The sequence below is a fragment of the Peromyscus eremicus genome, chromosome 2 (assembly GCF_949786415.1).
Source record: "Peromyscus eremicus chromosome 2, PerEre_H2_v1, whole genome shotgun sequence".
NCBI classification, from domain to species: domain Eukaryota; kingdom Metazoa; phylum Chordata; class Mammalia; order Rodentia; family Cricetidae; genus Peromyscus; species Peromyscus eremicus.
The window spans coordinates 146,861,151-146,922,098 of NC_081417.1; the positions used below are offsets into that span (position 1 = coordinate 146,861,151).

The 60,948-nt window shown below is 47.8% G+C and overlaps 4 protein-coding genes across 6 annotated transcripts in view; 3 read left to right on the forward strand and 1 right to left on the reverse strand.

Moving 5' to 3' along the window:
• The window catches only part of Srsf10 (serine and arginine rich splicing factor 10), a 13,544-nt gene extending 13,536 nt beyond the window's left edge, over positions 1-8 (forward strand). For all 3 annotated transcript variants that reach the window (XM_059255191.1, XM_059255190.1, XM_059255189.1), the window contains one exon: positions 1-8. This exon is cut by the window's left edge and continues 1,636 nt beyond it. The gene's annotated coding sequence lies outside the window, so the exon portion shown is untranslated.
• Positions 9-2,405: 2,397 nt separating this feature from the next.
• Positions 2,406-5,462, reverse strand: Pnrc2 (proline rich nuclear receptor coactivator 2). The gene is made up of 3 exons (XM_059255192.1): positions 5,290-5,462; positions 4,447-4,650; positions 2,406-4,080 (listed from the first exon to the last, which is right to left on the reverse strand). The coding sequence occupies exon 3, from the start codon at positions 4,060-4,062 to the stop codon at positions 3,643-3,645; it is 420 nt and encodes a 139-aa protein (XP_059111175.1). The 5' UTR covers positions 4,063-4,080; positions 4,447-4,650; positions 5,290-5,462; the 3' UTR covers positions 2,406-3,642.
• A 33,548-nt stretch (positions 5,463-39,010) lies between these two features.
• On the forward strand, positions 39,011-40,289 carry Cnr2 (cannabinoid receptor 2). Its single transcript, XM_059256193.1, has one exon. It carries the CDS (start codon positions 39,207-39,209, stop codon positions 40,287-40,289), a length of 1,083 nt encoding a protein of 360 aa, XP_059112176.1. The 5' UTR covers positions 39,011-39,206.
• Positions 40,290-44,009: 3,720 nt separating this feature from the next.
• On the forward strand, positions 44,010-60,674 carry Fuca1 (alpha-L-fucosidase 1). The gene is made up of 8 exons (XM_059255193.1): positions 44,010-44,422; positions 45,904-46,038; positions 48,564-48,701; positions 52,217-52,322; positions 55,222-55,422; positions 56,693-56,883; positions 59,354-59,453; positions 59,995-60,674. The coding sequence occupies exons 1-8, from the start codon at positions 44,046-44,048 to the stop codon at positions 60,133-60,135; spliced, it is 1,389 nt and encodes a 462-aa protein (XP_059111176.1). The 5' UTR covers positions 44,010-44,045; the 3' UTR covers positions 60,136-60,674.
• The last annotated feature ends 274 nt before the right edge of the window (positions 60,675-60,948 follow it).

Below are 60,948 nucleotides of genomic sequence, written 5' to 3' on the forward strand. Positions count from 1 at the left end.
AAACTGAATTTAGCATTTATTTCAAGATTATAAATGACTAAATGTATTTTCTACCATTACAAAATCATTAGCATTGGATTGGTTTTAAAGATAGTTTCTATGTATTTAACAGTTATCTGTGCAGTTCATGGGTGTTTTGTTCTCTACTCCCCCTCTCCATTTTCTTTCAAATTGAGCTTAAGGGAGGAGAGAAATTGTGTGTTCTCGTGAGGATTTTGTTTTGTTTGTTAATTGTACTATTTTGAGTTTTAGGAGTTTCATTTGCGGGATTATAACCTTGTTCATTTATAAGTACAGTAATAGTACTTGACAGCTCTTAAGTTTTAAGTGTGGTAAAATAAAAAGGGCCCCTGTGGTTTGGGTAGCTGTAGAGTAAATTGTTTTAGTCTGTCTACTGTGGTTTCCATGTATATTAAAGGCTGTCAATATTACTAAGCACTTGCTGTGCCAAGTTGTGTGTTTTCCAGATATTCCTGCTTAACCTTAAATCACTTGTTTTCTGTGGGATGCCCACCATGTGGACAGGAATTTTTGCATACATACATCATTTCTTACTATCTTCTAACTTTACTAGGTAAAAAGTGGATTAAGTGTATTCCAAGATTTATAGGCTGTTTGGAGCTTGGGTGCTCCAAGCTGGCTTTTCCAAACTTCGGTTTGAGTTTGTGTTGTTGTGCGGCTTTTTTTTTTTTTTTTTTTTTTTAAAGCCATGTTCCTTTCTATAAAATACTGAGATTAAAAACTGAAACTTGAGCAATAGCCAGGAATCAGAGAGGATCATCAAAGCCTTTAGGTGTCCCAGAAAGGAAATGTTCTCAATTTTCAGTGATGACCTGATAGGTGAATTAAACAACTTGTCATCAACCAAGATATTCTATGGAAGATGACTCTCTTCTCTTAGATGTTTTCCTGTCTTTTCCTGCAAAAGTGTTGGTTATTAATGTTTGTGTATTTGTAAAGCTGGTTCACCAATCACCCTGTGTTAAAAGTGGAGGGTTTTTTTGTGAAGTGGGGGGGGGGTGGGATAAAAAGTTGAGGCATGTAAATTTTCATTAGTAACAGTAGTTTGTAAAGAAGTAAAAGAAAGGCCTTTGTAATCCAGGTTTTTGCAGATCACATTTCTTTGAATGCTGAAGAGTAAAATAAACTGGTCTAGGTGCTTTAAAATTCTTGGTTTTTCTGTAGACTTTGTTGTACCTTACAGGTATGACTACCCCAGTAGACAGTTTTGTTTCTGAGGTTTTAAAGCTATATACTTTGATTTAGTCATTGTCCGTGAAAATGTGAAAAAAGTGGTGCAGGCCTTTAATCCCAGCACTCTTGAGTCAGAGCCAGGTGGATCTCTTGAGTTTGAGGCCAGCCTGGGCTACAGAGCAAGTTCCAGGAAACTATACAAAAAGCTACACAAAAAAACACTTTGTCTCAAAAAGCCACACACACACAAAAAAAAAAACTACCCCAAAACAAAAAAAGAGGGAGGTGGAAAAAAATGAAGCTGTCAAATTTAGAACCATTTGAAATCCTCCTACATATATTTTGTACTTAATAGATTGAAAGTAAGGTTGTTATCATGGAGACCATAATATACACTACCACCAAAATACAAGAAAGCTTATACCGTATGTGGCTACCAGACTTCATGAGTGCTTTTTGTATTTGTTGGTGTTCTGCCTCCTAAGTAATGGGCTTATGGATACACTTTTATTAGTAATCTTTCTAAGAAATGAGGTGTTTATTGAATCAGTTTATAAAATGACTTAAGCATTTCGGTCCCAAACTAGAAACCTAGTTATATTGCTTCATTCTAACATAACAAAAAACAAATGTATAGGCAGAGGCACAAAAAAGATTTTGACATTAGCTTTGTTCACAGGTTACACTAGGACATCAAATGTTAATCCAAACTCCCCTCCATATACTTTCTGAAGTTTGCATGAGAAAGTATGGCCTTCATGTGGGATTGCTAACTAGTTTAAAGCACTCCATCTTAAAACAAATAGGCTATTGCTGTTTGTTTGTTTGAGACAAGGTCTCAATGTAACCCTTGCTGTCCTAGAGCCTCAAACTCCAATCCAGCTGCCTCTGCCTACACACTCTTAAGGACTTTTGCTAGTTTGAATCCTGTTAATTTTCTGTAAATCGTGGAATGGGGAAATTTTTTATTAAACTGTCTTGAACTTAACATTTGTAAGGTCACACAAGTTGTTTGGTTTCATTTTTTGCTGTTAGCACTGTAGCACTGTTTAGTCTAGCTGGGTGCACAACTTTTAATCTCATGGTTCAGAGACCCTGTCTCAGAAGAAAGGTTCAATTTACAAACAGTAAGCAAAGCAGTAGCCTCACAGGCTAACCGTCATATCCAAGATTAGGTAGCCGCAAATCATTTAAATGAAAACGACCTACTGGGGAGGGAAAAAAAAGTTTTATTTTTGAATTTCATGCTTCAAAATCAGATCATAATTTTATGAACTTGTCCTTTAGGATACTCAATATTTGATTTGGGCAGTATCTGGTCTGAACTTAATTGAGGAAATACAAATTGGCTACTTTGCTTATAAGCACTGAAAAGCAACTTGCTCTTGGGGTTAAATGTGCTAAAATTTTCTTTGCATAAATAACCCTGGGGCACACTTAATCATCAGTTACTTGCAGGATTTGATAAAGCCAAAATGAGTCTTTGGGTTTAAAAAGGTCAGGGAGAGGATCTTATGCTGCATCTTACATCTCTTTTAAAAACAGGAAATGCAATTGCAGCTTAAAGCCTTTCAATATTAAAACTTAATACAATAAATTTACTTTGTATAGGTCACAATCACATCAATTACATCGATGCACTGGCACTTAAGCACAAGGGCAGTCTTTAAAAACTGGAGACCTTTAAAATTAGGCCATAGTATAAAAAAGTTCATGGTCTTATATTCAGCAAATTCACACTAAAAATAGTCTCTTTTTGTAGAATAAAAGCCAGAAAACTTTACATATGTTACAAGCTCATTACATGTATTTACATGGCTCTTTTCTTCTCTATGTATTTGTCACATACACAACTCCCTGCTTCAAGCAAGCTTTGTAGGCATAAGGCCAGATCACCTCAGTAGCTATATAAGATGCTAGCGAATAAAAATGTTATTTGAAAGCTATTCAGTATTTGTTTTTGGAAAAGATTTGGTGTATAAATGCCTATCCACTTGTATTTAGAGGAAATTTTGGGCTATCTACTTGGCCTCATTCTAATAAGCTCCAATTGCCCTTTACACATTTACCACTGTACAACTTAAGACACAGCTATTTTATAAGATGCCCATGATGTTATGGTTTGGGTGTCCCTAGAACGTTTAACTAAACTGTGCACCTTGTTTGGAGTCTTTGTGTATCTTAGCTAAATGCTCATTATCTGAATTTTTTCTTTCCCGTTTTCCTGCTAGACAATAAAGCTAATTACTGTTCCCAAAATCTAAGCTTGAATTTAGTTAGCAAAACTACCAAGTATTATTAAACTATCCCTACACTATTACAATATAGTGCACACAGAACAAATGTCTGCTTATATTGTAAACTAGCACTTTTGTAAAAATTCCCTAAAGTCAAATCAACTGATGGCTATGTGTGAACATGACGGAATTTAAATTAGTACTTAGGCTTTTAAACCTGTACTTTAAGTAGGGTTTTAAGTTGAAATGTCATTATTTCCTTATCTGAAGGGTTCAATGAAACAGGAACCCAGTGGCTTGGTGGCTTGGGGAGAACACTTGGTGATGGTGGTTCACTAAATTTGGCTCCGGCATAGTTCTGGTTAACTTGAGACTTAAAAAGCAAGCTCGGACTTGATAAGCTAGCATTCCAATTTGGGTTGTTAGAAAGGCTCTTGTTCTTTCCCCCATTCTGCATGGCCTGCCATGCAGCTGCCGATGGAGCGTACCCATGTCCTCTTTCTTTTTTCTTATGGACGATCTTCATCTGGGGATTCTGATCCTTGGTCTTCTGTCTGTTGTGCTGTTGTTGGTTCTTACTAACATTTCTAGATTGAGGGGCTGGAGTGTTATACCTCTCTCCACCTCCCATCTTCAGCTTCTTTGTCACCTGTAAGTAAAAAAATGTAAAATTGCATGTGTCCTTTTTGAAGTTTCAAAAGCTCCAGTTCTAGAAATGTCGTTAGACAGGCTTGCCCCACCAGACCATTTACCTCAAAAATATGAAAGCAAGTCCTTAGACAAATACCAGTTGTTTGTGAAAGCTAAATTAAAGCAATGTATTCATTCTACATATAGCCTAAGAAACACTTAAATTCACCACCACCCTTTGGACAGTGTCTCCCATACCAGACTGGTCTCCAACTTTAAGCAGTTTTGCCCCAACCTCCAGTGCTAGGATTACGGGGATATATACCATGGCTATAGTCCTTACTTTCCATCATAAAACACCAGCCTCATTATGATGTGACTATACCTTTCAGTCTGCTTTTCAGATTGCAGGATCTCCACTCCTTGTCCTCTTCCTTGCTGCCAAGCCCAGGATAAGAGATGTTGCTTCCTGCTAGATCCTTTCCTTTGTCTCAGTACATAAGTTTTCATGAGCCAATCTGCTGATTTCAGCCTAGGCGCTGAGGCCAACATCGAGTCTCCTCACACACAAGTTTGAGAGAAGTCCTAGCTAGAAAAGGAAATAGAATTACTTGAAAACAACTCAAAGTGATCGCTTAAACTTTCTACAGTAGTAAATGGCTGTTGCTACTTCCTCAAAGTAAGGCAGATGTATGAGACCATGAGTTTCTTTAACCTCATAAATGTCACCTTACAACTCCTTGGTGATGTCTTGTGAGTTCTACCCGCCTACACGTTTTAAAGTCAAACTGAGGAAGCGTTTGCTTCTGTGACCACACCAAGAAACTAGGGACCATGAGTTCCATCCGGATTTTCTGCTTCCAACCCTTCCAACACTTCTACACCAAGGCACTGTTCACAAAACGTACATGGTGCTTTGGGTAGGAGTCCACACTCCCGGTCCCGTAACCATAGCATTTGAAGATATGCACGCCTCTCTAAAGTGGACGGTCATGGAGATTTCTCTCATGCGAAGCTAGCAAACACCCTCACAAGGCTGAGAAAGCCTCCGATTTTCTTTGTCACAATGTCCGTACTCTCGGCTACCCGAAATGCGAGCCTACGGGCTCGTCGCCTCTGCCCGCGCGGCTCAGCTCCCAGGAAGACACGCTGCCCAGCCCCGCTTCCTCCTCAGCCCGGCCCAACAATGGGGTCCGCGGCGGCCAACATGGCCGTCCCCGCCACTCACCGACTTCGAGTTCGGGCGGCGGCGGCGACTCCCTCTCGATGCCCAAACCTCCCTCCCTTCCCAGGGAGAAACGATGCACGGATCAAACACTGCTCACGAGCGAGTCACACACCACAGTTCCGTCTTCGACCAACCTTCTCCTGCCTTTACCGACAAAATGGAGGCCGCTGCGAGCGCGGAAGAGGGCCGGCGACTCCGCAGCCAATCAGGACGCAGCAGCGCGCGTCGCAGCCAATGAGACGCCGGCCACCGCCTGTTGCTGGGGCAGGCCGGAGCGAGTGCGGGGAGGCTGTTGTGGTGGTTTGAAATCCTGCGGGAGGAGCATGTCGGGAATAACTGCCCAGCCTGGGAGCTGCGCTGCGGGGCTCTCCCGCGGCCGGGTGGGGGCAGCTGGTCTCCAGTTGGGTTGCTGGTGGCGTAGGCAGTTTTTATGGGCAGAAAACGCTCAGTCGCTTCGGTGACCAGGCCCCTGCCCAGCTGCCCTGTCTTTGTTTCTGGTTCTCTCTGCCCTGCAGTCACTTGGCGGCCCCCGAGGCTGCTGGGGGTCCCGGCAGCCATTCTGCACACGACCATCTTCACTTCTGCATGCCCCTCTGATCTAACTTCGGGTTTTCTCTGGACCTGAGACAGTCACCACCATCAGGGCCTGCTTTTACTAAACACAGCGCTGGCTGGTTTCTTACTACAATTTTTGGCCTTGTTTAATAAGTGCGAAAAATGAGAGAGAAAAGAGGATGTCAAGGATGACAGCAAGGTTCAGGCAAGAAAGAGGGACATCTTTTGGTTTTTGGTTTGTTTGTTTCGAGACAGGGTTTCTCTGTATAGTTTTGTGCCTTTACTGAAACTCAGTAATCCAGGCTGGCCTCGAACTCAGAGATCCACCTGGCTCTGCCTCCCGAGTGCTGGGATTAAAGGCGTGCACCACCACCGCTCGGCTTGTTTTGTTTTTAAAGAGAAAAATAGTAGGTATCCAAAATCAAGGGTTTTAAAGGTGAACACTAAGTTCTATAAATAATTCTGGGGGTAAATAATCCAAAATCAATCGGTTTGTGCCGGGTGTCTTGGCTCATTCCTGCATGGACTACAACATAGCAGAACCCTGTCTCAAATTGTAATGCAGTTGCCCCTCAGAATTTTGCGAACCTGTACATGTACATCATGCGTGCTTACTCTGCACCCTACCTTATGCTAGATTTTTGCTTATTTCACCCTTACAGCAATTTTAGGGGCAAAGTTACTTCCCCATCTTAGCGGGGAAGTAACAGATTCAGAAAAATGTCAGTGCATGATGCTGCAGCGACATCCCAAGGCTGGACTCATGTACACTTAGTGTTTGTGTCCTCCCTGTGCCTAAATGGTGCTTGACCTAGAGGGCACACAGACTGTGGCTGACATTGCCAGGAGGTGGGGTAATATGAAGCCCGTGTATTGCCATCAGGCAGAACCCACTCTCTCCACAAGGTCAGAGTCGGACTGCCCTTGGGGGAGCATGGTTCTACCTTTCATCATCTCTAGCTCAGTCATTAGTAGCTACCAACAGCCATTAGAGCTCTGAACTGGGGGCCATATGTGAAAAATGCCTCTTCAGGACACCTGATCACCATTCTTGCCTATCTGATTCCTATTTATTTGTGCGTAGGGGTGTTTTGTCTGTGTATTGTATGCTTGCAGTGCCCTGGGTTGCCAGAAGAGGGCAGCCGATCCTCGGTAAGACATTAGAGATGACCATGAGCTGCCATGTGGTTGCTGGTCCATTGCAAAAGCCACAAATGCTGTTAACCACTGAACTCTCTCTTCAGTCTCCATACCAACCTTTAAAAATCAGTTCCGCCGGGCGGTGGTGGCTCACGCCTTTAATCCCAACACTCGGGAGGCAGAGCCAGGTGGATCTCTGTGAGTTCGAGGCCAGCCTGGTCTACAGAGCGAGATCCAGGACAGGTGCAAAGCTACACAGAGAAAACCTGTCTCGAAAAACCAAAAAAAAGTCAGTTCCACGTGGAGGGGGGGGGGGGGGTAGAAGAGAGGGGAATCTGTGGTTGGTATGTAAAATGAATTTAAAATTTTCTTAATAAAAAAAAAATCAGTTCCACAAACACAATACAGTCACAATCTAAACACAATTCTCAGGTTAAGTAAAAAAATGTTAGCCGGGCCTGGTGGCAAACGCCTTTGATCCCAGCAAAAGCAGGAGGATCTCTGAATTCAAGTCCAGCCTGGTCTACAGAGTGAGTTCCAGGACAGACAGGACTACTGGGGAGGGGGGTGGAGGGTTTAAAAAAAGAAAAGAAAATACTGATGCAAACCTCTCTGTGGATGCCGATCTCAATACATGGGGACAAACAGCTAACAAAGGCAGCAGTGTTTCTGTTTCTGAGACAGGGTCTTACTATGTAGCCTTGGCTGATCTTGAACTCCTTGAGATCTGCCGGCTTCTTCCCCCCAGGGCTGGGACTAAAGACTGGGTGTTTGATTTAAAACATTAATTTAGCTAGCTGGGCCCTCTGCCACACCCTAGAGTTATAAAATGAATGAAGCCATATCTATCCAAAAGGAGGCCAAAAAACCTTTCCTATTTATCAGACAGGGGCTGAGCTTTGGGGACATTTGTCCTATTTTTCTCCAGTGTCGAGAAACAGGCAATGCCAGCTGCAGACATTAAACAGCCTGCTCATTGCTAGGGAGTTAGACGATAACCTGGCACTGTTAGAGGGTCAGCCTGAAGGTTTGTCCACAGCAGAATCTTTTCATTATAAAGCAGTAAAAGTGCGTGTCGGGGGGTGGAGGGTGGGTGCAGGACTCGGCTGTGACGTGTGAGGACCTTAGTTCAGAACCTCCAGGCTCACAGAAGTTTGTAACTGCTGTGGGAGGAAAAGAAATGACTGCAGTCAAGCCTGTGAGCCCCAAATTCAGTTAGAGAACTCCTCTCAAAAACTAAAGTGGAGGACTCTGACATGGTGGCAACACCTGTAACTACAGCATTTGGGAAGCAAAGGCAGGTGAATTCTGAGTTCCAGGCAGCCAGGCTTAACGAGAGCCTGTGTCAATTAAAAAAAAAAAGTGGGGCTGGTGAGGTAGCTCAGCAGGTAAAGGTCCCTACCGCCAAGCCTGATGACCTGAGTTCCGGGACCCATTATGGTGGAAGGAGAGAACTGACTCCCACAAGTTACCCTCTGATATCCACATTGCACCATGGCATATGCATGCACAAGCAGAAAATGAAATAAATGGTGTGAGCAAAGAATGTACTAAGCCATTGAGGAATGTCAACATCTGACCTTAACAGGCACACGGCACACGTGCCCCCACAGACACACCACACACGTGCATGCACACAAGTTTTGTAAATATTCCCTACCTAATCTAAATGGAAGTAGAATGAAAATAACGTGTTTTTTTTTCTTTAAATAGATTTATTTATTATGTATACAGTGTTCTGCCTGCACACAGGAAAAGGGCACCACACTGGAAGAGGGCACCAGATCTCATTATAGATGGTTGTGAGCCACTCCGTGGTTGCTGGAATTGAACTCAGGAACTCTGGAAGAACAGTCAGTGCAAGTTCTCTAGTCTACTAACTGGCTTGTAGACTGTTGGCTTAAGGTTTGTTCTTTCTTCTTTAAGCTTGTTTATAAATTCGGGGTCAGCTTGAATGTCTGCGGGCCTGCTAGCTGATGGCTTGCTGCTTCAGTTTGTCAGAAAATTCATACCTGCCAAAACAGTAAAGGGGAGCACCAGGCCTGCGGGTCTAGGAGATGCAGGGCTCTCATGTTGTTACCAAACTGGTATGAAAATCACACCCCCTTCTGCACACCGTGCATTTGTTTCCTGGGGAAGCATCTGGGGATGGTTGCACAGGGTCACACATTCCGGAGAACTTGCTCGTCTGCTGTCAGTCAGGCCAGTCATTTGACTAATTACCAAACGGAGCACAGGAAGTCCGTGGGGAACTCCCACGGCTTCATGATGCTCAGGGAGGGATCCAGCCTTCAAGACCTTAAAGAACTCTGCAGCCTGAGATACAGAATGCCATCCCACATTCAGGGGCTTGGGGGGTGGGTCCATAAGTGTTCCAGTACAGCTGAGTCTAGTGTCTCTCTAGTTCAGTCACTGTTCTGAGTGATTCTCTGGCAATCCCTTGTCATGAAGCTAGCTGTGTGTATGGAGTCCCTGCTCACTGTCTGTGTAGCTCTCAACAACACAGGAGAAAGCATTTCCTAAACACCCAGGGCTTTTAGCTTAGGTTTGTTGTGAAAGGGGGTTCTTTGAACAGGACCTCATGGACCTCAGGCTGGCCTCAAACTTGCTTTGCAGCTAAGAATGACCTTGAATGATCTTGCTGCTTGTACTTCCCAAGGGCTGGGATTACAGGTGTACACCACCGTGCCTGGCCTAATTAATTTATGCTTTTGAAAACATCACTATATCGTGAACGTGTTTCCGCATATATACAAACGTACATACGTGATTATTAGTAGAATTTTATGCTATGACCATATGTCACTAATTTTACAGTTAGCCACTGTTTACAGTTTTCTCCTATTACATGTTGACCTGGATTTTCTTATAAATTTTTACTTCCTTAGATAAATTTCCAGTAAGTTCCCAGCTGTAAAGATATTAGGTCATGAGGTAAATATATAGGTTAAGTACTGGCTATTTTTTTGTCAACCTGATGCAAGCTGGGGTCATTTTGGAAGAGGTTACCACGGCCAAGAAAATGCCTCCATCCGCTAGATTGGTCTGGAAGCAAGTCTGTTGGGCATTTTCTTTTTCTTTTTTTTTTTTTTTTTTTTGTTTTTTGTTTTTTGTTTTTTATTTTTTTTCAAGACAAGGTTTCTCTGTGTAGTTTTGGTGCCTATCCTAGAGCTCACTCTGTAGACCAGGCTGGCCTTGAACTCACAGAGATCAAAGGCATGTGTCACCACCGCTCAGCTGGGCGTTTTCTTTAATGATTGAAGGGGAAGGCCCATCCCACTGCGGGTAGTGCCACTACTCCTGAGCAGGTGTTCCTGGGTTGTATAGAAGAACAAGCTGAGCAAGCCATAAGGAGCAGGCCAGTAGGCAGCGTTCCTCTACCGCCTCTGCTTCAGTTCCTGCCTCCAGGTTCCTGCCTTGAGTGCACTACAGTCTATTCCAGCAACAGAAAAGTAAAGAAAGCAGTAAGGTGGGCTGGAGAGATGGCTCAGTGGTTAAGAGCACTGACTGCCCTCTTTTCCAGAGGTCCTGAGTTCAATTCCCAGCAACCACATGGTGGCTCACAACCATCTGTAATGAGATCTGGTGCCCTCTTCTGGCATGCAGACAGGACACTGTGTACATAATAAATAAATCTTTAAAAAACGAGAGAAAGAAAGCAGTAAGGCTTTTGATACATGTTACCAAAGACCTCCTAGAAACTATGTATCCAGAGGCCAGGAAGAAGGACTGTTAAATGCTTTAGACATAGCATGAGGATCTAAATTCAGCTCCCTAGAACTGACATAAGAAAGCTAGGCTCGCTGTGCAGTGGTGGCGCACGCCTTTAATCCCAGCACTTGGGAGGCAGAGGCAGGCGGATCTCTGTGAGTTCGAGGCCAGCCTGGTCTACAGAGTGAGTTCCAGGACAGGCTCCAAAGCTACAGAGAAACCCTGTCTCAAAAAGCCAAAAAAGAAAAAAAAGAAAGCTAGGCTCTGAGGTGCATGTATGTAATCCCAGTGCTAGAATTGAGGACAGGCTGATTCCAGTCAGCTTAGCCAATCAGTAAGCTCCGGGTTCCATAAGCAACCCTGTCTCAAAAAAAAAAAAATAATAATGTGGAGAATGACCAAAGAAGATACTCAATATTTACTTCTAGCTGCTGAAAGCATCTATTCACACATGCATGTGCACCCACATGAACAGATGTACACACATACCCACAGAAAAAAAGAAAGATAAACTCTGTGTTGCCAGGCGGTGGTGATGCCTGCCTTTAATCCCAGCACTCTGGAGGTAGAGGCAGGCAGATCTCAGTGAGTTCGAGGCCAACATGGTCTACAGAATGATATCCAGGATATCCAGGGCTACTCAGAGAAACCTTGTCTGGGGGAGAAAAAAAAAAAGAAGTTAATTAATTATGTGTCTATTTAAGTCCCCACCATCAGGGTACAAGTTAAGTCCCAGCTCTGGAAGCACTGTTGTTGTTAGTAATGGCTGCTCCTCTGACTTTGGATCTGTAAGAAGAGCTAATGAAATAAACAAAATAGTGATTTTAATGGTGTTTTAAGGTCACATACTATATATGGCTTCTTATACAATATGCCCCATGGGACAGCTCTTTGTTCCACAGAATATGGAGCTAATAAGGTCTCCTGAAATCAGCATCTTCCCTGGCTGTCAACTTGTCAGCTGATAAGCTACAAACATCTGGAATTTTCCATGGACTAAAGCAGGCCAATGTTTGTCGGCTGGCTTATGGCTTTGGTTCAGGAAGAGCTTTCGAAAGTCAAGATCCTTTGGACACAGCCCATATTTTGCTGCATTAAAAAAAAAATTAAACAAATTTCCATTGTTTTAATAGATGATTAAACCAGCTTAGCCTAGTTGACAGTGCAGTTTCCACTCTTGGGAACGGCATGCAACGAGGGTGTCCACGGCTCACCACGTCCGAGGAAGTGAACTGACTTGCCAGGACCAGCTGACCCTCTCCTCTCCTTGGGGGAGGGTCTCCCATGTGGTGCAGGCTGCCCTGGAACTCACGACTCTCCTGCTTCAGGGTCCAGCTGTGGTCTGTGGATTCCAGTGTCTCGTGCTTAGACTGTCCAATCATCTCTTTGCCTTTGTCTGCTCTGTTGTTGTCTTTGTTTTGTTGGAGATGTCACATGACATTCGTGAGCATCGTCTTTTGCGTACTCCAAATGTACTCTTCTAAGCTGGGGACATACATCTCAGTGGTATATTGCTGGCCTAACGTGCACAAGGCTCTAGGTTCAAACCCAACACCACCCAAAAAACAAACATTTTAATTGCACAATAATAGTGCTAAGCACTTTACTGTCTATTATTCTCTCTGTCTGTCTGTCTGTTTCTCTCTCTCTCTCTCTCTCTCTCTCTCTCTCTCTCTCTCTCTCTCTCCAGGGTTTCTGTGTGTAGCCCTGGCTGTCTTGGAACTTGCTCTGTAGACTAGACTGGCCCTGAACTCAGAGATCTGCCTGCCTCTGCCTCCCCAGTGCTGGGATTAAAGGCATGCATCACCACCACCTGGCTTCAGGCTTTTTTTTTTTTTTAATGCGATTTTATTGGTGGTATTCAAGGCTGGGGAGGTCTCAAATATGAGAGAGCAAATGAAGGCATCCACCTGGGGCTTTTCAGGCTCTTGTTACAATCAGAGAAAAAAAAAACTCAGAAACTAGGGCTGGTGAGATGTCTCAGTGGGTGAGAGCGTTTGCTGCCAAGCCCATCAACCTGATACCTATGACCTACGCTGTAAAGTAAGAACTGACTCCCAATGGGTTGGCCTCTGACCTCCGAGCATTAACCCTCCCCTATACTAAAGACAAGGTAGTTAAAAACTTTTTTTAATCATAAACTAAACAAAGGAACTGAGAGTGTCTGACAGGGTCACAGCCTTGACAAACCTGACAGCCAACAGGAGAGGTGCACTCAGGGCTGGGTACAGCCTCCTCGAGAGACCTGCATGCCCAGAAGCTTGGGTAGCCCGTTTGATGGACATGTTGATATAAAACCGCAACTTTCACCTCAAAGGGGATGAAAGGGTTTATTCTGGAACCAAATATGAGTGACCATGTCTGGGGCAGCCCCAAATTCCGTCTTACAACATGGAAGCAGTTTCCTGCCGTTTTTACAGTTAATCAAGGCTCTTTTCAGGCACGTTAGGGGAAACATTAGATAGGTTACAGCATAGGAGAGAAATTCCGGCTAGAAGCCTCTGGATCTATCTAACGATGCTCTCAGCTTTGGGTTTGCTGGAAAGTAGGGCTCTATTCGCACATTCCAAAGGATTTACCTGGTGTCACAGAGCTCTTAGGTCAGATATAGAAGGAGACAATAAATGCCTATTATGAGGACTAAAGATATCCCAAGATAATTTGGCTTTGGACTTAAAACATTTCAACCTCTCTACAATTTTGATTCATTTTGTTTATTGTCTTTTGAGACAGGCTCTTATGTGACCCAGGCTGGCCTTGAACTCTAGATATAGGTAAGAATGACCTTTAACTCTTAATCCTCTGGCCTTCACCTCACACATGTAGGGACTATCAGTGTAGACTGCCACACCCTGCTTTTTCTTTTTTTTTTGTTTTTTCATTCACACATGTAGGGACTATCAGTGTAGACTGCCACACCCTGCTTTTTCATTTGTTTGTTTTTTGGTGGCAGAATGACAGTGTCTCATTCTAACCCAGGCTGACAAGGAACTCATTATGAATCCCAGGCTTAGGCAATTTTCGTACCTCAGCCTTAGGAGTAACTCAGAGCATCCCCTTCCTTCTTCCTTTTCAAGCTGAACTCTGTAAGAATCCTAGACTGGTCTGATGTTGCACACCTGGGATCATAACACTAACACCAGAGGTAGGAAGATGGTGAGATCAAGTCCAACTGGGATATAGAGTAGGACCCTGTCCCAAAAAGCAAGATAAAAGTACCTAGAGTGGTGATGCAAACCTATGATCCCAGTACATGGGACCCACAGGCAGGCTGATGAGCCATCCTCAGCTGGTGTGGAATATTAGCTTAAGATGCCTTACATTCATTTATGCTATAGAATATTTGTTTGATGATGCAAAGATGTGTTGCATTCTTTTATGTTGCATTTGTTTAACTCTGTAAAGCTGTCTTACTGTGCCTGCCTCATTGGTCTAGTAAAGAGCTGAACAGCCAATAGCTAGGCAGGAGAGGGATAGGCGGGGCTAGCAGGAAGAGAGAATAAACAGGAGAAGAGGGAAGAGTGAGCAAAGGGGCCAGCCACCCACCACACAACCAGCCATGGAGTCAGAAGGAAAGAAAGGTATATGAAATCGAGAAGGGTAAAAGCCCAGAGGCAAAAGGTAGACGGGATAATTTAAATTAAGAAAAGCTAGCCAGGGATGGGGGTGGGGAATGGCGAGGTGGGGGAGTGGGGAGGGGTGGGGGGATGGGGGAGTGGGGGTGTAGCACACACCTTTAATCTCAGCACTCAAGAGGCAGAGGCAGGTGAATCTCTGTGAGTTCAAAGCCAACCTAGTCTACAAAGTGAGTTCCAGGACAGGCTTCAAAAGCTGCACAGAGAAACCCTGTCTAAAAGAAAAGCTGGCTAGAAACAAGCCAAGGTAAGGTTGGACATTCATAAGTAAGAATAAATGTCCGTGTATTTATCTGGGTGGTGGGCCCCCAAGGAGTTAAAAAACAAAAAAACACTCAGCTACATATCAACTTTGAGACCAGCCTAGGATATGTGACACCCTATCTCATGGAAGGAAGGAAAAGGACCAAAGAGTCGGAAGAGTGCTTGCCTAGCCCACACAAAGCCTGGGTTCCATCCTCAGCACCTGTTGGTGGCACAGGCCCTTAATCCCATTTGGGTTCAAGATCATGACCAGAAAAGATGGTTCAGTGGGTAAGGGCTTTTGCTGCCAAGCTTGAATTTGACCCTGAGAACCCACATGGTAGAAAGAGAAACCCAGCTCTCTTAAGTTGTCCCGTGACGTCCATGTGGCTGCTTTGGGGTGCTCACACTCACATGCATGTTTATCCTTGACCATATAGTGAGTAAGACCGGTCTGGGCAACATGAGATCCTGAGTCAACACAGGAAAAATAAAATAAAATAGAATAAATCAACAACACAACAACATCAGTTCAAAAACACAAAAGCAAAACAAGAAATGTGCAGGGATGGCTGCCTCAGCATCTGGAGAACGGGAAATGTTCCCTGCTCTTGGTTAGGATTCAGCTCTGGGGTATGCAAAGCCTCAGCGGACTGCTGGGAGCAAGAGGAGATTCTCTCTCTCTCTCTCTCTCTCTCTCTCTCTCTCTCTCTCTCTCTCTCTCTCCTGCCATTAGCACTAGGCCAATAAATTTGAGAAATGCTATCTGGGTTCTAGAATTTGCTCCCCGGTGTTGAAAAGGAAGATCAGGTGAACTAACGAGAAAGAGCACAGCCAATAATCCCCTTCCTTAGGTTCCCAGGCTTGTGGACATTTTCCCGATGAACTCTCATAAGCAGCTGCCTCGGAACATCACGATCTTGCTCAAACTCCCCCAGAGTTTCTGGGTCAGGTCACACACAAAAGACAAGTTTCTAAGTTTCTACAGAGTCTCTTGTCCTGAGAGAGCTCAGCTTTCAAGCGGCCCCACCTCGCTGTCCTCCCCTGCAGACTGTGACCCTGAAGAAAGACTGGGAGTGGCCTCCAGAGTCTTCTCCCTCCTTGGGACCACCCTGGCAAACTCTCTGGAAAGAAAATAGGGGGTTAGGGTTAAAGTCCAAAATTAGGGCGCTTGCATTGGACGCGCTCTGGAATGCAGGGAATTTTTAAATGTGTTTTTAAAGGATATTCTGTTTTTACCCTGTTTTCATTAATGAGTGGGCATAACTGGCTCGATGTTTCAGCCTGAGTAGGGAGGTATCCAGGCCATCTAAATGTTTTTCCTGAGTCCCATTTCAGTCCTTGACATTGAATTAGATGTTGCACAGGTAACAGAGGAGAACTAAGCCGTGGGCCTGGGCCTGTGAGGTGGCGCAGCAGATTACAGTGCTGCCACCAAGCCTGATGTTAAGTCCCTGGGCCCCACGTGGTGGACGGAGACTCTCAAGTTCTTCTTTGACTCCCACAAGAGTGCGGTGGCATGGGCAGTGATGGGGCACACTTTCAATCCCGGCACGCAGAAGGCAGAGGCAGGTGGATCTCTGTGAGTTCAAGGCCAGCCTGTTCTACAGAGTGAGTTCCAGAACCGCCAGGGCTACACAGAGAAACGCTGTATTGAAAAACATCGGGGTTGGGGATTTAGCTCAGTGGTAGAGCACTTGCCTAGCAAGCGCAGGGCCCTGGGTTCGGTCCTCAGCTCTGAAAAAAAAATAAGAAAGGAAGAAAGGAAAAGAAAAACATCACTCAGCTAAAGGGGAAGCCTCTGCAGAAATGCAGCCATCTCCTCCGACTCCAGGGAAAAGTTGTTCCTTTTTCTGCTCCGCCTTGCTCAGCACCCCAAGGGATTCTTCTGTTCTGCACTGGTATATGAAGATCCGTTACCCAAGACTCTTTTAAGAAAGAGATTTATTTGGGACTGAGGAGTCCAGGAAAGCGGCTGCCTCTGGCAGGGTGGGAAAACACAGCCCACCTCTGAACAGGCAGAGGGGGCTTATAGAGGACTTCTTAGGGGCGGAGTTTCTCCAGGGAGAAGAGTTTCTGCTCAGGGATTGGTTAGTTTTTCCTGCTCAGAGATTGGTTAGTTTCGTTGGTCAGGGGGCAGAGATAGCCCTGATTTCAGGGCCAAACTGTGTTTCTTTCACTGGCTTCCCGCCCCCCCCCTCGACACCCCCCCCCCCCAGCTTTTTGGCTCTAATTCTAAGGCCCGGGCATATTTCTTTCACTGGCTCTGATTCTAGAGACAAAGTGTTTCTTTGGCTCTGGTTTCAGGGTCAGGGTGTGTTTCTTAGGTTCTGGATTCAGGGCTACAGTATTTCTTTCACCGGCTCTGGTTTCAGGGCCAGGGTGGATTTCTTTGGCTGGCTCTGGTTTCAGGGCCAGGGTGGGTTTCTTTGGCTGGCCCCTTTTCCCTACACTCTCACAGAAAGAGTGCTGACCTTCTGGAGGAACCTAAGACCCTGACTCATTCAAGATCCCACAGCCAAAACAAGGCCGGGTCGAACCCAGAACCTTGTCTGACCCAGGCTTTCCTCCACCACTGCCTTCTCATCCATCCAGGGTCTCACTGCACAGTCCCAGCTGGCCCGGGACTGAATAGACCCGGCTGCCTTGAACTCAGAGATTCAAGGTGTGTATCACTACGCCCAGTCCATTACTGATTGTCGACCCCTGCCCTCTCTCTGTGTGTGTGTGCACATGTGTCTTGGAGTGTGACAGAAAAGGACATCAGACATCCTGCTCTATCACTTTCTATTTAGTTCCCTTGAGACAGAACTGTAACTGAACATGGAACTAGCTATCGGCGCCCCCCACCTATTCCCACCCCACCCCCACATACCCAAGCTGGCTAACTAACAAGCCTTATCGATCTTCCTGTCTGCTCCCACCCCAGTCAGTGCTGGGGTTGTGGGCATGCACTTGGCCATGCCCACCTTTTTTTTTTTTTTTTTTGGTTTTTCGAGACAGGGTTTCTCTGTGTAGCTTTGCGCCTCTCCTGGAACTCACTTGGTAGCCCAGGCTGGCCTCGAACTCACAGAGATCTGCCTGGCTCTGCCTCCCGAGTGCTGGGATTAAAGGCGTGAGCCACCACCACCCGGTGGCCATGCCCAGCTTTTTGCCAGAATCCAGTTAGAAGTGCTCTTGCGGGGCTGGAGAGATGGCTCAGCGGTTAAGAGCACTGCCTGTTCTTCCAGAGGTCCTGAGTTCAATTCCCAGCAACCACATGGTGGCTCACTACCATCCGTAATGAAATCTGGTGCCCTCTTCTGGCCTGCAGGTGTATATGCAGACAGAACACTGTATACATAATAAATAAAAATAAATCTTTAAAAAAAAAAAAAAAAAAAAAAAAAAGAAGTGCTCTTGCCACCGAGCTGCTCCCCAGCCCCTCATTTGCCTTGTCATGGGTTCTGAAATCTGTCCTTAGAGATACTGTTACCTTAGCTGTGCTTGGTGCTGCGGGCCTGTCTGTCACTGCAAATAGTTAGAAGGCTGAGGTCAAAGCATTCCAAGTTCCAAACTTAGGTTGGGCTACAAACTGAGTTCAAGTCCAGGCTAGGCAACTTCCTGAGACCCTGTCTGGAAGGGCATGATACACACCTATTAATCCTAGCACTTGAGACTTCTGAGACAGGAGGATTGATGGGAGTACAGACCAACCTGGGTTACTGTGTAAGATCCTGTCTTTAAAATAAAGCCGGGGGGTTGGGGATTTAGCTCAGTGGTAAAGCGCTTGCCTAGCAAGTGCAAGGCCCTGGGTTCGGTCCCCAGCTCCAGAAAAAAATAAAAAATAAATTAAAAAAATTAAATAAAAAATAAAATAAAATAAAGCCGGGCGGTGGTGGCGCACGCCTTTAATTCCAGCACTTGGGAGGCAGAGGCAGGCGGATCTTTGTGAGTACAAGGCCAGCCTGGTCTACAGAGCGAGATCCAGGAAAGGCGCAAAGCTACACAGAGAAACTCTGTCTCGAAAAACCAAAAAAAATAAATAAAATAAAATAAAATAAAAAATAAAAACATCTGAGCCAGCAAGACGGCTGAATGAATAAAAGTGCTTGCCTCTGATCTCAATCCCCAGAACCTACAAAGTTGTCCTCTGTTCTCCATACTCATTATATGGCATGCACATGCAGCCTCCACAATTAGTAATAATAATAACAATAATAGTGAAAATAAAATCTGAAAACTGAAAAAAAGTCAAAAGATAAAATTATTGTGACATTATTTCTTTTGGTTCGGTTTGGTTCTTCGAGACAGTGTTTCTCTGTGTAGTCCTAGCTGTCTTGGAACTCACTCTGTAGCCCAGGCTGGCCTCGATTCACAGAGATCCGCCTCTGCCTCCGGAGTGCTGGGATTAAAGGTGTGTGCCACCACTGCTCAGCGTGACACATAACTTGTAAAGTTGGTCAGATGACTATTCAAGCGAGGCCAGAGACGAGAGTGTAGGAGCTGCACAGGCCAAGGAGGAACTCTAGCTCCCGGGGAGTGGGGGAGGGGCCGGCCAAAATGTACGGCGTCTTCATGAAGAGCCAACAGCATCCGAAAGATGGAGCTTACAGTTGAGGAGCAGTAGGTGGAGAACTACTAAAGAAACCAGGGTGAAGCAGATTCTGGCTGGATGGACATGACAGGGGACAGGCCAGCAGAGATCAGCTGAGGGGATGGAGGATGAAGAGCCTGCCCAGGATTCTCAGCTACCATCGACCAGTGCAGACGTGAGCGGCAAAGTCCAAGGCTGAGGCCTGCTTGAAAGGTTCACCACGGTGTGAGCAGAGTACAGTAGAAGACAAAAGTGTGCCTCTGAAGCCTGCTCTGAAGTGGAAAACTTTGCGATGGTTCTGTCCATCTTTCAGGAAGTCCAAGATAAGATTCTCCAGGGCTTCTCCAGCCAGCGTTGGGTCTGGACTGCATCTTAGACAGTCTGACATCTGCCCAGAGTGAACCTGCAGCCACTGGCCCTGAGGTTGCTTGGTTACCTCTGCCCCAGCAAGTCTGGTAGCAGGAGCCACCTCCCCCTGACCCAGTTCCCGTAACAATTGCACAGGACCAGGGTTCTGCCTTCACTTTGTTCAGGGTAGTTTCTTCCCCGCCTCTTCTTCTTTTGGCCTGGATCTCACTCTGTAGACCAGGCTGACCTCGAACTCACAAAGATCTGCCTGCCTCTGCCTCCTGAGTGCTGGGATTAAAGGTGTGCCCACCAGGTCCAGTCCTCAGGATGGTATTCTCTGTGTCTCTGTCTCTGTCTCTGTCTCTGTGTCTCTCTCATTGGAAAAGGCCCAGGTTGGCCTTGGCCTTGAACTTAATATTTATTTATTATTTGTGTAGGGGGAGGGGACACACATGCCACCTTACACATGGATGAAGGCCAGAGGACAACTCTGTGAAGGTGTTTCTAGGGGTGGAACTCAAGGTCTTTCTCAGTGAACTCTCTCTCTCGGGCCCTGGCCTGGACCCCTGAATCCTCTGCCTCAGCCTCCAGAGAGCTAGGAGTATAGGCAGGTGCCACTGTACCAGGCTATGGTGACTTCCTTGAATACTATTACAAGAGAGGAGAAATGGGGCTCAACCCCAGGTACAGTGGGGACCAACAGAGGGAGACTGAAGCCTAGAAGCACAGTTAGGGGTCTGTAGATGAAAACTACTAAGGGGGGACATCCAAGGTCAGAAGACTCTTGCATGATGGCAGACCAAGGGTTTTCACATCGGAGATGAAAGTTAAGGGGCTTTGACCAAGTATTCGGGGGACCGTGACTTAGGATTTTTTTTTAGCAGAGTTAATCTAAATTTTTTTTTTTTTTTTTTTTTGGTTTTTCGAGACAGGGTTTCTCTGTGTAGCTTTGCGCCTTTCCTGGGACTCACTTGGTAGCCCAGGCTGGCCTCGAACTCACAGAGATCCGCCTGCCTCTGCCTCCCGAGTGCTGGGATTAAAGGCGTGTGCCACCACCGCCCGGCTAATCGAAATTTATTAAGGAAAAGTGAGAAAGAGAGAATTCCTGAGAGTGGGAGAAACTCCATGGGAGGAACAGCCAGCGTTTTCTCTTTGTTTGAGACAGGGTCTCACTCTGTTGCCTTGGATGACTTAAGACTCAAGGCTATCCTCCGGCCTCAGCTACCCCAGAACTGGAATAACAAGTGTGCACCACTGTGTCTTCCTGTAGGATTCCTTCATTTGGTTGGTTGCTTGGTTTTCGAGACAGGGTTTCTCTGTGTTGCCCTGGTTGTCCTGGAACTGGCTCTGTAGACCAGGCTGGCCTCAAACTCACAGAGATCCGCCTGCCTCTGCCTCTGCCTCCCAAGTGCTGGGATAAAATGTGTGCCACCACTGCCCGGCTCCTGTAGGATTCTTCGGTGACACTGGACAAGGCTTGGGTGAAAAGACAAGGAGCCTAAATAAAGTCTGGCCAAAGAGAGCCTGCTCGGGAGCCATCTGTCTGCCTTCACCTTGCATTTACTCCTCTCTCTGCTGTTTACTTTCTGCTGTCTTTCTTGGTCTTTGCATTGAAAGATCTATTGTTATTGTGTGAGTGTGTGTATGTGTAGAGATGGAGAACAACTTGATGAAATCAGTTCTCTCCTTCCACACCACTTGGGGCCCAACACAGCTCAGACACAGCCAGTAGGTGGCAGCATCTCGCAGTCCGAGGGCTGGCAAGGCTGGGCCTCCCTAACCTGTCACTGATAGGAAGGAGAGTGGACCCGGTCAGCCTGGACAGGGTACAAAGGGGAGATCCTGGAACGCCCTGACTGACCATGTGGGCCTGAAGTGGCCTCAAGGCCAGCGGCCACACCTCACTTGGGAGCTGGCTAGGTACGTAGATTCTGGCCCCAATTCCGCTACCCCAGCCAGAAGACTGATTCAGAGTCTGTGGACAGTGCGTCTGACAGCTCCCGGGGTAACTCAGATGTGTGTGGAAGTTTTAGAGATACCTTTTCTCTCCAACTTCCTCATTCCGGGAATGGGGAAATATAGACCAGATGGAGGAAGTAGTGTGCCACACGGAACTCTAGAGGTGGCGGAGGTGAAGGGGAGGGGGAGCTGGGGAGATGACTCAGCAGTTAGGAGAGCTTGCTGCTCTTCCAGAGGACCTGAGTTCGGTTCCCAACACCCACATGGCAGCTCACAACTACCTGTAATTCAAATTCCAGGGAATTCGATGCCTTCTTCTGGCCTCCTCAAGAACTGCACACACACACACACACACACACACACACACACACACACGTATCAATAATAAGATAAATCCTTTTAAAAAGAAGAAGAGAACTCAATTCTGGGTATGCCTCCCCCCTAGTCCTGACAGTGCTTCCTTGATTTTTTCATTTCTCCCTTCATTCACTTGTGCACCCATTTGGCACCCATCACACACCCTGAGCTGCAGCAGATAAGCAAGGTGTCGGGGGACAGGTCCTTCTTTACCACGGGGCGTCCTCAAGGCCAGCTGTCTAGGAGTCAGGGCTCCAGAAGCAGTAGTCAGAGCTTACCCCGTTCACTCCTGGTGTCTCCAGTTGCTTCTGTGATTCTACAGAGGTCAAGCACAGGCTGCAGATGGACCATGCCTCTGCTTCTCTCATTTTGGAGGACCTGAACTCTCTCCCCATTCCTCACCGTCAATTCCTTGTCCCCCCCCCCCACCTCACCCCGCCCCGTACCCTCTCCCAAAGGGTCTCATCATCTCAGCCCCTCCCTACACAGTCAGATCCAGGACTAGAGCATGGTTCTCCGCCTCTTGCATTCCCGGTCTCTACCACTAGATGTCAGTAGAATCCCCCTGCCAGGTACACCAACAAAAATGCCTGTCCTCATAGGACTGTCCCACAAATTACCTAATTAACACCCATTAACTGTCCATTTTAAATAAAAACAGTTTGTCCCAGGCCTGGAGATGGAACCTAGGGCCTCTTGCCTGCTGGGCAAGTACTCTACCATGAACTGCACCCCTGGCTCTGAGTAAGTGTTAGTACATGCATGTCTCAAACACTTCTGCTGTGTTCTCGTACTCTGGACTTTACCTACAGCACAGAAGTCTTCCTCCTGAAGAAGTCCTGGCCCAGACCATCCCTCCTATTGAGAAGACCTCGTGTGGTGATCATAAACCAGAATGAGAATGTTATCACACTCAATTCTGTGGCTGTAGGCATAAAAGATTTTAGTTAAGCATTTTATCTGATAACGGCTGTAAAAATGAATCAGGTACAGTACCTGAGTATCTTCCAGAACTAGACATTAGAAACACACTTCTTGGGGCTGGGTGGAGATTAATCTGTGGAGTGCTTACTTTGCAAGCCTGAGGACCTGAGGTCGATCCCTGGAAGTCACATCTAAAAGGGGGAAGGAAGGGTGATGGAAAGTTGACTCAGGGGTTAAGAGCAATGGCTACTGTTCCAGAGGACTCAGGTTCAATTCTCAGCACCTATATGACTGCTTGCAATTGGCTGTAACTCCAGTCCTGGGAGATCCGAAGTCCTCTTCTGACCTTCAAGGGCACCAAGCACACATGTGGTACACATACATACATACATGCAGGCAAAACACTCATACACATTAAAAATAAATAAAATTAAGCCAGGCATGGTGATGAATACCTGGGTAGGTGGAGACAGCCTGCCTAGCCTAGCTGCTGAATCTCAGGTCCCAGGAAGAGGCAAACGCCAACGTGGAGCTAGCAGGGTACAAGCTGGCCTGCCATCGTGCCAGCAACCAGCACCCTCCATGGTTCTTGCTATACCTCCTTGGTAAGTTGCTTGGTCAGAGGTAATACTGTGTGGAATGGCAAGCAGTTTTAGCAGAGCCTGCTTGAGTTCCTGCCTTGATGTCTCCCAGTGATGAACTGTAAGCTGAAATAAGCCCTTTCTTTCCCTAACTTGCTTTGGTTGTTGTTCTGCATTTTGTTTTTTGAGACAGGGTCTCTATTTGTAGCCCTGACTATCCTGGAACTCACCATGTACACCAGGCTGGCCCCAAACTCAGAGATCCGCCTGCCTCTGCCTCCTGAGTGTTGGGACTAAGGGTGTGTGCCACCATGCCCGGCTTCTTAACTTGCATTTGATCATGGTATTTGTCCCAGCCACAGAATGAAACCAGAACAAGCGGCCATCATTCATTCATGTAATCTTCCACCACCTGTAGGTATTTGCATTTCAAAGCTCTGGGCTAGTGTGGGGGAGGCACGTGTAGCCTGGCACATGGTCACCAGACAAAGAAACTAAACTTTACAGAGTTCAAGTGAATTGCTGGACATCATACACCTAGGCTGGATTAGAACCCAAGTCTCTGGAAATTAGGGCCCAGGTCTATACCCTATTCTGATCAGAGTTCCTAGCAAGAGAAAACTCAATGGCAGGGCATGAACACTGTGGCACTGGGGACCCAGAAGGGAAGTGGTAACAGGGACGGAAGACCAGACCTCCTCACACTCATTTACGAAAGGGTAAAACCAAGAGACACCAGCTGGAGCTGTGGCTCTCGGGACCTAGTGGGGACCCAGGCCAAGCCTGCGGATCTGAACACAAAATAGCCGGGAAGGCTCTCCAAGCTCCTGGCCCCAGAGGCTGACCACAGAAGGTGAGTAGCTTGCTTTGCCTTTTTACTTCAGACCCCTCACGTCCAGAAAACCTGTGTTCTAACCTCAACCCCTCTCTCTAGAGCTAGAGGGAGGACTGTCTGAGGCATGGGGATGGATGTCAGACCAGGAACATGGGTCACAGAGATGCTCAAGGCTGGTCCTCCTGAGACAGGATCGTCCTTGCCATTCACCACAGTAATAAAACTCCAAAACTTAGGTGACTTTTCTTGGGGAGTGTATTTCTACTCACCCAGAAACAGAAAACCACCACACCAGACCAAAGAAATTGTCCTCCCAGTCCAGCTTACTGAACCGATGAGTTCATTGGGGTTGTCTGCGGGAACATGGGTGGCTAGGGCAACTGTGTCCTCAAAAAGCCCACCCTAGCATGGTGACAAGTGCCCAAAGCTAATGACGTCATTGGTGTCCCCATCTCTAGTTGACTCCCACCTCCTATTACTCTGGCACCTCCCAAGACTACAAGCAGCTACACAGGATGGCACAGGGGTGGGGCAGGAGCGCGGGAGTGGCTGGAATGTCAGGTGAGGCTCTCCTGACTGCCGCACAAGGGGATCTGTAGCGGGCCCAACCTTTTGAAGGCCTTGGGTAGACAATCCCAGCTGTAGAGAAAGGGCCACCCGTGCCCAGAGTTCAGAACTCCACAGCACATACAGAACTCCACATCTTCTCTGTGGGCTGCACTCGGCTCCGAGGGCTTTCCAAGGTTTCCTTCATTAGACGCTCACAACTCACATATTCAATGTCTGTAGCAAATTATGCTACCATGTCGCCTGTTTGGCAGAAGGAGACAATGTGCACCCCCTCAAAGTCCCTGGGGCATCGCTTGAGAACACTGGCTTGAGGGTAGACATTCCTAGCCTGCTCTTTAACTACCACAGCAGATCAGGCATTTGAAAAGGGCCCCAGAAGACGAAGGTCTTAGGGCTCACCTGGGCAATCCGGAACCTTGCTTGATAGTAGAAAAAGAAAAAATGAGGTTCAGTGAGGTGATTGACTGTCAGATACAGTGAAAGGCACTGGACCCAGGAGGCCGGGGCTCAGTTTCCATGAGGTCACACTCCCTGGGGGAAAAGAGATGCCGAGTAGGGGCCCTGAGTGGAGACTCCTGTTGCCCTCGAATTCAGCACTCTATATAACTCCACTTCTCTGCCCCTCAGCTTTTTCTTCTGGACAGGGCAGTTCCAGGAGTGTCGCGCTCAGGCTTGTGGTAAGGGCTCAGACAGGTGACATTGCTTGGGGATAGACCACTGCAGGGGGCTCAGTGGATGGGATCTTGACCTTGCCCACTCTGCCCATGCTGTGGGTTGGAAAGGAGAAAAGGAGGCCACTGGCTCCTTCCCCAGAGGAGGATTTGCCTCAAGGAAGATGTGTCATGGTCGTGAAAGCCAGGACTGTGCAGAAGGGCTGTGAAAGATTCAGGAAGTGAGGGAGCTTGCTCACTCCCTAACCTGCGTGGGCCCCATGTGGCTCTCCGCCAGGGAGGTCATCCTTCCCCTTTCCTCGATGAAACTGGCAAAATGGCCACCTCCTCATCTTATTGTCTCCATTTTCTTTGTTTGTGTGTGCCTGTACCTGTGTGGGTATGCTTGTGGAAGCGAGGGGGCTCAATGTCGAGCATCTTTCTCATGATTTATATGATTATAATGTGGTGATCTCCACATCATTTTTTTGAGACAGTTTCTCACTGGATCTGGAGCTCACTGATTCAGCTAGTCTGGCTGGCTCGTGAGTCCCGGGGATCTTCCTGTCTCCCCCTTACCGTGCTGGAATTATAGGCACACGCCACTGTGCCAGGTTTCTCGTGAGGACTCCAAGGAAGGTCCTCAAGCTTGCACTGCCAACTTTTGAAAGCCTGAGCCGTGTCCTCAACCCTTCCGCTCCCATTCCTCTTACTGCATGTTCTCAGGGTGCCGAAACCTTGTATTTCTTCTGATGGAATTACATGCGATCTTGCTAAGCCAGTGGGAATTGGCCGGTGGGTCACATACAGAGCCTCACTGATACTCTTGGCTCCAACAAAAGATGCCTGTTGCCCTAATGTCCACAATTCCCTACTAGGTCCAGCCTTACCATGTCCCTGGAGTAGCTGGAGTCCCAGTTTCTTTGTCAAGACTGAAAACACTGTCCTTAATGTTTGACCTTCAGGGTGAACCACCCAATGCTCTCCCTTGGAGTCCCCTTCCCCCTAACTTTCCAGGGACCAGAGCCCTGCTCCCAGATACTTGAGGGGCCCAGGGCCTGTGAATCCTTTTTTAGTCCAAGAGCTAAGCAGCCTCTCTCTCTCTGTAGCTTCAGCTAGGAGAAGCTCTTTGCTCATGCCCACATGGGCACTGGCTCCCCATCCTGAGCATGCTTCTCATGAAGGACTAGAAGGGGTATCTTCCAGCAGCTTCTGCCCCAAATAACCGTGAAAAGCCTCTCAGGCAGGAGACACAGAAGGCTGTCTACAGAGAGATGGACCGCAATATCTTATAGATAAGGAGAGCAAGGCTCAGCAGAAGTACAGACTTGCACAATGTCACGTGGTCAAGGCAATGGGCAGCCGGTGGGAATGGAAGGCGCTGAATCTTGTGACAGACCCAAGCCACCCTCCCTAACTAGCTAGGTGACACTGAGTGATTAGCATCACTTCCTGAATCTCTGTGTGTTCAACTCCACCAGTGCAGCCCATGGGTTTCCAGCCTGCCTCACACACATGCCTGTTTGTGCCTTAAATCCATCAGTGGCCAAAAGGTGCCATTCGGTGACTTCCCCTTGTGTGGTCTTCCCAGTGGCTCTTGGTCATTCAAACTTGCAAGGTGCAAAAATGAAGCCCACAAGATTTAAAAACCATCCAAGGTGGTGTGCAAAGCTATTGCTCAAACCAAGACCTCTTAGGTTCTAGCCACAGACACCTGGAACAGGAATAGTGGCTCAGGCCTGTGTGATCCCAGCACTCAGGAGGGGAAGGCAGGAAGACCAGACATTCAAGATCATCCTGACTTGCATAGAGAACTCAAGGGCAGTCAAGGCTACGTGTGAAAGAGACTATCTCAATTAAAATATCCAGGCCAGCCTTAGCCAAGCCCTACTCTGTTGTGAGAATAAACAGGTAGGCGGGGTAGAGAATCCCTCATAGGTGTGTGAAGGTGCAGTTCCGGTCACCATTGTCACAGAACTGTCACTTGTGGATCATGTTTCAGACGCCACAGTACGTGCAGCCTGTGAGCCTGACCACAGGGAGAGAGGTTCCAACCACAAACCCAGGGATTTCCTCGTTCTCCTCAGAACTTCCCTCCCCGTGCTTGTGGCTGTCACTGGCATTGTCTTAGGCCATCACACCCTGATCCTGTGAGGGCATTTTTGTCCTGTTCCAAGATAGAAATGAGAAATCTGGGGTCCAAGGCCAAAGCGGGAACCCCAGCAAAGTCAGGGCTCTTGGCCATGGCTTCTGCGTCTGGAAGGCCCTTCTCCCAGCATAGCCCAGAAGAGAAAGAAATTGTCCTTCCTTCCATCTCCTAGGGAGAGGAAAGGCCCAGAAATCATGCCTCCTCCAAGCGGCAAAGACCCCAAATGCTAAAGAGGACAGACAAACTAGGTTGGCGCCACAGGTGGAGGAGGGCGGGGCCACGGTGGAGTTAGCCCCGCCCCCGGGGGTCGGGAGCTGCTGGGGTCCCAAGAGGAGAGGGTGTTGGTGGGACCTCACTCAAAAGTGACTTCATAGGTTGGGTGTCCTCTAAGTTTTGTGGCTTCTCCTCTCCCCTCCTTCCCCACAACTTTCTCCCACTGCCCAGCGGGGCGCCCTTGAACCTGTGGCACCCAGAGCCTCCTGCTCAAACCGCGGCTGCCCTGCCGCGGTGATTCCCACGGCTCCCTAGGGGTTGTGCCCACTTCAGTTCCTCTTTGAGAACCCACAGGTGCGTTCACGGTGGTGCTTCTGTCCGAGTTCAGTGAGTCCTTCCTGTGTGTCTCCCCGGTGGATGTGTTTGGGTACTGGCTGGTCCCAGGGCACCACAGGCAGGGGCTTGGGGACCCACGGAGGACAATACACGCTTCTGGAAAACAGGTCAACAGATCTAGAAGGTGCTTGGAGATGTAGGACTGCAATTTACTAGGGGCTTATGACAGAGGCGTGGCTTGGACAGAAGCTAATCAGGAGCATCCCACACCCGAAAAGCAAGAAGAAGGGGTTCATAGACTAAGCCAGACAAAGGCAGGGAACAGCCAGCGAGAATGTATCTGGCCTTTCTCAAAAACTAAGAACATGGCAGAGATAGCTAAGGGACAGTCTGGGTATCAGCAACCCGAGCGTCAGAACAAGTGCTTGGCTCTTTTGGTTTTTGACGTAGTGGATAGCCCAGGCCAACCTAGAAGTCAAGATCCTCTCACCTCCGTCTTCCAAGTGCTGGGAATACAGGTGTGTGCCACGACTCTCAGCTTTGGCAAACATTCCTTTTTTTTAAGATTCATTATGAGGGCTGGAGTGATGGCTCAGTGGTTAAGAGCAATAGGTGGTCTCCCAGAGGACCTGAGTTCAATTCCCAGCACTGCACCCACATGGCATTTCAAACAGTCTACATCTCTAGTCCTAAGGGATCCGATACCCTCTCTGGCTTCTGTGTGCACCAGGCGTGAACATGATGCATAGATACGCATGCAGGCAAAACACCTGTACATATAAAATAAATAAAATGTAAATAAAATCAAAATATTTTCTTTTTAATTAATCACTATTTTCTTCTTAGTCAAGCGGGGATATGTGCACAGGGGTGCAGGTGCCCCCAGAGGACAGAGACTTCAGACAGATCCCCTGGAGCTAGAGTTACAGGAAGTTGTGAGTCACCCAACATGGGTATCAGGACCTGGGGTCCTCTGCAAGAGCAAGGACTCTTAACAGATGAGCCGTGTCCCCAGCCCTCAGGTTTTTTAAAGGTGTAAATTAGGAGCTTCGGGATGGCTCAGTGGGTAAAGAGCTTGCTGTGAGATGAGGCGTGAGGTGGGTGCCCAGCACTCACAGAAACGTCACACATGGCGGCTCACACCTGTAACCCCAAGGTTAGGCTTCAGAGACAGGTCGCTCACTTGCCAAGTTCAAAGACAGACCCTGACTCAGAACACAAGATGGCACATGATAGACACTGATGTCAGCCTCGGGCCTACACACGTGTGTACACATGTGCATACACACCACCACCTCGGGCCTACACACGTGTGTACACATGCACACACAACACAGCCTCAGGCCTACACACGTGTGTACACGTGCACACACAACACAGCCTCGGGCCTACACACGTGTGTACACATGTGCATACACACCACCACCTCGGGCCTACACACGTATGTACACATGCACACACAACACAGCCTCAGGCCTACACACGTGTGTACACGTGCACACACAACACAGCCTCGGGCCTACACACGTGTGTACACATGTGCATACACACCACCACCTCGGGCCTACACACGTATGTACACATGCACACACAACACAGCCTCAGGCCTACACACGTGTGTACACGTGCACACACAACACAGCCTCGGGCCTACACACGTGTGTACACATGTGCATACACACTACCACCTCAGGCCTACACAGGTGTGTACACATGCACACACAACACAACCCCAGGCCTACATACATGTGTACACGTGCACACACAACACAGCCTCGGGCCTACACACGTGTGTACACATGTGCACACACAACACAGCCTCGGGCCTACACACGTGTGTACACATGTGCACACACAACACCACCTCGGGCCTACACACGTGTATACACGTGCACACAACACCACCTCGGGTCTACACACGTGTGTACATGTGCACACACAACACACAGAGAGAACAAATGAAATGGAGGTGTAAATTCACTTGGGGGGGGCTTATTTGGGGAGCGGGGCTTGTTTGGGGAGATAAGGTCTATCTTATACAGTCTAGTCTGGCCTTGAACTCACTGTATAACCCAGGCTAGCCCTAAATTCAGGGCCTTACTGCCTCAGCCTCCTGAGTGCCAGGATTTCAGGCATACACCACAATATCTGGTTATATATTAATTTTAAAGCCCCAAATCGTGAGAAACATGGATCCTCACGTCATAATAATGACACTGGAGATTCAGAACAGTGAAATTGGGGCAGTTGGTTTTATCACCTTGAAAGACCTTGCAAAGCCAGACATCCGCTTAAAAGAGGAGGCATGCCAACTGAGTATAAAGAGGAGGCTTTCAGCCTTGGTGCAAGCCCCCCCCTCCCCCCAGTCCTGGTTTTGTTCTCAGTGATGAGAAAGGTACCATCTAGGTCTTGTTATGCCCTCTGCTATCTATAATCCCCTTTTTCTCACCAAAACCTTCCGGGGATTTGCCGGGCAGTGGTGGCGCATGCCTTTAATCCCAGCACTCGGGAGCCAGAGGCAGGCGGATTTCTTTGAGTTCGAGGCCAGCCTGGGCTACCAAGTGAGTTCCAGGACAGGCTCCAAAACTACACAGAGAAACCCTGTCTCGAAAAACCAAAAAAAAAAAATAAACCACTTTCCGGGGGTTCATCTGTACATTTTATACACATTTGCTGGTTTCTTTCATTAAAAATAGATTTCTTTGTTTTATGTGTACGAGTGTTTTGTCTGTGTGTATGTGTGTACCACGTGTGTGCCAGGTGCCTGCAAGAGTCAGAAGAAGGAGTCTGCGTCCCTGGAACTGGGGTTATGGATAGCTGTGAGCCACCATGTGGGTGCTCACAAGGAATCAAACTTGGACCTCTGGAAGAGCAATCATTGTTTTTAACCTCTGAGCCATCTCTCTGGCTCCTTGATTTGTTTTGTTTTTTTAATCTCTTAATAATGTGTATGTGTCTATGCATTCAAATGAGGGTACCCAAAGGGGTTAGAGATTTCGGGTTCCCCCTGAAGCTAGATAGAGTGACAGGCAGGTGTGGGTACTAGGGACCAAACTCCATCCTCAGCAAGAGCAGTGCACTTAACTGCTGAGCCTTGTCTGCAGTCCCCATCCTGTTTATATCAGAGCTTATCAGACACATGACCTTGCTGTAGGCAAGCTTGGCTGTTAGTTTTTTTTTTTTTTTTTTGAGATAGGGTTTTTTTGTGTAGCTTTGGAGCCTGTCCTGGAACTCCCTTTATAGATCAGTCTGGCCTTGAACTCACAGAGATCTGCCTGCCTCTGCCTCCCAGGTGCTGGGATTAAAGGCGTGAGCCACCACCACCCTGTTAGTAATTTTCTACTCCGAACTTAAAAATAACCAGGCTAAGCCAGGCAGTGGTAGCGAATTGCCTTTAATCCCAGCACTTGGGAGGTGGAGGCAGGTGGATCTCTGTGAGTTCAAGGCCAGCCTGGTCTACAGAGTGAGTTTCAGGACCCTGTCTCAAGAGTGAGAGAGAGAGAGAGAGAGAGAGAGAGAGAGAGAGAGAGAGAGAGAGGAGAAAGGAGTCACAGCATCACAGCAGAGACTGTACATGTGGTCCCATACATTACAAACTCCTCCCTATTATGGATAAGAGGACTACATTAAGTGTTAGTAGAGTGAGGGCCCAGATTGTAGCTCAGTGGTAAAGCTGTTATCTAACACATTGTGAGGCCCTGGTTCTAATGTATAGAGTACGTACACACACACACACACACACACACACACACACACACACTCAGTATATTAGGGTCCAGAGACTTTAGGAATTGCCACCATCAACCTACCTTCTTCAAAGTTAGAAAAGAAAAGCCCAGAGGGCCAGTCCAAAGACTCAGCGACAGGACAGAAACTAGAATACAGACCCCCTCATTCCCAGTCCCAGACAAAAGCCATGAGACTGCTGGGGTGTGACACAGGGAAGAGCATGTCCTCCATATCAGAATACTCTGGGTTCCATCCCCAACACCAGAAAAACTCGGAGTTTGGGGGCATCAAATCTCAGCCTCTCACTGTGGGTGCTGCAGTCATGGGCTTCTGGTCCCCTCCACCGTAGCGCAGCAGGGGCCAGCTCCTCTGTGACTGTTTCACTTCATACTTTCACTTCAGGTGAAAACAAAAACCCCGCCACACCTTTTCCTGAGTTTCCAGGCCCTTAGGTTTCTTCCTTCTTCCCAGAAGGTCAGATGGAGTCACCACAGCCTGACACCAGCCCAGCAGGGACACACTGTCAGGAATCACAGGTTCTGGGCTAGGATCTTCCAGGAGGTGTGGAAGCAGGCAGGCTGATTGGTTCTCTTTTGTCCTGACATCTGTCCAGCATCAGCTTACAGCATGTTCTACATCAGTTCTTGTACTTACCTGTGGCTCTAAAGGTTTGGAAGGATAATGATATGTTGATAAGACAGATGAATCACCCAGTGATAGTGGGATATGCCTTTAGTTCCAGCACTCAGGAAACAGAGGAAGGCAGATCTCTGTGAGTTTGAGGCCAGCCTGGTCTACAGAGCGAGTTCTAGGACAACCAGGGCTGCACAGAGAAACCCTGTCTCTGTCTCAAAAAAAAAAAAAAAAAAAAAAAAGAATTTCATTTATGGGCTGGAGAGATGGTTCAGCAGTTAAGAGCACTGGCTGTTCTTCCAGAGGACCCCAACACTCACATGGCAGTTCACACCTGTCTATAACTCCTGTTCCAGAGGATCTGACACTCTCACACCAATGCACATAAAATTAAATTATAATAAATTTTTTAAAATATCAACATTTATTTTTATGCGTCTGAGTGTTTTGCTTTCATGTATGTCTATGTTCCATGTACCACGTATGCGCCTGGTGTTTGCTGAGGTCAGAAGAAGGCATTGGATACCCTAGAGCTGGAATTACAGACAGTTGTGAGCTGCCATGTGGATGCTAGGAACCAAACTGATTCTCCGCAAGAGCAGCAAGTGCTTTTAACCTCTGAGGCATCTCTTCCAGCCCCAGGTACTAGATCATGTGCATGCCTCTGTGTGTGTGTGTGTGTGTGTGTGTGTGTGTGTGTGTGTGTGTGTGTACTATTAATTGTTTTTGAGACCACATCTTACTATGTAGCTGGCTAGGAACTTGCCACATGGACCAGGCTGTCCTCAGGCTCATGGAGATTCCCCTGCCTCTGCCTCCCAAGTGCTGGGATTAAAGGCGTATGCCACCATATCAAGCTGGACCAGCTTGTACCCATTCTGAAGGGATCAAATAGAACTTGCCTGTTCTCAAGTTCAAAAACTGCAGTGGAGGTCCTTGGTCCACCTGGCCTTCCTAAGAATGGGTGGGTAATGTTATTGTCACTTTACAGATGAGAAGAGTGACAAATCACACGATAAGAGTGACAGAGATGGCCGGGCGGTGGTGGCGCACGCCTTTAATCCCAGCACTCGGGAGGCAGAGCCAGGCGGATCTCTGTGAGTTCGAGGCCAGCCTGGGCTACCAAGTGAGTCCCAGGAAAGGCGCAAAGCTACACAGAGAAACCCTGTCTCGAAAAACCAAAAAAAAAAAAAAAAAAAAAAAAAAGAGTGACAGAGATGGACCCAGAGCAGCTGCCTGTGTAGCAAACCCCAAGTCTCTCTGCGCATGCAGCACATCCTTGCCCTGGAAACAGGCCTTCTGGAAGACCACTGTGTAGCCTCCAGAGGACATTTCTATCTGCGTGTGGACCGGAGCCGGGTTTCCCGTTGCTCTGCGTTTCCTGTTGTTGTCTTGTTAGGATGTCCATCAAATGCATGCATTTCCTGCCCTTACTCTGAATAGTCACAGTGGTCTGCGACCACACTGTGCCAGAGTGAGGCACAGACACCAGCCGCAGCCACCCCGGCAACCATCGTCTGTGCTCACTCTGAATGCGGTAAGGCACTCCCTAATGGTTTTTATTTGTTTATTTTTATTTATTTATTTTTTGGAGACAGGGTTTTGCTATGTTGCCTAAGCTGGCCTTGGACTCTTTATGTTGCCCAACATCAAACTTAGAGCAATCTTCCAGCCTTAGAACTCACTGTGTCCTAGCTTCAAACAAACACACAGCCGTCTAGCCTCAGCCTCTTGGGTGCTGGGATTACAGGTATGTGCTCCCATGCCTCGCAATCCCAACCAGTACTTTTATTTTTTATTTCCTTATTATTAATTTGTTTATATGTGTATGGGTTTGTGTGTGTGGTGTATATGTGGGTGGTGTATCTGCACACTCGTGTGAGGGCTGGATATCGTGTGTCCTGCTCTATTGATGTCTAACTTACTCCTTTGTAACAAGGTCTCTGGCTGAGCCCAGAGCTGGTGGTCAGCAAACTTCAGTGACCCTTCCGTCAGCCTCACCCAAAACTGAAGTTACAGGTGACGTGTGTGTTTGGCCACTCTCCGCTTTTGAGGAGAGTCCTGGGAGCTGAACTCAGGTCCTCAAGGGTATCTTGTCCACTGAGCCATCTCTCCAGCCAGCTCCCTGGCAACCTGAAGTTTTAGAGTGTTGTGTAGATGAAACCACTTTATTTATTTATTTATTTATTTGGTTTTTCGAGACAGGGTTTCTCTGTGTAGCTTTGCGCCTTTCCTGGAACTCACTTGGTAGCCCAGGCTGGCCTCGAACTCACAGAGATCCACCTGGCTCTGCCTCCCGAGTGCTGGGATTAAAGGCGTGCACCATCACCGCCCGGCAAAACCACTTTATGACTGGAAACAATATTTTTTAATTTTTATTACATTTTTATTCATTTGTTTTGTGTGCATATGTATATGTACGTATGTGGGTGTGAGTGTGCTGTAGCCTGCTTCTGGAGGTCAAAGGACAACCTGTGGGGGTTGCCTCTGTCCTTCTATCTTTATGTGGGTCCCAGGGATCCAAATCAGGTTGTCTGACTTTCTGGCAGGCACCCTTTACCAGCTAACCTGTCTCTCCATCCCCCAAGAACAAAGTTCTACAGAAATTAAATTCCATATCCTTGGTTATTGGTGCAGTTGAAGGGAACACAACATGTTCCCATGCATGCAGAACATCCTGGGGGGGCTGGTGCATGGCTGCAGGCTTGGGAAGGCTCCACTGGGCAGATGAACTAAAGGGAAATCCGGGAGGGATATGAGGCGGAAGAACCTGAGGCAAAGGCCTGGAGGTCAGAAGTAAAGTTTCTCTCCCAAAGGCAGCTAGGTGTAGGTTGTGGGGGCTAGAGTAGCCTCAGGTACTGAAGACCCAGCTTTGGACCTTGTGTGTTCAGGCAGCCTCGTTCACTGCAGTGGGCAGGAGGTTAAGCTGCCTCATAAACACACAACAGGAGTCCTGTATGCCACTGGAATTTTTCCTATGGCAACACAGAAAGAAAAGGGGGGGATAGAGAGAATTATATACTTTGCTGAAAGATATATATTTATATATCTATCTGTATCTATATCTATCTATCTATCTATCTATCTATCTATCTATCTATCTATCTATATCTGACAGTGGTAGGGTGATTGTGAATGTTCAAGGCCCCATATTTGATTCCCTGGGACCATAAAAATAAATAAGTAGAAAAACAGAGCAAGTGTAGTGGCGCATTCCTTTAATCCCAGCACTTAGGAGGCAGAGGTGGGTGGATCTCTGAGTTCGAGACCAGTCTGGTCTACAGAGCAAGTTTCAGGATAACCAGGGCTACACTGAGAAACCTTGTCTCAAAAAACTAAAAAATAAGAAAGAAAGAAAGAAAGAAAGAAAGAAAGAAAGAAAGAAAGAAAGAAAGAAAGAAAGAAAGAAAGAAAAACCGAACAGGTGAAGGGGCTGGTGAGATGGCCCAGATGGTAAAGTGTTTGCTGTTTTTGACTTGGGTTCTGATCCCCAGCATCCACATTAAAAAAGAGAAAAATAAACAAATAAAGTAACTAGATACGGTGTATACCTGCCATTATACCACTTTGGAGCCAGAGACAGAAGGATGCCTGGGACTTGGTGACCAGCCAGTTTAGCTGAATTGGTGAGCTCTGGGAGAGAGACACTGTCTCAAAAAATTAAGGTGGAAATTGATTGAGGAAAGTATTGGGTACTGACTCCTCCTCGCCTCCACACACACAAGCATATGCACATTCATACACATAAAAACTCATACAGGCATAGGAGAGAAAAATAAAAAAGTAACAGAGGCTGGGCTTGGTGGTTCAGGCTCTTCATCCCAGCACTTGAGAGGCAGAGGCAGGCAGATCCCTGTGAGTTGGAAGTCAGCCTGGTCTAGGTAAAGAAATCCTGTCTCAAAGAAATGAAAAATGAAATGTCAGCTTATCAGCTCACAGAGGCTGACTTCCTCTGTTTCTTCCTAGGCTGAATTTCCTCCTGCTAAAAAGATAAGTAATGTTTTGTCAGTAAAGGTCTCTTAGTGGACACTTTTATTTTGGGGGTCATTTGGTTGGTTTGTTGAGTACAGATATAGTTAGCCCTGGCTGGCTTTGAACTCCATATATACTGCAAGTCATTTATTTATTTGTTTATTTTTGAGACAAGGTTTCCCTAGGCCTCAGGGCTGGGCCTGAGCTCAACCTGTCATCCAGACAGGCCTCCTGAGTTGCTAAATTCACACACCTACTCAACAATTCCTTTGTTGCTTAACTTTGAAATCATATTTGTTATCTTTATTAATCCCAGCACTGGGGAGGCAGAGGCATGCATTCGAGGCCAGCCTGTGTACAGAGCAAGTTTCAGGACAGCCAAGGCTACACAGAGAAACCTGTCTCAAAAAAACAAAAACAAAATTGTATTTATTTATTTATCTATTCATTCATTCATTCATTCATTCGTGTGTGTGTGTGTGTGTGTGTGTGTGTGTGTGTGTGTGTGTGTGTGTCTGTGGCAGGGTTGGGGGAGATGCCATGGTGTATGGACATATGGAAGCAAGAGGACAATGTTCATTCCACCACATGAGGCCCAGGGACTGAACTCAGTGTGGGGCTGTGCCAGGAGTGCTGTTCTCTACCCGCTGAGTCGTCTCATCCACCTATGGTCTCCTTTTTATTTTTTTTAAAGTTTGTTTGGGTTTTTGTTTGTTTTGTTTTTATGAGAAAAGGTCTTACTTTGTAACTGTCCTGGAGCAAGCATGCTATGTAGGTCAGTGGGCTTTGAACTCACAGACCTGCCTCTGCCTTGAGAGTGCTGGGCTAAAGTCATGCACTACCATGCCCAGCTAAAGGTTCATTCATTTTATTTTATGTGTATAAGTGTATTGCCTGCATGCATATAAGTGCAGTGTGGAGGCCAGAAGAGGGTATTGGATCCCTTAGAACTGGAGGGTTACGTGTGGTTATCGGCCTCCATATACCCACAGGTCCTCTGGAGGAATAGCTCCTAGCCTCTGAGCCATCTCTCCAACCCTCCTTTTATTTTTATTTTTATTTATTTGTTTTTTATTTGTGCTTTTTTGTTTCTTTCGTTGTTGGTTTTTTGAGATAGGGGTTCTCTGTGTAGCACTGGCTGTCCTGGAACTCGCTCTGTAGAGGAGGCTGGCCTCGAACTCATACCTGCCTCTGCCTACTGAGTGCTGGGACTAAAGGCGTGCGCCGCCACCTCCGCCCTGCTCTTCTTTTAATTCTTTGTAAAGTATCTTCAAGACTTGAACAAAACTCTTGCAATATAACGCTGCTCTTGCTTGCTCATTGCTCATCCCTGTGCTCATGAGTTCAAATCCCATGGGGCCCTAGATGGAACAATCCCACATTATCTGTTTAGGAAATTTGTCTTTCTAGAGGAGTATTTACTTTGCTTTCTTATGAAGTTTAATAATGCCTTGAACAATGTTTACTTGTCCTAAGTTTTTTCTCCAGTATTCAGGACATGCTTATATTAAAAAAAATGATTCATTATCTGATATTCAAATTAATGGGACTTCTCTACCTTATATCTAGAGTACAGTTGTTAAGACAGGGCTTCACATAGCCAAAGATGACTTTGAACTGACCCTCCTGCTGTCACCCCCCAAGTGCTGGGACTACAGGTGTGTGCCACCACACCCAGTTTATGCAGCGCTGGGGACTGAACCCACAGCTTTGTGCACGCTAGGCATTCCTTACATGAGTATAAAAAAATTTGTCTTTGAGACAGAGTTTCACTATGTAGCCCAAACTGGCCTCCAATTCACAGAGATCTGCCTACCTCGGCCTCCCAAGTGCTGGGATTAAAAGCAGGCACCACCACGCCCCACAAAATATAAAGCAGGTTTGGTGGCGCACACCTGCCTGTAATCCCAGCTGCTTTGGAACCTGAAACAGGAGGATCTTGACTTCAAGGCTACCTTGTGGGACCATGTCTCAAAAATGAAAAAGGAAAACTGACCAGCGAGATGTCTTAGTGAGTAAAAATGCTTGGTGTGCAAGCCTGGTGCCCTGAGTACAATTCCCAGAACCCACAGTAGAAGGAGAGAACTGACTTCTGACCTCCACACACACTCTGTGGCACATACATATCACATGTGGGTGCATACATGTACATGTACTTGTGCACACGTGCACGTGCACAGCCCCTCAATAATAATAAAATAATAATAATAATAATAAATAGTAATAAATAATAATAAAATAAAAATAGTATCCCTAAATCTTCACTTCCATTTCTTTTTTACATTTTTATTTATTCATATTTTACGTATGAGTGCTCTGCATGTATGCATGTATGCCAGAAGAGCGTATCAGATTACACAACCTATTACAGATGGTTGTGAGCCACCACATGAGTGCTGGGAATTGAACCAGGTCTCTAGAAGAGCAGCCAGGGCTCTTAACCACTGAGCCATCTCTCCAGCCCCTCACTTCCATTTCTTATTGGTTTTGTTGTCTTGGCTGTTGGTCCCTGGGGATACCCCTTGGCTGAAAAAGGAAATTTTAGGATTTGTCACTTTAGAAAACACAACACCAAAACTCTTGCAGGTCACTTCTGCTAATTGGAAACTGGAAGACTTGGCTTAGAGAAAAGACTGCATACTGGCCAACAAAATATTAATGGATGCTTTCAGCACGTGGGCAAATGCTTGATTAGTGTCAGCTCTCAGGCGAGGTCATCACTGTTAACAACCAAAGACTCTTTTCTCCCTGTCTACAGCCAAGGCTTCTGTGCCAGACCCCGTAGAAGCCAAAGCCTGTCCATGGAGGGATGCTGGGGATTGGAGGTGACCAATGGCTCAAAGAGCGGCTTGGAGTTCAACCCGATGAAGGACTACATGATCCTGAGTGATGCCCAGAAGATAGCTGTGGCGGTGCTGTGTACCCTGCTGGGCCTGCTAAGTGCCCTGGAGAATGGGGCAGTGCTGTATCTCATCCTGTCCTCCCAGCGGCTCCGCAGGAAGCCCTCGTACCTGTTCATCGGCAGCTTGGCTGCAGCCGACTTCCTGGCCAGTGTGATCTTTGCCTGCAACTTCGTTATTTTCCATGTCTTCCACGGCGTTGACTCCAAGTCCGTCTTCCTGTTGAAGATTGGCAGTGTGACCATGACCTTCACAGCCTCTGTGGGCAGCCTGCTGCTGACTGCTGTGGATAGATATCTATGTCTGTGCTACCCACCCGCGTACAAAGCTCTAGTCACCCGTGGGAGGGCACTGGTGGCCCTTGGTGTCATGTGGGTCCTCTCAGCATTGATCTCCTACCTGCCACTCATGGGATGGACTTGTTGTCCTAGTCCTTGCTCTGAGCTTTTCCCTCTCATCCCCAATGACTATCTCCTGGGCTGGCTCCTATTCATTACCATCCTCTTCGTCGGCATCATCTACACCTATGGCTATGTTCTCTGGAAAGCCCACCAGCACGTAGCCAGCTTGGCAGAGCATCAGGACAGGCAGGTGCCTGGGATAGCCCGGATGCGGCTAGATGTGAGGTTGGCCAAGACCCTGGGGCTGGTACTGGCTGTTCTGCTGATATGCTGGTTCCCTGCATTGGCTCTTATGGGCCATAGCCTGGTCACCACACTGAGTGACCAGGTCAAGGAGGCCTTTGCCTTCTGTTCCATGCTGTGCCTGCTTAACTCTATGGTCAACCCTATCATTTATGCCCTTCGAAGTGGAGAGATCCGCTCTGCTGCTCAGCACTGCCTGGTAGGCTGGAAGAAGTATCTACCAGGCTTCGGGCCTGAGGGAAAGGAAGACGTGCCAAGGTCCTCAGTTACAGAGACAGAGGCTGATGTGAAAACCACCGCCGTGCCTGGTTCCAGAAGTCCGGGCTGCTCCAATTGCTGACGGCACCATTTTTCCTATTGGAAACAGCCTGAGTGAGAAATCAGCTCACTCCCTCAAGGAGAGGGGCATCCCAGATCCTGAATCTTTCTGGAATCAGCTCTAGGGGACTGGACACAGACCCCTTTATGCAGGGAGTGCTTGACTTCATGGCTGGAGGTCATGTCTACCTGCACAGACCATGGCAGGCTCTCTTCACATCAAGTCAGGAGGGACCAAGAAGCCAGAGGGGCCTCCAGGGACCGTAATAAAGGATTCATAGACTATCTGAGAAGATGAAGGACCTGTTCTCCTGGGATTACAGAGTACCCTGGCCATTGTGGTCACTGCCCGCAAATTCATCAGTGTCCACGTCTTCTATGGTGTGGATTCCAGGCTGTCTTGCTGAAGACTGGCAGTGAGTTCTGGTTCCTGCTTCATTGTTTGGGACTCGGTAGCTGTAAAGCTATGTGAGGGTCCACCTTCAGGTCACCCTTGCCTCTTGAAGATAAAGAATTACAGTGTGCTGAGGATCAAGGATGTTGACTCAGACAGTCACAGGCCGTCAGCTCAGGGTGTCTTGTTGGGCAAGGGCCCTCCTGATACCCTGATAAGCCTTGAAGTCATTTCAACTTTAGGTCCTTGGGGACCCAGAGGAAGCTGGGTTCACTGGAGGTACAGAATCTTCAGGGAACTGCACTGACCTTGTGACATTCTGCTGTGTGTAGTGTGGCAGTATCCCTGCTAGCCTAGCTCCAGTAAAATGCAAGATATTCTCAAAGATTCTCTGGGTCCTGGATTGCTCCCAGTGATGCTCAACTTAGCCTCCTTGCCTCTTCCACACTCTGGTCCTGCAGGTAGAGGGAGCTGGGGAGGGGAGACTTCTTGCAGTGGTCCAGGCACAGGCTGACATCCTCTATCCTCAGCCCCATGCTGTGTCCCCAGGTACCTGAATTTTACCTTCACCAAGGGGCATCCCCAACAGAGGGAGGTTCAAGACACTGCTGGTGGCAGGAGGGGTAGCCTGGGGACCACAGCACAGTGAAGGGAAAGCTATCCATTAAATGTCATTTAACACTTACAGAGCAATGCCCATTTGCTCCTTCATCTGCGACATAAATATGTGTGTGTGGGCTTCGGGCCAGTCCTGGATATCCCGTCGTAAGGAGACGGACCTCATATGGGGCTTGCAGTCTACATTCTGATAAGAAGTGAGTCAGGGCCGGGCAGTGGTGGCGCACGCCTTTAATCCCAGCACTCGGGAGGCAGAGCCAGGCGGATCTCTGTGAGTTTGAGGCCAGCCTGGGCTACCAAGTGAGTTCCAGGAGAGGCGCAAAGCTACACAGAGAAACCCTGTCTCGAAAAAAAGAAGTGAGTCAGGGATGCTGAGCCTGGAGGCAAAGGACTATCAATTCTAGCTCCTTAACAGGTTGAGACAGGAAGTTCCTAAGTTCAAAACCTGCCTGAGCTGTACATGGAGTTCAAGTTCAGTTTAGGCAAGTTGGTGGGATCCAGTATCAAAATGAAAAAAATAAACGAAGGGCTGGAGCTGGGCACAGTGGTGCACAAATACAACCCTTATGTTCAGGTAGGTAGAACTGCTGAAAGTTTAAGGTCAGCCTCACATAGATGAAAAACTGTCTTTTTTTTTAATGTGTAGGGGTGTTTTGCTGCATGTATGTCTATGTACCACATGTATGTCTGGTGTTCACAGAGACCAGAAGAGGGCATCAGATCCCTTAGAATTGGTGTTACCAGACAGTGGTAAGCTGCCATGTGGATGCTGGGAATCAAACCTGGGTCCTCTGGAAGAACAGCCAATGCTTTTAACCTCTAACCATCTCTCAGGCCCTGAACCCAGCTCTTAAACACTTTCTCCTTTTGCTTTAAGTAGAGAGGCAGCGTTTATGAAAGGGAAGAGGAAGGCAAGGGCCTTGGGTAGAGATGGGAAATAGCCTTGTTGTTTAGATGATGATCCAGCCAGTGAGGAGACCTGCCGATTGCCCAGAGAAACCAATGAGGTCCAGTGCAAAAAACTCAGCCTCCCTAGTAATACAGGTCTGTCCACTCTGCTACAGACCCTCCCACAGGCCTCTACAAGACGACATTTTGGTTTCTCTGTGGGGTCAAATGAAGGACATAGTACCCCATTTTATTCTCCCCAAGACAAGTTCTGTGCATCAAAAGTCATTGCAAATTCTAACCGCTGTTTGGAAGGACGAAGGGGGAGAAGTTGATCTTTTTTAAAGTCCTCTGTGCTTAGTGTTTTAGAGCGTATTTCATCATTAACTTGGCATGGAAGAAACAGAAAATACCCCATGTTTCCTCATTACTCCCTAAAGGAGGAAGCACTTGGTCTGCCAACATAAACCCTGATTTTCTCCAAGGTGCCAGACAGAGTGGGTGGAGAGATGGCTTCCACCGCTGTGGATTCTGGTACCACCTTTGGCCTACACTTTCGTGATCCTGGGCACCCCCCCCCACCCCACCCCCCCACCCCCCGCCCTTCTCCTTGTCTTGATTTCCCCCTCGATCAGTTGGGAAAGGTAGGGAAGAGGATGCCCTCAAGGAGCCGTAAACCTCTTATTGCTCTAACATGTGGTGGTTGCCTCAGCAACCATGGAGCCAGCCGGTTGTGCCACATGGACCATGTGACTTCTGGCTTGCATACTTCCTGCAGCTATACACACACACACACACACACACACACACACACACACACACACACACACCATTGGGTGTGTGCTGACAGTAGAGGAACCAGGTAGCTTGTCAAACAAGTTTTGCAGAGGTTCCTGGGGCAAGGGGGTCTCTTGGCTCTCAAGTTTCTGGTCCTGCTATTCTAAAAATCGTGTCCCAGTGGCCCTCTGTAGGCTTGTTGGGCGGCGCTGGATTGAACTCCAGGCCTTCCAACATGCTAAGTAAGTGCTCTACTCCTGAACTACACCCCAGCTCCTGGGTGTAGAAGCTAAGCTCTCTGAGAGGCCCTCAGGGGTTTTAGGGTGCAGCTCAGTGCTAGAGTGCTTCCTTTGCATGGTCAAATCCCTGGGGTTCAAAGGCCAGTACTGCATAAAACCAGGAGTAGTGGTGCCATTCCGACCAGCACTCAGAGGTAGAAGCAGGAGGATCAGGAATTCAAGGTCATCCTAGCTGTAAGTTCGAGGCCAGCCTGAGCTGCATGAGACGCCCCCCCCTTATCTCAAAATGAATTTAAGTTACAATTTAAAATTAAATTAAAATGTTGAAATGCCTCAGAGTTCTCAGAGTAAGTTCAATAAACAAGAGACAGGCCAAAATAACCACGTCTGCCCTTCCTCTTTCAGGAGCCATTTCTCTCTCTTCATAAAGTTTCTACCTCGTTATTTCTCTATCTTATGCAACTCGGCAATCGGCTAAGCGCCACCTGCCGTCAAAGAAACCATGGCTCCTAATTAGCCACTAAATAAAACAATCCGGTTTCAGCCTTCTCCTGAGGATTAGGGCAATAACATGGGTTACTCCCTTTTCTCCGCACTCCCTGAGACTTTCCCGCTTACGGGAACCGGGCAATCAAGTCCCTAGCGGAGACTGTGGAGTTTAAATTCAACAGATCAACGCCTCTTTGCGTCCTTCTCTCATTCAACGCCAGAGGGCGCTCCAGAGATGGCGCCTCAGACGGCACACGGGACCACAAGATTGACCCCGCCCCCTTTCCCTTCCGAGCCAATCGTCACTCAGAGAGGCGGAGCTACTGGACAGCGCCTGCGCGTTAAGAGGGACGGTGCGGGCACGGAAGCAGGGATGTGGGGGCTGAAAAGTGAAGGGCGGGCGGTGGGTATCACGCTGCTGCTGCTGCTGCTGCTGGCTCCTGCGGCCCAGGCAGTGGCCCAGCGCCGCTACGCCGCGAACTGGCAGAGCCTGGACTCTCGGCCACTGCCCAGATGGTTTGACGAGGCCAAGTTCGGGGTGTTTGTGCACTGGGGGGTGTTTTCGGTGCCCGCCTGGGGCAGCGAGTGGTTCTGGTGGCACTGGCAGGGCGAACGGAATCCAGCCTATGAGCGCTTTATGAGAAAAAACTACCCGCCCGGCTTCAGCTACGCCGACTTCGGACCGCAGTTCACGGCGCGCTTCTTCCACCCGGACCAGTGGGCCGAACTCTTCCAGGCTGCCGGGGCCAAGTGAGTGCGGGCGGGGCGCGAGGCGGGACAGGGCAAGCCCACGGCCGGCGCTGCCTGACCGCGGAAGGCCCCGCACCCCGCGTTCTGCATCCTGGAGGATGGAGCATTAATGCTAAAGAAGAGAGTCCTACTGGGGATTAGTTTTAAAAATGAAGGCGGGGAAGCACTGGGTACTATAACAGTATGGAGAGAGACCAGAGCCAGACTACACCCGGTGTCTCTTCTAAAAGGGCTGGAACACAGCCTGGAATCCTGTCAGTTGTAGACCTGGACCAGTCGTCACCTTAGGCTACCTGCAGCGTCCGTGGAAGATTATAAAACGAAGCCGCCCGAGTTCCTTGTAGCCCTGTGTCTCTACATGGAGAAGGAAGGATGGGAGTTTTGGGTTCTCCCTCACCTCCTCACTTCCTTGTGGTCGAACTTTAAGGAGGGATGGGGTTGTTTGGGCAGAGCCTTCCAGAGGAAGTATGTTTTGAGAGCCCTAAGGCAGAGAATTTTAGCTGTCCTCGGGACTGATGGGTTTGGCCACTGGGAAGGCAGCCGGTAAAATAGTAAGATGGTGGCGGGAAGACTCCTGCTTCTGGCTTAGAGCAGCCCTCCACTCCCATTGATGTTTCTGCCATCCTCCAGGTTTCAGTTTGCTCTGGACCTTGTTTTTTTTTTTTTTTTTTTTACTGAAGGGAAACGCTGTGTATAGTAGTTGCCATTATAAGTATGGTGGTGCACGCCTTTAATCCCAGCACTCGGGAGGCAGAGGCGGGCGGATCTCTGTGAATTTTGAGGCCAGCCTGGGCAACAAAGCAAGTTCCAGGATAACCAGAACTGTTACACAAAGAAACCCAGTCTCAAAAAACAAAAACAAAAACAAACAAACAAAAAAGTATTTGCCATTACATGCCATTACAGGAATACAAGGCCTGAGGAAACAGGAGTCTATCTTTTAGCGAGCATCTCTGAGGTCCATAATTTACAAATAAAAATGGTGAACTCCAGCCTCTTTCCAGACTCCCTGTTTAGTGAATGAGGTCACTAGCCCAGAGAGGAAGGAGTCTGGTGTCCTAGACTGCAGATCTTGTGACCTGGAGATAAGGCTCTTGACCACTGCACCCAGGGTCCGCAAGCCCTACCCAGAAGGACTAGTTGTTAAAACAAGCAGCTTCTGTCTGTCATCTGCTCTTGCCAACAGAGTAGGGCAGAGGGTTGAAGAAAGTTCATTACTTACGCCCAGAAGGGTTGAGTCTTGTGAGCCAAGGTGCACAATTTTGTCTTGCCACCCTTTCCTCCCCTCTGGGGATCCAGTGCCCTCCTTCCATTATTGAGTCATACCTACAAGGGAATATTGTCACTGTGAAAACATCTTGGTTGTTGCAGTGACTCACCCCAGTACATTTCCTATCATCGAGATCTTTCCACCATACTGGGCAAGGTCATGGTTGTCGCTACCCACTTCCTTTGTTTTTATTTGGTTTTGATGTCTACAGGTATGTGGTCCTGACCACAAAGCATCATGAAGGCTTCACAAACTGGCCAAGTCCTGTGTCTTGGAACTGGAACTCAAAGGACGTGGGGCCCCATCGTGATTTGGTTGGTGAGCTGGGAGCTGCTGTTCGGAAGAGGTACGTGTCTGTAGATAGCTAGCCTTCCTACGGTCTTAACCATCCATCCCTCCAGAAGCGTCTCGTCTTGTTTGTCTGCTGGGGGCATATTTAGCCATTGAGAAGGTGGGCTCCCAGACTTGGAGTTTGAGATTTGGCAGTTTTCACAGGTCCAAAGGTGATACAATGGAAAAAGGTCACAGTGGGATGAAGGACACTCAGCGTAGACTATGATGGTCCATTTGCAGCCTGCTAAAGATTCCCATGGAAACTTTCAATACAGAGCCTTTTCTTCCTTATTTATTTATTTATTTATTTATTTATTTATTTATTTATTTATTTATTTATTTCAAGACAGAGTTTCTTTGTGTAGCCTTGGCTATCCTGGAACTCGCTCTGTAGACCAGGCTAACCTCAAACTCACAGAGATCCACCTGCCTCCACCCGCTGAGTGCTGGGATTAAAGGCCTGAGCCACCACTTCCCAGCTTAGAGCCTTTTCCAGAATGTGACAGGCCAGGGACTGGGTCTCACCTTTCTCCTCAGTAGCCGCCAGCACCCACCCAGCACAGAGCTGTTCAGGCCTGAGGGCAAGCTCTGATAATGGCAGATTGCATTCGGTGATTCTAGCACTTGGGAGGCAAAGGCAGGAGGGTCAGGAGTTCAAGGCTGGCCTTAGATATAGACTGAGTTTGAGGCTAGCCTGGACTATAGAAGATTGTATCTCAAAGGGCTAAATAAAAATAATAGTAGGAATTAATTTCTCAATATAGAAGCAGTAGGAAGTGGCAGAGATAGGATGGTTTTGGGTTTTGGAGCTGACGAACACAAGACCTCATGAATATTAAGTGGTTGCTCTTCCACTGAATACATTAGTTACTTCTGTGTCGGTGACCGCCATACCTGTTAGAAACAACTTCTGGGAAGAAAAGTTGATTTTTAGAGGGTTTCGGTCCATCATGGTGGGGCACGTGCATTCATGGCAGCCACACACTGTGGTAGAGGTTATTTGTTTACCTAAACATGATGAGGGAGCAGACAGGAATGACAGGCAGTTTGCTTCAGAGCACTCGTGACCGCTCACTTCTGCCAGCATGTCCCGCCTTGTAAAGGTTCGGCAGATTTCCAAAATAGCACCATCAGCCAGGGAACAAGCCTTCAAAACGTGAGCCTGGGGGAGACATTGCAGACGCAAACCGTAACACAGAGCCGCATCCCCAGCCGCCGGCCGTGGGATGGAACCTGGACTCAGGGATTCAGGTTTGGAACCCTGCTGGCTGGCTGTGCTTTGCCGCTAAGAAAGAAAAGGACTTTGGGTTGTGACTTGGTAAGTGTGGCCTCCTGTATGAGGGATAGGCTGACTGTCTGCTTGTGAAAGTCATCAAGTGTGGTTGGAACCCAGCCATGCCTTGTATCACACACTGCCACGCACTGTCTCATGGAACATGTTGAGAGCTGAGATGGAGGCCACAGCTTGCCAAGTCCAATGAACTTCCTGTTCCTTTAAGAATGCATTTGCTGACTCTTGTGACCAGCTTGGTGTTCTGTGCCCCATGAAGCACTTGCCCAAAAATCCTGCCGGAAATGTCCGTCTGATCTTAGACGGGGATAAGATATGGACTTTGGAAGTAGCCATTTTCTTCTGGTTTGGTTTGGTTTTACAAGACGGGACCTTGTTCTGTATCCCTGGAGAGCTTGGAACTTGCTCTGCAGACTAGGCTGCTTTCTATCTTGAAGCAGATCTCTTGCCTCTGCCTTCCCGGTACTGGGGTCCAGGCCTGTGGCAACATGCCCAGCCTCAGTAGGCTGGAATGGTAGCGTCTTTGTAAATGGTTAATCCCCGAGTCACATGCTGAAATCCTCCTCTCCAGTTCTTTCTTGTCTGTGCTTTGCTGTGTTATTTTCTTCATTACCTGCATTATAGTGTCTGCATAGACCCATATCTTAATGAACTGTAGTAATTGTACATTTTTATGAGGCACAGTGTGACATGCTCGAAGTGTATAATGAACTAATCGGGGTAATTAGCATTTCTAGCTCCTTAATCATTTGTCATTTGTTTGTGTTAGGAACCTTCAAACTCCTTTCTTCTAGTTCTTTAAAAGACATTTAATAGGGGTAGGGATATAGCTTATGACAGAATGCTTACCTAGCTTAGCTGAGGCCCTGGCTTTGATTCCCAGCACCATAAAAAAAGAAGTAAGATTTAAAAAAATGAAATATATACCAAATATGGTGGCATGTGCCTTTAATCCCAGCACTAGGTAGGCAGAGGCTGGTGGATCTCTGGGAGTTTGTGGCTAGCCTGGTCTGCATACCCAGTTCTAGGCCAGCCAGGGCTACATAGTGAGACCCTGTCTCAAAAAAAAGGTCTATTAAATAAATAAAGGATCTCAAATAGCTTAGGCTGACATTAAACCCACTTGGTAGCCAAGAATGACCTTGAACTCCTGATCTTCGTACCTCCCCCTCCTAAGTGCTGACACCACACCCAGCCTTATTTTTTCTCTGCCTAATGCTAGCTGCTGTTGTATTTTCCTGTTTAAGGAACTTACGCTATGGCCTCTACCACTCACTCTTGGAATGGTTCCATCCACTCTACCTGCTTGATAAGAAGAACGGATTCAAAACTCAGCATTTTGTCCGTGCGAAAACAATGCCAGAGCTGTATGACCTTGTTAACAGGTGAGAGACAGAAGGGGCCGGGGCCTGACAACTTGTATTTGAAGTCAGCTGCCTCCAGGATGCTGTTAAGGGCTCCAGCCGGAGGCTGCTGTATAAGGCATCAAAATAATAAAAATGACGTTTGTATTAATGCAAAGCACGTTTCCCCTCCCACCTCTCAGAACTTCTGGACTATGGTCACTTACTAAGCTGCTGCAGTCACAGGGAACCCAGGTGGCAGTGAGTCAAAGTGCCCTCCTCCCTTGCCAGGGTCCCTAGTCAGGACCTTGGAGAGGGGCACTGGTACCTTTGTGATCACAAGCTGTAAGCAGAGCATCCTGAACACAGATCCTGCATGAGACTGTCGTGTCTGGTCTGGGGCTCTGATCTCTCTCACTGTCACAGTGCTGGGGACAGGAAGGAGAGCCGCTGTTGAAACTAGGGTCACCATTCCCAAATTGGAATTTGTTGCCAACGTGCCCCAGGTTTTCTTTCACTTTCGTTATTTAGTGGGGATGATGTCCACAACACATGTGTACAATGAAGTTAATTTTCTCTTTTTACCTTGTGGACCCCAAGGATCAGGGTCATCAGGCTTGATGGCAAGCACTTCCACCCACTGAGGCCCCCCCCCCCCCAGCCCGTTCATAAGCTTTTCCCTTGTGACATCCGGGAGCCACCCCTGGATGAGGGACACTAGTAGTCGAAGGGGCGGCTTCTCTGCCCCGCTTTCATTTTATATGTTTTGTTTCTGTTATGTTTGGTTTCTTTACTTTCTTCCTTTTGGTTTTTCAAGACAGGGTTTCTTTGTGTAACCCTGGCTGTCCTGGAACTGGCTCTGTAGCCCAGGCTGGCCTCGAACTTCAGAGATCCTCCTGCCTCTGCCTCCCTAGTGCTGGGATTAAAGGCGTGCGCCACCACAGCCCAGTGGCTTTTTTTTTTTTTTTTTAGGTTTTATTCATTTATTTATTATGCACACGGTTTTCTGCCTGTATGCCAGAAAAGGGCACCAGATCTCATTATAGATGGTTGTGAGCCACGTGTGGTTGCTGGGAGTTGAACTCAGGACCTCTGGAAGAGCAGTTAGTGCTCTTAACCTCTGAGCCATTTCTCTAGCCCGGCTTTTTTCTTTTAAAAGCTGTGTGGCTTAGAAAAAAAATTGCTTAGTCTCCCTCAATCTCTTTTTTTTTGGGGGGGGGGTGTTTGTTTATTTGTTTGTTTGTTTGAGACAGGGTTTTTCTGTGTAGCCACAGCTGTCCTAAAATTCTCTCTATCTGCCTGCCTCTGCCTCCCGAGTGCTGGAATTAAAGGTGTGCACCACCACCGCCCAGCCCTGGCTCTCTTCTTTACCCCTGGACCCGGGGTTAGTAGTCATGGGCGCTGACGAGGTAAGCTGTGTAGCGCATTTGAAAATCTGCACACAGTGGAAGAGACCACTGTCTCAGTCAGCTTCTAGCCTTAGAGAAGGCTTTCATTCTTGAGACTGGCCTTACTGTGAAGGGCAGTGAAGGTCTGTTGTTGAGCAGGTTCACATTTGTGCTCCAGCGCCTTCAAATCCATGGTACTAAAACGTGCATAATAATGCTTATCTTCGACCTTCACATTTATGCACACTGTAGGCTCACAACAGTAAGAATGTAGAAGGTGCCCTAGGTCCCAGAAGGCCTTTCCAGCCCAACTAGGTAGCTGCCAAGAACATCAGTGTCACGGTTCAAATGTTTACAACACCCACAAAGCAAACATCTTCATTTTGTACTTCTGGAATACCAGGGGCTCACTGTGTGGCCCAGGCGAGCCTCTAATTTGTAATCTCCTGACTCAGGTTCCCAAGTGCTATGATTACAGGCATGAACCACCACACCTGGCTTTTTTTATTTTTTATTTTTTGTTTTTATTTTCGGTCCTGAGGACAGGACCCAGGCCTTAGAACATGCTGGGCAGTGCTCTACCGCTGAACTATACACCCCAGACCATGACCACTGTTACTGTTTTTGTTTTATTTTTTTGTTTGTTTGGTTTTGGTTTTTTTTTTTGTTTTTGTTTTTTTTTTTTTTTTTTTTTGGTTTTTCGAGACAGGGTTTCTCTGTGTAGCTTTGGAGCCTGTCCTGGAATTCACTCTGTAGCCCAGGCTGGCCTCAAACTCACAGAGATCTGCCTGCCTCTGCCTCCCAAGTGCTAGGATTAAAGGCATGCGCCACCACCGCCCGGCTGTTATTGTTTGTTTGTTTGTTTTTTTTTTTTTTTTTTTTGGTGGTTTTTCGAGACAGGGTTTCTCTGTGTAGCTTTGTGCCTTTCCTGGAACTCACTTTGGAGACCAGGCTGGCCTTGAACTCACAGAGATCCGCCTGGCTCTGCCTCCCGAGTGCTGGGATTAAAGGCATGCGCCACCACCGCCCGGCTGTTTTTGTTTTTTAATCACATTTTATTATTTCGTGTCCTGAGTGTGTACTATATGGGCACATATGTGCCACAGCACACACATGGAAGTCAGTCAGTTCTCCTTTCTTGTGCATTCGGGGATCAAACTCAGGTCATCAGACTGGAGAGGCCATCTGGCCTGCCCAAGCACCAACCTCTTTTCCAGAATGTATTTATTATTTATGTGTAGTCTATACAGCCAAGGAGGCCAGAGGGTATCGATTCCCTGTGATGAGAGTTACAGGTGGTTGTGAGCGCCATGTGGGTGCTGGGAACCAAGCCCAGGTCCTCTGCAAGCAGTAAGCCCCCTTACCCCCTGAGCAGTCTCTCCAGCCCTGTGAGCGCCACCCCTAATTGGAGTTAGTTGCTTGAGGGGAAGCAAAGTGTAGATACTGATTACCTTTCTAAATCGGGGGAACAGGGAGATTAGGGGACGTGTACGGAAGCAATGTGTTCTTTGTTGTTGTTGTTATTATTGCTATTGCATTTTAATTTATTTAGGGGGGGTGTGCATGCATGTGCCATGTTGTGCATGTAGAGGTCAGAGGACCACTTGCAGGAGTGGGACTCAGGGATTGAACTTGGGTCATCAGACTTGGCAAGTAGGCCCTTTACATATGGAGCCCTTCAGCAACCCTGCAGTTCTTTTCTTAATTAAAGTTTTTATTTTATATGTATGGCTGTTTTGCTTGCGTGTGTGTCTGTGCACTCTGTGTGTGCCTGGTGCCAACAGAGGCCAGAAGAGGGCATCAGGTCCTGGGGCACTAGAGTTACAGGTGATTGTGAGCCTCCTTGTGGGTGCAGGAATCAAACTTGAGTCCTCTGGAAGAGCAGCCAGTGCTTTTACCTACTCAGCCAGCTCTCGGCACGCCCTCCCTGAGGCTCTTTTAGATTTCTTATCTCTTTAGTTTCTGAGTTGTAATTTTTATGGTACTTTCCAGTCAAGAGACTTTTCTTCTTGATGGGCTAGGAATGGAACCCACGGCCTCACGTGTGGTAGGCAAGTGCCCTGCCACAGAGCCATACTCCCATCTCTAATTTTTGAATATTTGTTGCGAACTCTGACTGAACTAGATATAGATGCAGATAGCAAACCATTCTGATCACGTGTCTTCCAGCTACAAACCCGACCTGATCTGGTCTGATGGGGAGTGGGAGTGTCCTGATACTTACTGGAACTCCACAGCTTTCCTTGCCTGGCTCTATAATGATAGCCCTGTCAAGGTAGGTGATTATCTAACTTACTTCTTAGTGGTTCTGATAAAAGAACATGATGGGCCTAGTGATACTTGGCAGTCATCTCAGCCTGTAGGCCATGGCAGGGGGAATTCACAGCAATCCTCCTGCCTCAGCTTCCCAAGAGCTGGGATTATGGGTGGATGTCACCACTCCTAGCTCTATATCCAAAATTTAAAGGGTACTTGTTGGTTAAGTGGCGCTTGTGGTTGGCCGTTGCCTGTGGCAGCCATGCCAACGGCAGAGAGCGCTGGATGCTGCAGTGGCGCAAGAATCACCAGCCATGGTTACCTTTTAGAGCTTTATTAGGAGAGAGAGAGAGAGAGAGAGAGAGAGAGAGAGAGAGAGAGAGAGAGACCGTGCAGAAGACAGGGGAATAGGAAGGGGGGGGACCGTGGAAGGGCACGCCCGCTTTTTAGGCTGGGACGCCATCGCAGGCTGGTGACGTAGTAAGGACATACTTACAGTACTTAGTTAGCTAAACCCTCCCCAGTCAGTACAGCTAGCTAGTATATTTGCATCTTGTGTTATGGGACTTTTACTGCGTGGCAGAAGTCTTAATCTTTGTGATAGAAAATGTCTGCCGGGTGGTGCCAGGCAGTGGTGACTCACACCTTTAATCCCAGCACTCAGGAGGCAGAGCCAGGCGGATCTCTGTGAGTTCGAGGCCAGCCTGGTCTATGAGCCAGATCCAGGACAGGCACCGAAACTACACAGAGAAACTTTGTCTCGAAAACACCGGGGAGGCGGGCGGGGATGTCAAAAATTTTACATGCTCTAGATTTGTAGGTTTTAAAGAAAAATCTAAGTATAAAGCAGCTTGGTAGTTGGAGGTCTAGCTCAGTGGTAGAGCACTTGCTTAGCATGCAGGGGGCCGTGGATTTAACTCAAACACCAAAACTAAGGTTGGATGAAGATGCCCCGGTGGGTCCCTATCTGTGTGGGTCTTACTGGGTAGTTATTACTAAACTCAGGATATGGGAAGAAGGGGAGAGAGAAGAGAGACACCCTTCCCTGAGTGAAGGATGCTGATTGAGGGTAGTCCTCATGGACTGGAGTGTACTTCACTGCGAGAGCATGTTAACTTATGCAAGGCTTGTGTTCAGGGACTTGCCAAGTCTCAGGGGACTCCCAGATGTGCATTTCATCCCCAGGTAGTTAACGCTGACAGAATGCCAGGGTCTAAATCGTCCACATCTGTCTCCTCTATGAGTCTCGGCTTAAAGTTTAAAGGGCAAACACGAGTCTCTGCTTAAAGTTTAAAGGGCAAACACTATGTTATTCACCGTGGCACCCCTGTCTCTGCCACAGAGAAATAATTATGAGTGAGCAGTTGACTGCCCATCAAGACTTGAGATGGGCCAGGTATGGTGGTGCATGCCTTTAATCCTAGCATTCAGGAGACAGGAGGATCTCTGTGAGTTGAAGCCCAGCCTGGTCTGCACAGTGAGTTCCCAGGCCACTCAGGGCTACATAGTGAGTCTGTCTCAAGAAACAAACAAACAAACAAACAAGGTCTGAGGGGCCTTGTCCATGCCTCCTCTGGTCTGTGCCTCCATGGAGCCAGGTCATCTGCTGCATGAGATGACAGCCACACGTGCCTGAGTAAGGAGAGTCACAGTAAGGGAAAAATGGTAAACCAAGATGCAGCATTGGTGAAGCAAGCAAATGTCATCCACAAATATTTAAAAACCACAGCAAAGTCGGGCAATGATAGCACACACCTTTAATCCCAGCACTTGGGCAGGGGGATCTCTGTGAATTCCAGGGCAGCCTGGTCTACAGAGTGAGTTCTAGGACAGCCAGGGCTACACAGAGATACCCTGTCTCAAAAAACAAAACAACATAACCCTCAGCAAGGGCAAGGGAGAGGGCTCAGTGGTTAGAGCAAGCACTGCTTCAAGTTCCTTTCCCAGCATGCATATAGTGGATCACAACCTCCTGGAACGCCAGTAAAAGCAGCTGGCACCCTCTTCTGGCCTTCCTGGGTACTGCACATGCGCACAGTCTTAGCAAGCAAAACATTCATACACATTTTTTTGATTCATTTATTTACTATATGTGTGTATGTATGTATGTCTGTGTACGTTTATGTGTTCTGTGTGCGTGCAAAAGCCCATAGAGGCCAGAAGAGGGCACCAGATCTCCTGTAACTAGAGTTACAGGTGGTTATGGTCACCGTGTGAGCTGGGAAACAAACCAAGGTCCATTTCGAGAGCAGTAACTGCTCTTAACCATGGAGCCATCTCACCAGACCCCCAAACACGTTTTTAAAAGATGATGTTATTTATGTGAATAGGTGTTTTGTCTGCATGATTTATGTGTGTGCAGGAGCCAGTGGAGGCCAGGAGAGGGTGTTGGATCCTCTGGGACTGGAGTTACAGGAGGTTGAGTCACCATGTGGGTGCTGGGAACCAGGCTCACATCCTTTGTAAGAGCATTAAACACTCGTAACTGGGGCCGTCTCTCCAGCGCCATGAGTGCTGCAGAGTTCCCATGCTTTTACAGCAAGGACTTCGCCCACTGCGCCATCATCCCCTGAGCCCCCAGACCATCTCTAAAACTGCCCCTGCAGGCACACTCCCTCTGTGCATCTCTCGGCTCACTTCCTGGGCTTTGCGGACATTAGAGGCTGGATGCTTCTTTGTCTGAACTCTGTCTTCCACACTGTAGGACGGTAGTCAGCAACTCTGGCTTCTCCGGCTGGGTATCAGCACCGCCCTCATGAGGACAACCAAAACTGTCAGGTTTCCCATGTGTGCCCTTTAGAGCAGTAGCCCCAGGGGAAACCACTAATGTAGTCCTGCTGTTCTTCCTTCCAACGCATCTGCATTGCATAAAGGAGCAGGAGGTGCTGCTCCAGTGACCCCGTTCTCCTTCCCCTTAGGATCAGGTGGTAGTGAATGACCGGTGGGGTCAGAACTGCTCCTGTCATCACGGAGGATACTACAACTGTCAAGATAAATACACGCCACACAGCTTGCCAAGCCACAAGTGGGAGATGTGCACCAGCGTGGACAAGTCGTCCTGGGGCTATCGGCGTGACATGACCTTGTCTACCGTTGCCAATGAAAATGAAATCATTGAGGTAAGAGCACTCCACCGTGGTGGTTTTAACTGCTTACCTCAAAGCAGCCCTCTGACTCAGGGTAGGGTTGCTAGAACCTGCTTGGGCCACAGTACTCAGAGACAAACCTCTCCTAAGCACATTGTCATTATCGCTGTTACAGAGAAGCAGGTTGTGCCTTTTTTTTTCTTTCTTTTTTGTTTTTCTTTTTTGTCTTTTTTTGAGACAGTTTTCTCTGCATAGCCCTGGCTGTCCTGGAATTCGCTTTGTAGAACAGACTGGCCTCGAACTCACAGAGATCTGCCTGCCTCTGCCTCCCTAGTGCTGTGATTAAAGGCGTGCGCCACCATATCTGGCTGAAACCTTTTTTAATTACATCTATTTATTTGTTTTTGGGTGGGGGCAAGTGTGTGCCACAGTGCACATGGAGAGGTCAGCAGTCATCCTGACGGTCACTTCTCTCCTTCCATCCTGTGAGTCCTGGGCATCGAACTTAGGTCATTCATCTTGGTTGGCTTGGCAGTCTTCTCAGCTACAGGGAAAGCTTTATCTACAGAGGTGTTCTTTCCAGAACTTTCCTTCCTTTTTCTTCTTTGTTGGGAGGGTGTATGTGCATATGTACATGTGTTTGTGCATATGTGTTTGTGACGGGCACAACCGGAGGTGTGATTCCTCAGGTTCCATCTATGAGGGAGGGGCAAGATCTCCTACTAGCCTGGAACTGGCCATTCAGCTGACTCTCTGGCCAGGAAGCCACGGCAAGCCTTTGTTTCTGCTCCCCAGGACGAAGATTACAAGCGCACACTACACTACAACCTCCAGATTTTGTTGGTGTTTGTTGATTTGGGTGTGTTTTGTTTGAACATGAGTTCTGAGGATGAACTTAGGTCTTCTTGCTTATAAGGCAAGCACTCACCCTCTGGGCCATCATCGTCCAAGCGCCTTCCCAGGAGTGTTTTCAGTTAGCACATGAGTGCCTTCCGTTTCTTGGAACTATAGTCGGTAATTCAGTAGGCAGGAGGACTCTCTGAGCACTACGGTACAGAAGAGTGCTCAGCTGGCTGGGGCTGGGGTGGCGGGATGGAGTGCCACATACAGCTGCAGCTTAGGGAGACGTGTGCCGTCATGCTTGGCTCTAAAGTGTAACTCACCTTCCCTTTTTCCCTTTGCAGTGCTAAGGATTGAACCCAGGGCTTTTCTTCTCTTGATGTCCCTTCCTGTCTGAATATTCTAGACACCATGCCAGGCTTGGTAGTCAGGCCTCAGCTTTCATTGTCTTTGCTCTCTTTAGGAATTGGTTCAGACAGTAAGTCTGGGAGGCAACTATCTTCTCAACATTGGACCAACTAAGGATGGACTGATCGTTCCCATCTTCCAAGAAAGACTTCTTGCTGTGGGCAAGTGGCTGCAGATCAACGGGGAGGCCATCTATGCCTCCAAACCCTGGAGAGTGCAGTCCGAAAAGAACGTGACAATTGTGTGGTGAGCCTTGTCTTCTTGTACATCAGGAGGAGGATTGACGATAGCTGTGTTTTCAGTTCTGCGTGAGAGTACAGCCAAAGTGAAAGAATAAATAGCAAGAGATGATGATGGATGGATGGATGGATGGATGAATGGATGGATGGATGGGTGGGTGGGTGGATGGATGGGTGGGTGGATGGGTGGGTGGGTGGATGGATGGGTGGGTGGATGGGTGGATGGATGGGTGAGTGGATGGGTGGATATATGGGGGGTGGCAAAATATCATCGAACTGGGTAATGCCCAACAGAAATAGATCGTTTGGGGAAACTGATTTATGGCTGGAGCTCCTGTTAGAGGGTGGGTCCTAGGTAGAGCAGAATGGGGCTTCTAACTAAGCAAGTAACAGCAACATCTGTTACTGACATCATCTGACTCTGAGGCTCACAAACACCCAGCAGAAGTGGACTGGGGAAGTTGGGGCAGTCAGCTGGAGTTCCAAATGCACTTTCTCTCCATGGACTCAACTGCCCATGGCTGAACCTCCGGCTTCCCGTTCCCCCTACAGGCACTTTTATATCGGGATAAATAATGGGACCCTGTTGGAGATGGCTGACCTAGCTGTTCTCAGGTTTTGCTCTTGGGCTGTTCTGCTGTTTCCTCCCCTGACAGAGGGTTAGGGGGCAGCCCAGCCCCTCACAAAAGGGGCCTTAGGACACTTTGAGACAAACATATGTGAAATGTGGCCAGGGGCACCCCGCTTCCCCAAGCAGCTTCTTCTTCTTTTTTTTTTTTTTTTTGAGACTGTAACAGTCCTAGCTGTCCTGGAACTCTTTGTAGACCAGGCTGGCCTTGAACTCACAGAGATCCTCCTGCCTCTGCCTCCCGAGTGCTGGGATTAAATTGCCTGCCCCCAAGCCAGCTTCTAAGTGAACTCCAGCAACACTTGACAGTTTATCAGTATGTTGTACATCACACTTGTGATGAGTGCCAACATGGCCCGTGGCTCTTGCTGACCTGGCACACTCTTGGGTCTCTCCATCCTGGTCACAAGGCTGGAAGTTGTCTTGCCTCTTGCTGTAAAATTCCTGTCCCAGCTGGGTTCTGTCTCCAGTCACCCTCCATCCTAAATTCTTCCCGTTCATACCTGGACCTCTAGATCTAGTTCCTCCCCTCCCCGGAGCAGAGGACCAAACCCAGGGCTTTGCACTTGCTAGGCAAGTACTCTACCACTGAGCTAAACCCCCAACCCCTAGATCTAGTTCTTTGATCTTGGACCCCAGTGTCTTCAGTTGCAAAGTGAGTACTGGTACTTAGTCTACTTGCTTTGTAAACTAGGTGACATAATGTGTGTGAGGACCCAGCAGAGCGGCAGGCCTGAGCTCAGCATCCTGTCAAGGGAGACTGGTGTCACACCAGAGCACCTCGCTCTCCCACTGGGGACATGTTAATCCCTGCGGATGAATTTCTGTGAGGTGGCTTTCATCCTGTTTCCTGAGCGGGTCACCATTGCCGGTGTTCTCCTGGTTACACCCTCTGCTGTCTTCTGTGGAACTGGAGTTGAGAAGATTTCAGTCCTAGTGAGCAGGGAGGTTGCTAGTTCATGCTTTGGTGGTGTTGCTGCGTGGGTCATGGTCTCACCATATTCCTTGGCTGTGCCCAACCCCTAGGCTCAAACTATCCTCTTGCCTCAGCCTCCTTAGTAGCTGGGGTTATATGTGTGCATCACCACACCCAGGAGTTCTTGTCTTTGTTTGTTTGTTTTTATATTTGGGGTTTTTTTTTTTGTTGTTGTTGTTGTTTGAGACAGTGTTTCTCTGTAGCCCTGACTGTCCTGGATCTCACTCTGTAGACCAGGCTGGCCTTGAACTCACAGAGATCCGCCTGGCTCTGCCTCCCAGTGCTGGGTGTGTGCCATTGCTGCCTGGCAACAAAGGTTATTGAATCAGCAGGGGAAGGTCTGGAAAACTGCTGCCCAAGGGTTAATTTTAATTTTTTTTTTTTTTTTTTTTTTTTTTTTTTTTTTTTTTTCCGTTTTTCGAGACAGGGTTTCTCTGTGTAGCTTTGCGCCATTCCTGGGACTCACTTGGTAGCCCAGGCTGGCCTCGAACTCACAGAGATCCGCCTGGCTCTGCCTCCCGAGTGCTGGGATTAAAGGCGTGCGCCACCACCGCCCGGCCTTAATTTTAATTTTTAAAGAAATCTTAATCCAGTGAAGAGGATACTAGAGGATTTCAAAGAGTTTTCTAGACCCCTTCCTCCTTCCCTTCCTCTCACTTCCTAGTACTTGAGAACACAAGGTCTTTAATGGGTGAGTTATGTAAAGGGGATTGAGGGTCTGTCAGGGAACACCACTCAGCGTTCGTGGCCCCATGGACAATGGTGTTTCTTTTTTTTTTTTTTCTTTCTTTCTTTATTTATTTTTTTAAAAAAATTTTTATTTTGCAATACAATTCAGTTCTACATATCAACAATGGTGTTTCTTGTTCCCAGGTACACTGCTAAAGACTCAGCAGTTTATGCTACTTTTCTGCACTGGCCAGAAAATGGAATCATAAACCTAAAATCCCCCCAAACGACCTCGACCACAAAGGTAAGGAGGCTCGTGGACCTATAACTTGTCTTTGTTTTATTTCCCAGTGCGTGCTTAAGCATACACTCCACTACTGTACTGATACAGTGGTTGGTTTGTTTGTTTGTTTGTTTGTTTTTGAGCCAGGTTCTCCCCCCCCCCTTCCCTCTCTCTCCTCAAGACAGGGTTTCTCTATCTGTCCTGGATCTCACTCTGTAGACCAGGCTGGCCTTGAACTCACAGAGATCCACCTGCCTCTGCCTCCTGAGGGCTGGGATCAAAGGTGAGCCAGGTTCTTTGTGCAGCCCAGGCTAGCCTCAACCTGTGGTCCTCCTGTCTCCACTTTCCCAGTGCTAAGACTCCGGGCTTATGTCACCATGCCTGGATAGATGTAACTTTTATGAAAAAGCAAAGAAATGAAAGGCAAGCTTTCGCTCCTCCCTTCCTTCCTTCCTTCCTTCCTTCCTTCCTTCCTCGTGTATGGTCCACCAGAGTGTCCCCACTGCCGTGGTCCAGCACACCCGTGAATAACGGGGTCTTTCCATCCCCTTGCTTTCCACAGATAACGATGCTAGGACTGGAGGGAGATTTGACCTGGACCCAGGATCCCCAGGAGGGGGTCCTCATCTCTCTGCCCTCGTTGCCACCCAGCGCTCTTTCCGTGCAGTATGCCTGGACTCTAAAGCTGACAAAAGTGAAGTGATTGTTGTTCGAGAGCAGATGGCCCTGTGCGCGGCTTTGCCTTTCTCTTACAGGACCGTCAGTGCAATAAAGTAGCTTCCCTTCCCCACCCAGTGACGGCTTCCCCAGCCTATTTTAATCAGTGGGACCCTAGTACACTGAGTCGCCGAATGAATCGATTGAAGACGGGAGATCCATTGCTGGCGTCTCTCTGGTGAGCAGAAAGGCCTGGACAGCTCAGCTGAGCTCACCTGTTCCATCACTAGAGTGAAATCTCCCTTTCCGATGACGAGCCAAGTCACCTGTTGCCTGTGGGAGCAGGTCAAAGAGGTCTGGCAAACCCAAGCCCCTGTGCCTTATATTGGTTGTCACTAATCCCGAGGGCATTACACTGGTCCCGAAGGGTTTGCCAGGCTGCCAAGGTCACCTCTTTGGAAGTTTGCAAAGCCAAAGCTCTGGCATTGAGCATGTCTTCAAAGATACTGATGAAGGAATGTGATTCTACCTTGCCCTTTAAAAAAGATGGAAGTAAATTTGTGTGTCAGATTATGTCTACCAAAAGCATGTCATAGTTTTCTTTCCCTAGATTCCGTTTGGGCTGTTTGTAGCCTTTTACTCATTTTCTGGCTTTGTGTGTGTGTGTGTGTGTGTGTGTGTGTGTGTGTGTGTGTGTTTCGAGACAGGGTTTCTCTGTGTAGCCCTGACTGTCCTGGATCTCACTCTGTAGACCAGGCTGGCTTCAAACTCAGAGATCCACCTGCCCCTGCCTCCCAAGTGTTGTGATTAAAGATGTACTCCACCACTGCCCGCCCTACACCCAGATTTTTAAACAATA

Coding starts and splice junctions, on each gene's coding strand:
- Pnrc2 (XM_059255192.1), bottom strand. CDS start 4,062: ATGGGAGGTGGAGAGAGGTATAACACTCCAGCCCCTCAATCTAGAAAT.
- Cnr2 (XM_059256193.1), top strand. CDS start 39,207: ATGGAGGGATGCTGGGGATTGGAGGTGACCAATGGCTCAAAGAGCGGC.
- Fuca1 (XM_059255193.1), top strand. CDS start 44,046: ATGTGGGGGCTGAAAAGTGAAGGGCGGGCGGTGGGTATCACGCTGCTG. Junction 48,702..52,216: donor CTGTATGACCTTGTTAACAG/GTGAGAGACAGA, acceptor CGTGTCTTCCAG/CTACAAACCCGACCTGATCT. Junction 52,323..55,221: donor ATAATGATAGCCCTGTCAAG/GTAGGTGATTAT, acceptor CCTTCCCCTTAG/GATCAGGTGGTAGTGAATGA.